The sequence below is a fragment of the Dermacentor variabilis genome, chromosome 3 (assembly GCF_050947875.1).
Source record: "Dermacentor variabilis isolate Ectoservices chromosome 3, ASM5094787v1, whole genome shotgun sequence".
NCBI lineage: Eukaryota > Metazoa > Arthropoda > Arachnida > Ixodida > Ixodidae > Dermacentor > Dermacentor variabilis.
The window spans coordinates 130,159,164-130,231,252 of record NC_134570.1 but is presented as its reverse complement, the minus strand read 5'-3'; the positions used below and the strand labels follow the sequence as shown (position 1 = coordinate 130,231,252).

The 72,089-nt window shown below is 46.3% G+C and overlaps 2 protein-coding genes across 2 annotated transcripts; both read left to right on the top strand.

Annotated features, from left to right (window-relative positions):
- The first annotated feature begins 17,477 nt into the window (after positions 1-17,477).
- LOC142574751 (uncharacterized) lies at positions 17,478-30,252 on the top strand. Its single transcript, XM_075683769.1, has 3 exons — positions 17,478-17,684; positions 23,578-23,739; positions 29,965-30,252. The coding sequence occupies exons 1-3, from the start codon at positions 17,478-17,480 to the stop codon at positions 30,250-30,252; spliced, it is 657 nt and encodes a 218-aa protein (XP_075539884.1).
- Positions 30,253-38,312: 8,060 nt separating this feature from the next.
- LOC142574750 (facilitated trehalose transporter Tret1-like) lies at positions 38,313-45,241 on the top strand. The gene is made up of 3 exons (XM_075683768.1): positions 38,313-38,513; positions 43,556-43,801; positions 45,013-45,241. The coding sequence occupies exons 1-3, from the start codon at positions 38,313-38,315 to the stop codon at positions 45,229-45,231; spliced, it is 666 nt and encodes a 221-aa protein (XP_075539883.1). The 3' UTR covers positions 45,232-45,241.
- The last annotated feature ends 26,848 nt before the right edge of the window (positions 45,242-72,089 follow it).

The window sequence follows — 72,089 nt, the reverse complement described above, 5'->3', positions numbered from 1 at the left end:
GGAGTAGTAGTAGAGCAAATGGCATTCGTGTGGTAGAGTGAACGTCGTAGACAATGCGGCGAGGTGGCCTAATACTGGCTGGGGCGCTGCTGTGCTAAGCACTCGTTCGCGGCATCGATTACGTCTGCTGCCGCCGCATCTTGGTGAGGACGAAATGTATAAGTGCTCGGCTGCAATGACTTAGGTGCACCTTAAGGAACCGCAGGTTGTCAAAACTGGCGCAGAATATCCCACTACGGCGCGCCTGGGAAAAGGATCACGGTTTTGGCCTGCGAAGTGTCCGAATTTAAATTTCAGTTCGAAGCGCTCTTCTCAAGTATAGACGGTATCTTTTTCTGGCAGGTTTTTTCTTTTTCTGGAGGACTGTTTTTTTTAGTTTTGAAGGCTTATCCCAGAGCCCGTGAAGTATATAGTGCGCCAGTCGCGAAGGAGGCACAGTCTGCAACACGACTCGATCGGTTACCTTGGAGTGCATTTGAAGCACACAGCGCTTTCTGAAACACTCTGAAATCAAAGAGTGTGAAATCTCTTATCAATTTAAACATCCACAATTGGAATCTAGGCATAGCGTACCTGGGTTCTTCCACAATTGCGCATTGACCTAAGCAATGACGCGCATTAGGCTTACTCAGCCCTGAACGGTCACTGCATAAGTGAAATGGCCAGTGATCTCACCGGCGAAAACATGGTTGAATCCACATTCACGGAACTGATGGACATTGAGTAAAATGACAAGTGATGCACGTATGTATATTTTACATCCTGTGGCAATACAAACTTGTAAAATTGCACGTAATTATCACCTCTAAGAATATAATGTAATATAAACATTTTGTCTTCACAACCTACGATCTACAATTTTAGAAAATTACCAGCATTCATGAGTGTACTTCTACCCCGAAATAATGATGCTTCCCATTACTTAGGTTTCACTTCATCTTATGGCTGCCATTAACGTAGTAGTAATTTACAGAACAAATGGACTGCCTATTATCAATTTGTAGGCGTGCTATTACACGACTGTGACGCGTTCTTGATGCTGGTCATGACAATGCGCGGAATATCTGGCGACACACGTGCAAAAGTGGCCTCAAACCACACTCATTGCTATCATCGACGCCATGTTATATCTTACAGGGGTCTCGAACAATGCACTTCTGATTCCGATCGATCCCGATCGAGCTCAACAGGGCTCGAGAGTCACGTAAAATGTGCGTTTTACCAGACCCTCTAAACTTGTACTTTCTAAAGTAGGTTTTGGCGGCATGCGTTTACTCATTAAATTTTAGACTGTTTATTCCGTCTCAGCCGGCCTAGTTCTGCAGGCTCAAAGCCATGTGACACTACCAAAATTTATTGTTATGTTTACCGTGACATGATCTGAAGTGTTGAGCGAAATGGTCATCGCTACTCAACAGGCTGACGCTCCCCTTCTCCAGGTCGAATTCCGTCTCTGCAGTTGATGGCGTACGAGCGATCCACATTCCTGAAAAAAAAAAAGACGCCAACTATACGGTCCGTTGCGCATATGTACCTCAATGATAATTAACACATTGGAGAAGGTGGGCGGTTTGATGCTCAATTGACTTGTTACTCAAAATTGCTTTATGAAAACCACTCGAGGGTGTCGAAGCTGGATTTGACCATCTGAATATTCTGATGCCATTTGAAACAAATTTGAACGTCAGCTCCTGCTGCCATCACTATTCCGAGAATGAGCAAGACACGCCCTGCACTGTGGAATGTAAGAGTGCGGTCGAAGCGCCGTAGCGCTCAGTTAAAAGAACACTGTGAAATTAAATTACTGAGTCAGCCAGTGAATTTATCGGCGTGGGTCTTTGCGGTAGAGTTGTATACAACGTGCTGCATCCATTATTAGTATAGTAGAAATAGGAACTATACAGTAAAAATCACTGCTGCTGCGGCGCTAGCTTCGTAGCACTGGTAGGCATCATAATTTACGCGAAAAAATACAATACTGGTGGCAATTATATAATTTCATTGATCAAAATTTCCTTTAATGACTTTGTAGGGCAAACGGTGATTTGGAGAACTAGTACTAGTCAAATTATGTCCTCACATTTTTTCTTCTATTCAAGTTTTCTCTGTGCATTTTCTCTAGTTAATAACTTAAATGAATAGATTATTGAGTTGCTGGCAGAGACCGCTAAGGTCGCTCGCCGATAGCAGGTACTGACATGCTGAATACCCATGCTGAAGAAATCCAAGAGAAAAAACAGGGCGCAGTGGCCCATCTGTGAACTAGCTAATATGAACGGAACTGAGATTGACAACATCGATTGCATCCCAGCGAAAGCAAAAAAGCTGCAAAGCGTTATAAGTTGTCGTTGTTGTGAACATATTTGAGATTATGTCAGTATTGCATATATGTGCCTGGTGTCTAAAATAATTTAATTTTGAAAATGATCGTAGGGATCTGATGTGCATATCTGCAGTTTATGGATATGCGTAAAAGACTCAGAGTCAAGTGTTAGTGAACGGTCCCAGAGGCCCGGAGTCGATCATGCAACTAGAATGGCGGCACAAATTTCTCACCAGAAAAGATATGCCACATGAAATGGCATGCAAGGAAGTGTTGAAAATATTGCACCGTTAATAACACGCCTACGCTATTAATATGTGGGTTCATGCGCTCGATTTCGTCCGTATTAGGCACTCGCGTGTTGATTGTTTCGTGGCACAGAAATACTCGGCATCGGGCTGTTTTTCTGCTGTGACCTTTGTAGTAGCATGATTGTTCAAAGTGCAACAATTAGAGATTCTATGACTTGCTTGTGGATTCGCCAGTACAATTCCGGTGCGCAGAACCGCCTGTCCAGCAACCTTCTACTGAAGGGAAACCTGGAAATAAAAACACCGCTCCGCATGTGAAAAAAATGCTCTACTCCGACGCTTTTCAAACGATTGTGATGCATCACAAGAGCTGTCTACTCGCGTGATGTTCTGAACAAGAAGATACATTCATTTACTTACATGTGAAGGTAAATGCCAGAGCACTTCGGGACTTGGGTGGCACAAAAGGCATGAATGTGCCATAGCGTCCGATGTTGACGCGCGATCGCATATCAAACCTAAACTGTACGAAACAACTGCGCATCCAAAAACAGAGATTCGAAACCGAAGTTCGGGTCATACTTTATTGAATGAATGCGTACATCCTGAATTACATAAGCCACGCACTTCGCAAGCGCTTTCTGAAAATTTAATATTAACGCATGACCTTCATAAAGCCATCAGGTATGCGTTCTTAAATGACAACGCATCAGGTAACCTGCACTTCTTTTCACCTCTTTCATTATTAACTGCGCTGGCCACATTGACCAGTAGCAACAGGGCGGCGCCCTATCGGCTCCCACTTTTTCGGGCCAGCTTTTCCTCTAGAGTTGGTTATACTAACTCTATGTTTGTGGCTACCGATTTCAGTACATAGCTGCTATAGTGAGCTTTTCCCTCTAAAATTTTATATTAACTCTATGGCTTAGCACTGCGGGGCTAGAGGCGCCGGGAGCTCGTGCAAAGTGCGCGTAAACTCACGGCTAGACACGCCCACCGCGCTACCCTCGACCAATCGGGAGCCGACTCCCCGGAGAACAGGGACACGCCCTACACCTACAACGAGATTACTAAACACTACTATCTCAGCCGTAGAACCTACTTCGCTCCTCATCCGCGGCTCAATAGAGCTCAAGCATTAACGCAATGTCTACTAAAAACGTATACTTATCCCAATGCGTCCCTCTTACATAAAATCTATCCGGATACTTACACCAACGCTGCCCGCCGCGGTTGTGGAGAACTAGCCACGTTAGACCACATGCTCTGGCGGTGTGCCCGGTCACGCTCTATCACCGATAACAGCTCTGCCAGGTGGGAGGCGGTTCTCCACAGCCCTCTTCTGGCTGATCAACTTTGGGCTATCCAGCACGCCTACGATGCGGCCGAGAGGTTCAGCCTTCCGGTTCCCACGTGGGAGCGGCCCGCTTCGTGAAGACTCACGATCTGCAGGACTTCATTAAAGCTTTATCATACCATACCATTTCACTGAGGTGGAATTGCATGCCGGCATGACTTGCCGCCCATCTACACCACGGCTGCCGCGTCGTGTTCTCCTTCGTGACAAATGCAGCATGCGGTTCCTGCTGAGAGGTATCTTGCGCTGTCCGTTCGTCTACTTCGACGCGTCCGATGTAGAGACACGCGAAGTGTCTCGAACATACGAACATAGAATTTCGAAATAAGTGCCGTAGATGGAAATGTGGCTCTATTGTCTGCGGGGCCTCTCCTGAGCGCTGCCTCAACCTACATGGGAAAGATCGGATTAACTTCGATCTTTAGACTAGTGGCGCTTGCTTGCGGCGAAGTAAACGAACCTATATTAACATGTTTTCGTATAAACTCTAATAATATTTCGGCAGTATCTTAAATAGTGCACAGTGCATTAGATATTTTTTTGTATGACTTTGAGATCGAAGCGCTGTTTACTACCACCGAACACCAGGGTATGCAATGTTCCGATTCTGTTCCGAAATAATTAATTATTTATTTTTACGACAGCAGTAACAGCCGTGCCTGTAATTAAACAAAAATACTCATCAGATATTTATGGAAGTAAGTATTTTTTATTGTGAGAAAGCGTTGCGCCTTTCAAATGAGTGCTACAGGAGTCGTCTGCTACGACGCCTGCTCGCTGCGAACGCGAGACCTTTCTCGCAAACGAAAGGCGCTTGCGAACTCTCTCGCTCTTTCGAAACGCTTCGTCGGCTGCCACGATTTCAGAACGTCTTCAAGTACTTTTAAGCGCATCTGCTGCAGTGCTAGCTGAGACGCTTGTGGCTTCTAAGAGTATGCTTCGTTATATATTATGTTGACGTACCGCTTCTTCTGAAGCACTCACGAGCAGCTGCTATGGCATGGCTTTGCGCTTGCCCATTTTGCGACAGCAGAGTACTGGCAGGAAGCAACAACCTTTCCTGCCACAAATAAGTTTGTGTTCTCAAATCTCCTGAAACGCACATTTCAATGAGCACATGTATAAAGTAGCAGTGCGTAATGAAGCCCTCAAACAAATTTGATTGCCTAGACACTAGAAGTACAGCTGTCTATGTAGTAAACAAAATCCGTTATGCAAGCCGTCAGCCGTCTTCCTGTTTCACTCTGCGAGACTAGTAGAAAAAGCTACTGGCAGGTTATTAAAAACCCAGCACATGTGTGAAGCTAAACTTTACATCTTTAAGGCTCACACTGCGAATACGCAAACAGCGACTGAACGAAAGATCTTAAGCACAACGGCAAGAGACAGGAAGAGAGAAGCGTGGATCAGAGCGCAAACGGGCTAAGGCGATATTCTATTTGATATGAAGAGAAAGTAATCGAGCTGGGCCGGCCATGTAATGCGTAGAGCATATAACCGGTGGACCGGTAATCGGAGGCCTGATGAACGCCGGCCTGATCAGTCATCCCAAAAGAAAGCACCAGTAGATGCACAATCGCTACGCATTCTAACGAAAGCCCCACTTGAGCTTATTGTTAGGCATACCGTGTTTTCTACGTGCTTTAAAGGTTCTAAGCATGGAACGTGTACGTAGTATCGTGCTTGTATCAGTAGCACCTTCTTTAGCTCTTCAGAAGTTGGATAGAGCACGTAACGCTAAGGCGTCAACCTAACACGCTTAACAAACCAAACCCAAAACTGTCAAACTGTCAAAACACGTTCTTTCAACGTTTACAATGGCGTCGCTTTCTCGTCAGGGCTTCGAAACCACACCGCTACACAAACATCGGCACAGCGGCTGGCCCAGTGCACTATCGGCACTTCGAGCAACAGAACAAAGGCAGAGAGCTTTGCGTCGCACTGCCCCACTGAGGGTTATATATATATATATATATATATATATATATATATATATATATATAATAACTGCGCTTGGAGCGCTTCCAAAACTGCCAAAAAATACCTGTAGACTAGTTCGCCAATTAAGAGCATACCAATCTGTAGCCTGTACTTCCCATGGTTCCCAAGATAGTTATACAATCGCAGCGCCCGATTTTCCTCTAGTTATAGTAATATTAAACTATACGGTCTTGAAGACAATGCACTGCAGGAAATGATCCCTCTGGAATATTGCCCCTGGGTACAAATTTTCGTGCGTCATCGCGACTTGTAGTACCTATAGTCATCCGAAGAAAGCGTTTGCTAAGCAGATCTTGATGGGCAAGTGACAGCGCTGATGAAACATAGCTTGTGCAGTTTCCTCAACTGCAGTTTACAGGCTTCGTACGCGTTCGCTGGTCCACGTCGCACTTGCCTGCTACGCCACAGTGCACGCTTTCGCTCTGAAAGAAGGGGAGGAAAGATGTGCTCGGCCTTCCTCTACTCAGCGTTGTGTACTGCGCAGCCAGCACTCCTGTTCGATTACGCGTTCGAACACCCGACGGCCACGCATCGCATCGGCATTCTTGCAACAACTCAAATGACGTGCGCACGAAGAAAACAGTACGAGGGAGACACCCGTCAACCGGCACATGTTGAGAGAGCGACGAGCCAGGGGGACCTGGGTGCCTAGGCAGCGTAGGCACCATAGGGAGATCAGCAGTCGTGTACCGTTCCCAAACTTTCGTCATTTGCGCATCGCTACCGCTTACCGCCATTTGCACGTGTCCTCTGATTAGGCGATATTTAAAGGCTACTGATAGGAAAATTACACAATTTGCAGCCCTGCGGCGTTTCCACAATTACATAGATACTATAAACATTTACAGGCAGTTTAGACAAAGTGAAATTTGGTTGTAGTTGTACTTTAAGAGACCTTTCAAGCAGGGGCTAGGACTTAAAACTGCTTAAACAAAATTTTCTGCAGACGACTTTCCCAATTTAATGAACGTGAACAGAAGGCTAGAGAAAAAGGGGTGGCTAAAAGTTAGAAGCAGGGCATTTTTGCTTGTGGCAAAGGCTTCCGATTTACATATTACGTCGTGAAAGTTGCAACAGCGAGGTTTATGTGTTCTTGTTCTGCCCTTACACTGGTGTTCTGCCACAGATCTGCAAGAAGCACGCATTTCTGAAGGCATTTGCAACAGTAATAATGGTATACCACATGACTTACAGATGGCGCCATGTCTCATTATTATCCTTATAAACATAATTGTCGACCAAACCCCTTAGTGTCTATGGTCCGTGAGATGAGGTTAAAACAAAAACAAAGTAAGAGGCCTATTTTTCCCGTCTAATACAAAGCAAATACTTCTTTAATGGCCACTTAGTAAAGTTGGCTTGAATTTCAATGCTGGCCTCTTGCTCAGTCTTCAGCCATCGGCGCAGATTTTTTTTGTTGTCGTTGTTGTTGCTGGGACGTGATTAAGCTTTCTGTGTTTTTAAGAAAGTAGAAAGACGAGTACCACGGTAATTCTTACTTTTTTTACCGTTCCTAATATAATTTTTCTCAAATAATTTCATCCTAAATTATTCAATGAATGTTCGTTTTGGTTCTTTTAAAATGTAAACGTCCATTCGCTTGATCTCACTTCTTGATTACACAACAATCCATTATGCCAGTTTCGAGTTTCAAGCTCATTTTTCTGATGTGACTAGCTGCGTGTAACATGATCCCATTCTTGCCCCATCCGCCATTGTGGGTAGGTGCCATATTTTTTCAGTACCGCACGAAAGTGAATCTATGGCATCATCATCATCATCGCTAACCCCGTGAGAACGAAGACGGAGAAACTAAGGAAGCAGGATGGATGCCACGTCCGCACTTCAGTCTATCGCAATGAATTCAGGTGAAGCGGTTCACTCCCGAATGACGCCCAACAATGCGGCTCTAGCGGTCGACTTACAACCAAGCTTCAATGCCGCCGCACCGGAAGACAAGGACGCGGCCATGGTGGTCTTGGACACAACGCCAGCAGCAGGTCACGCACCGGCCGCCAGCCGTCCGCTCCTGCAGTCGCTGGTTGCCTGTTGGACGGGTTCCGTGTGCCTGGGCACGATCGTCGGCTACGCCATTCCCGCGTGGACGACCCTCAAGGGAGATCCGCGCTTCAGCAACATAGACCCCTTCTGGTAAATGCCATCTCTTTTATTTTTAATCTCCCTTGGGTACGACAGGCAGTATAATGTCGCAGATTTCAGGAGGCCTAAAAGGGCGGCGGGACTTTTTTTGTTATGTGGGCGTGGCCGCCAAGAATGCCACGCCGGTTACGTTGGGCACACCGGGACGGCGCCCTTTGGAGAGACGCGGACGAAGATGGGGACCGAGGCTGAGAGCGAGTTTATACTGAAAGCGCGGTACCTTAAACAGGCTGAGCGTCGCTATCACAGCGCCCCCTGATGGCGAGTGAATTTCGGTCTCGAAACTGAAACCCTGATGTAACATTTTTCAATCTGGTCATGGCCACCAGCATATGCAGACCCCAAATACATAGGGCGATAGCTAGAGCATCTACGTAACAGTGCTTGCAATCACAGACGAACTAGGAGCAGAAGCTCCATATGCAACTATCGGCGAGGTTCATCATCATCATCATCAGCCTAGTTACGCCCACTGCAGGGCAAAGGCCTCTCCCATACTTCTCCAACTACCCCGGTCATGTACTAATTGTGGCCATGTTGTCCCTGCAAACGTCTTAATGTCATCCGCCCACCTAACTTTCTGCCGCCCCCTGCTACGCATCCCTTCCCTTGGAATCCAGTCCGTAACCCTTAGTGACCATCGGTTATCTTCCCTCCTCATTACATGTCCGGCCCATGCCCATTTCTTTTTCTTGATTTCAACTAAGATGTCGTTTACCCGCGTTTGTTGCCTCACCCAATCTGCTCTTTTCTTATCCCTTAACATCACACCCATCATTCTTCTTTCCATAGCTCGTTGCGTCGTCCTCAATTTCAGCAGAACCCTTTTCGTAAGCCTCCAGGTTTCTGCCCCACATGTGAGTACTGGTAACACACAGCTGTTATACACTTTCCTTTTGAGGGATAGTGGCAACCTGCTGTTCATGATTTGAGAATGCCTACCAAACGCACCCCAGCCCATTCTTATTCTTCTGGTTATTTCAGTCTCATGATCCGGATCCGTGGTCACTACCTGCCCTAAGTAGATGTATTCCCTTACCACTTCCAGTGCTTCGCTACCTATCGTAAACTGCTGTTCTCTTCCGAGACTGTTAAACAACACTTTAGTTTTCTGCAGATTAATTTTCAGACCCACCCTTCTGCTTTGCCTCTCCAGGTCAGTGAGCATGCATTGCAATTGGTCTCCTGAGTTACTAAGCAAGGCAATATCATCAGCGAATCGCAAGTTGCTAAGGTATTCTTCATCAACTTTTATCCCCAATTCTTCCCACTCCAGGCCTCTGAATACCTGCTGTAAACATGCTGTGAATAGCATTGGAGATATCGTATCTCCTTGTCTGACGCCTTTCTTTATAGGGATTTTGTTGCTTTCTTTGTGGAGGACTACGGTGGCTGTGGAGCCGCTATAGATATCTTCCAGTATCTTTACATATGGCTCATCTACACCCTGATTCCGTAATGCCTCCATGTCTGCTGAGGTTTCGACTGAATCAAACGCTTTCTCGTAATCAATGAAAGCTGTATATAAGGGTTGGTTATATTCTGCATATTTCTCTATCACTTGATTGATAGTGTGAATATGGTCTATTGTTGAGTAGCCTTTACGGAATCCTGCCTGGTCCTTTGGTTGACTGAAGTCTAAGGTGTTCCTGATTCTATTTGCGATTACCTTAGTAAATACTTTGTAGGCAACGGCCAGTAAGCTGATCGGTCTATAATTTTGCAAGTCTTTGGCGTCCCCTTTCTTATGGATTAGGATTATGTTAGCGTTCTTCCAAGATTCCGGTACGCTCGAGGTTATGAGGCATTGCGTATACAGGGTGGCCAGTTTCTCTAGAACAATCTGACCACCATCCTTCAACAAATCTGCTGTTACCTGATCCTCCCCAGCTGCCTTCCCCCTTTTGCATAGCTCCTAAGGCTTTCTTTACTTCTTCTGGCGTTACCTGTGGGATTTCGAATTCCTCTAGGCTATTCTCTCTTCCACTATCGTCGTGGGTGCCACTGGTACTGTATAAATCTCTATAGAACTCCTCAGCCACTTGAACTATCTCATCCATATTAGTAACGATATTGCCGGCTTTGTCTCTTAACGCACACATCTGATTCTTGCCTATTCCTAGTTTCTTCTTCACTGTTTCTAGGCTTCCTCCGTTCCTGAGAGCCTGTTCAATTCTATCCATATTATAGTCCCTGATGTCCGCTGTCTTACGCTTGTTGATTAACTTAGAAAGTTCTGCCAGTTCTATTCTAGCTGTAGGGTTCGAGGCTTTCATACCTTGGCGTTTCTTGATCAGATCTTTCGTCTCCTGCGATAGCTTACTGGTTTCCTGTCTAACGGCGTTACCACCGACTTCTATTGCGCACTCCTTAATGATGCCCATGAGATAGTCGTTCGTTGCTTCAACACTAAGGTCCTCTTCCTGAGTTATAGCCGAATACCTATTCTGTAGCTTGATCCGGAATTCCTCTAGTTTCCCTCTTACCGTTAACTCAATGATTGGCGTCTTGTGTACCAGTTTCTTCCGTTCCCTCCTCAAGTTTAGGATAATTCGAGTTCTTACCATCCTATGGTCACTGCAGCGTACCTTGCCGAGCACGTCTACATCTTGTATGATGGCAGGGTTCGCGCAGAGTATGAAGTCGATTTCATTTCTAGCCTCACCATTCGGGCTCCTCCACGTACACTTTCGACTAACCCGCTTGCGGAAAAAGGTGTTCATTATCCGCATATTATTCTGTTCTGCAAACTCTACTAATAATTCTCCTCTGCTATTCCTAGAGCCTATGCCATATTCCCCCACTGACTTGTCTCCAGCCTGCTTCTTGCCTACCCTGGCATTGAAGTCGCCCATCAGTATAGTGTATTTTGTTTTGACTTTACCCATCGCCGATTCCACGTCTTCATAAAAGCTTTCGACTTCCTGGTCATCATGACTGCATGTAGGGGCATAGACTTGTACCACCTTCAATTTGTACCTCTTATTAAGTTTCACAACAACACCTGCCACCCTCTCGTTAATGCTATAGAATTCCTGTATGTTACCAGCCATTTCCTTATTAATCAGGAATCCGGCTCCTAGTTCTCGTCTCTCCGCTAAGCCCCGGTAATACAGTACATGCCCGCTTTTTAGCATTGTATATGCTTCTTTTGTCCTCCTAACCTCACTGAGCCCTATTATATCCCATTTAGTACCCTCTAATTCCTCCAATAACACTGCTGGACTCGCCTCACTAGATAGCGTTCTAACGTTAAACGCTGCCAGGTTCAGATTCCAATGGCGAGGTTACAGCGAGGTTACAGGGGCGTTACAGGGGCGTTACAGGGGCGTTACAGGGGCGGCGAGGTTACAGGGGTGTTAAAAGACATTTCCAAGGCAAACTTGGCATGACATAATAGAACCGCCATCGTGTAGAAAAAAGGTGGAGTGGTTATTGCACTCAAGAAGCTTGGCTGTGCTTATTCGCTACAGGTCATCATTTCAAATGTAGCAGAGCTTTGGATGAGTGCCACTACCGAAATAATTCATGAGGGGAAATAAGTTAAACGTTTTAATAAATAAAGACCTGTTTATTTGCTTTCGGTACTGTCTAATCTATTTAGTAAAACAATTACCGACTGTATCGTGGCAAGGCCCCGAGCAAACAAGCTGGTTTAACGAAAGCATATTCAATGAATCTCATCAATGTCATCGATTAAATAATCGAGAAAAATGTTGACAATAACCAAGCGACTATATATTAAACCCCATTGATTGTGTTATGTAACAAAGCCGTGCGGTTTTATTATTTAAGCCATGGAGGGTTTGCATAGCGAAGATGTCAAACTATATAGGGATATTTTAGCCGGCATAAATGAAGATTCCGTGAATATCTTAATGCTTCATAAGAAAACCGAATACCACAGTAAAAAGGGAGGTTAGGCAAGGGTGCACTATCTCCCCGTTTTGACTCACCTTATGCTCATAGGCAATTAAACCGTTGTTTTTAACTACAGTTTAGTACTTAGTTACGCCATTACATTAAAAGTGCCATTAACAAAAGCGTTCTCCAAGTAAAGCTAAAGGAGAGCAACAGAGATTGGTTTCAAGCATTTTTAATAGTAGGGATGAAATTCACTAAAGCTTTCACGTTTTCAGAGGGACACTTTGTGAAATTAATGGAAGTGGGGCGCAGGTAGGTCAGACGTGTTCCGGGCGCATGGAGTAGATCAACTTTTTAAGATATTTACGTTCTTTTGATGTCTGTGTGAGTGGGTGCGCAGGTTGCCAAACAAAACATAGACGAGTGTAGGTGCCAGCCCGTGTTAAGTATATATTCGCTGCACCATGACGTGACAGTCAAGTGACATCGCCTAAAAAAAAAACTTTTGAACAAGCAACTTTTTTTGCTGCTCGTGTCCTCTTCGTAGTCGTCAAGTTCCATCCTTGCTGTGGAAGGGACAAAATACGGACTATAGTTCAAAAATACTTCAAGGGTATTGAACTGCAAGGTTGGAACTTGACGACTACGAATGCAAGGACACAGACAGTGCAGTGCAATACCCTCGAAGTAACATTACGACAGCAATTATAGCGACACTTCAGGCGCATTTCTGCCGTCGGCGTCGCCGTGAGGTACCGCATCAGTGAAAGCCTCTTAGGATGAGCCGGCTAACGCGGTTCAATCTCGCGCGCGCGACCGAGGAAGGCAGCCGGGATGCGTGCCCTCTCCTGTGGCACGCGAGGCAGGAGGGTGAGGCGAGGGAGGAGGGTCGTTCTTCCGCTGCTGCTACATTGCCTCGATGTCCTCCTCGCCCATCACTCCGTACAGAGTGAACACAAACGCCGCGTCTACTAAGACGTTGGCCATGGGAATCGCGAACCTCGTAGTAGACGCATTTAGGCTGTTTCACATGACGTCATTTTCAGTCATGGACACAGCGAATTCGGTCGCTCAGCGACCGCCGCGACCTCATGGGCTCTCCGCGACTGGATTCCAACAGGTTGGTCGCGCAGTCGCTGAGTCTCAGCGATCAGTGCGATGTGGGAGGGGCAATGTGTGACGAAACCAACCGCCGTCAAAATAGGCGCTTTCCTGTTTTACCGCGCGTTGGTAGCTCTGCGGAACAATATTGCGTGCCAGATTTAGCTATGTTTTAATAGAGCGTACCCACTAGCGTTTGTGCATCTGATTGAGGCCAAACAGGCTATATTGGAAAGACAGAAAACGCAAACTCTTAATAGATGGCTAAGGGAAAAAATAGCGCATTTAACTCGAAGATAACTGAAGACCCTCGTGAAGCAACAGTGGGATGAGATTTGTAATTCGGCTGATGGTAGGCTCAAACATGGAGGTAGCTGGAACCTCCTCAAGCACTTGCTCAAAGAGAATGAAACAAGTACAAGCAAGAGAACAGCTACAGCTAAGTTGGTCCATCAGGAAACCAGGATAAAACAGAGGGATATCATGGATAGTCTCGCAGCCAAACATCTCCCACCTAAACAACCAAATGAAGGAGGCGAGAGCCCCGAATATACGGGAGGCATACGTGGAGAACTTGACCCGCACTTCACTGAGAGGGAAGTGAGGGCAGCTATTCACAGTAGTAATGGTAGATCAGCGGCTAGACCTGACGGAATCGCTAAGAAGACATTAAAAAATTTAGATGATGAATCAATTTCTTATCTAACTGGACATTTCAGGGAATGTTGGAGAAAAAAGGTATACTCAGAGGAATGGAGGGTGGCCAATGCTACCCTCATACCAAAGCCAGGCAAACAACTACTTCTGGGCAACCTCCGTCCTATTTCCTTAACGTCATGTCTACGCAAAACTATGGTAAATGTCATCTTAAATCGGGTCACGAAATACATTGAGCAGAATGACATCCTCCCATACAACTTGATCGGCTTTCGTCCTGGGCTGTCAACTCAGGATGCTATGCTGCTGATCAAACACCAACTTATACAGGCCAGCCCAGCGCATACGAAAGCTCTTTTGGGATTGGATGTGGAAAAAGCGTTTGATCGTATAAAGCATAAGGAAATACTTGGCGTTCTCTCGGACATGGGATAGGTTAGAGACATTTTAACATGATTGAGGACTTTCTAAGAAACAACTGCACAACTCATGCTGGGAGAGCTTACATCAGAAGCTAGGAATTTGGGAAATAGGGGGCACACCACACGGGGCTGTGCTCTCATCCATGCTATTCAATTTAGCAATGTCCAAGGGCGTAAGAAATCTGGAGAAAATTGAAGGTATACGTGATGTGGTATATGCCGACGACGTAACCATATGGAGTGCCAAGGGTAATGTAGGACAGACAGAGACCAGATTACAGGAAAGCTTACATGTTTGTGAAAACACACTGAAAGATATGGGGTTGAAATGCTCGGCAGCCAAATCAGAACTCTTGGTCATTAAATAAACATCGCAGAAAAGGTCGTAAACCAAGAGGTTACATTCCGGAAGATGAGACAAGAGTGTGCTTATACACTCATGAAGGATCCGCAATCAGGCTAGTTGAAAAAATCAAGGTTCTTGGGTATCACATAGAAGGAAACAATGCTAACTATATAACAATACAACATATCTCGAATAAAACAAATGCATTCATTAGGTTACTAAAAAGAATTACCAATAAACACAGAGGCTTAGAAGAAGACAGCGCTTTGAGGCTAATACAGGCCTTTGCTCTCTGTCACTTCCCTTATGTGGCTAGATTATTGAAATGGAAGCAGGCAGAACTTGACAAACTTAATGTGATGCTCAGTAAGCTTGTTAAAGTAGCCCTAGGGATACCCAGTAACGCTGCAACCGAGAAACTTATAAGTCTAGGGGTGCATAACACAATGGAAGAAATCACGGAGGCCCAACAGCTAGCGCAACACGAAAGATTGACAAAAACAGCAGCTGGCAGGAAAATATTACAGGCAATAGGTGTAGAACTGAATGGATCAAGGAGCCTAATGGAGGCTGAAGTAGAATTAGAGACTGAAGTTAGGAACAAGATCAGAACCAATCCTCTCCCCAGAAACATGCATCCAGAATATAATATCAAAAGCAGAAAGGCAAGAGCTAAAGCACTCTTGCAGGAAATAGAGCAGAAGAACGAACTGGCAGATATAGTTGATGCTGCCTGGGTGAAAGGTAAAGAAGCATATGTGGCCACTGTATCAAATTGTCAAGGGAAGGTGCAAGACGCTATCACTATATTTACCAAGGACCCCATGGTGGCGGAACAAGCGGCACTTGCTTTAGCCATCAGGAGTAACAAGTGGGCCTGCATTTACAGTGATTCGAAATCCGCTATAATGTGTTTTGACAAATGCTATGTAGCTGGAGTTGCAGCCAAACTTTTTGAAAACATTGGGATTATGATAACTGAAATCCGATGGCTTCCTGCGCATATGGGGAAAGTGGACGAGACTCGGGTAAACCTCAATGAGGTTGCTCATGACTTGGCACGAGGACATGCTAACCGTGACAGTTACAATGGAGCCGTTCATCATCAAGCCAGAGAATCTAGAGATAATTTATTAACTTACAATGACATAACTAACATTACTATTTAGGAGGCAGGCAATTCCCATTGCCACATTCAAAACTGAACAAGGCTCAGGTGATCTCACTTTGCTTATTGTAAACAGGTATATATCCCACGCCGTACCACATTAATAAGCTATCCAGAGAGAGAGAGAGAGATTAAGATGGAATGCAACGATTGTAATGGCATCATTGGAATCAGACATATGCTGGTGGTGTGTCCCGCGACTCCCCCCAACCTCGTTGTAGAATGGGCACAGTCGCAAGAAAGGATTCCAACTCCATTGTTTCAAGACCAACTAAGGGCCGTCCAGAGGGCCCATGATGTCGTTGAAGGGCTTGGCCTGACAGTGCCAACGTGGAAGCAGCCCACCTTGGCTTAAGAAGTCGAGCCTCCGGACCTCATTACAATAAAACTTTTCACACACACAAACACACACACACACCAGCGTTTGCGGCACAGGAGTTTCATAAACATTTTTTTCGTTTCTTCCCTTTACATAATTCGTTTGAAAGGAGAAGCTGCACGCTATCCAGGTCGGGAGAAGTACCCACTTGATCGTCACCTTCGTCAAGCTCTTCACAGCTACAAATTGAGCCAGCTGCTTGTACATGCACACACAATAGTAGCTTGTTCTTCTGCAAACGCAAATACTCCTCCAGGAAAAAAATATTGGACTTCCATATTAACAACGAAAATAGAGCGTACTAAACAAAACCACCCCTCCGACGCCGCACAAGCCGAACGCGCACACTTGCTATGTTGTACAGCGCCTCGCTCACCGTATCTGCAAGCGGTCGTAAAGTCTCAACGCTTTTAAACGTGAAAAAATGGTGTACCTATTCTATTATCGAATAATAATAGAAAAATTCGAATATTTGACTAGTTTCCATGTTGTTTTTATTTAGCGATGCAGGCATGGATACTTCGTGAGCAGGAGGCAACCTTGCCCATCGCTGCGACGGAAATCGCGCTGCCGCAAACGCATGTGAAAGCTGTCAGCGAAAATCGCTCTGCGACGTGCGCGGCAGAACGATTTTCTTCGCCCCAATTGCGCCGTGTGAAATAGCCTTTTGGCGGACGACGCAGGGACGCGTTGCCGGCGCTTGTGTGTCTTGAAAGCGTTCTGCGACGTGGCCGAAGTTCGCGTCCGCTCAGGCCACATCTTCAAAGCGATCTGCGGCGTTTGCAGATTGCGTCTAGTGCCGGATGCTTCGTATGCGCTGTGTTTTCGACGTGTCGTTCGTGTTGAAGCAAGAGATGCGTGAATGTCAATTGTCTTGCTGCTGCCGCGATTCCTTACTCCAGAATTTTGACAGCGAGTTTCTGCACTCATCGAGCGAGATGTGTTCATGTTTAACCTGTGAGTGCGTGACACCGTGCGGGTTAGTTAAAACACGTTGAAGGGCTAATTGGTTTCAATCCATGATAGAAACTGCAAGCGCGGCTCAACAGGGGCGTAGAAAGAAGCAGACACACAACGACAGTGCTGTCTCCGTGTGTCTGTTTCTTTCTAAGTCCTCGATGAGTCACGTTTACGCATCCTATCATTGTTAATTTAGTTAGTAAGAAAAATGTTTGCAAGTTTATACGAGCAATAAACTACGATCCTGACTTCGTACAGCTATCTACTAATTTGCTCTCGCAATCGGTGCTTCGCCTTTGCGGCGGAACTGCGCATTTTCTTTAAACTGTAGTCGATTTTTGAACTATAGTCAGCCTTCAGTCCGTATTACCACTAACGCCACAGCAAAAGATCCGCTTCTAATGTACGTCACAATCTTCGTTACATATGACGGCAGGTTCTTCTCGCTTGGGCTTCTCGGGGCCGTGGGCGGCTCTGTGGTTGGCGCAATGTCGGCGCAAGCCATTGGGCGCCGCCGCACCATGGCAGTCAGTGCCGTGGGCGCCCTCTGCACCTGGCTGTGCGTCGGCTGCGCGCAGGAGTTGTGGTATCTCTACACAGGCCGCCTCATCAACGCCTTTTTTGCCGGTATGCTGTCCCTGGTGGTGCCAGCACTCATCGCTGAGCTGGCCGACGCCAGGAACCGAGGCGCTCAGGTATACGTCCGCGAGCGCTTCTGCTGCAGTTCTCCGAGCATCCTGAGTATTTTCTGGGTTCTCTGTTATGGTGCGGTCTCCTGATATGCTTTCAGTACTTATGTTGCATCATCAGAAGAAAAAAAGAAAGGTGTCCGCTGTTTGGCCTTGTTTCGTGCAAAAAAAATTTTAAAAAGTACACGTGGGGGCAAGGCAGCCGCTTCACGGAAAAGAATATTGCCATCCACTCTTATATGTCTGCTGTGGGCAAACTAGCTGTTGTGTAGTGTCACATATTTATTCAACAAGAAATTATCATAAACCACAGTCATCAAGCTCAAATCAACGTACTGTTGAATGTTTCCTCTTAGAGTCATTGACGACGTACCGGCACTGAACAAGGTTTGTCACAAGGGGGAGTGGCAAGAAGGAGAAAGGGGCCTGGCAACAATGTAGTGGACTGAATCTTACACATAACATATGAAACTTCATTACGGACCCTTTAGAACCTCCAGACGCAACACACATTCAACAGGAAACATGTCACTACTAAGACTTAGAGGCAGCAAAACAGAAAACAGTGAATTTCAGAGCTAATTTGCAGCTACTGATTGCTCCTTCTTCAGTCAATTGTCCGTATTAACTTGCTCAAATGAAACATCCCTCCGGCATCCTTTCACCAGCAGACAGAATTAAACGACAAGTTAAAAGATCAATGTGGAAACAACTTCGTAAACAGAGTTCATTTTTCTAAAAAAACTTGATACAACATTCGTAAAACTGTAAAGAGGGCGAAAATTTGTCTACAATGCGAAAAATGTGCTAGACTTTGGATATATGCTCACTGAGTTCTGACAGGCTGCTGGGTACCTTTGAGGATTCACGAGTACAGGGGGCCAATTGTCGGGATAAAAGCTCGATGAGGGCGACTGCGAGTCGGCCAAGGCATGACTACCTCAGCTTCCTGTTCATAATTTATACCTTGGCCGAAGCCACGCATTGAAAAAAGTGTTCCCTGAGATTGAAAATACCATTGTCGCCTTTTTTTCCTCTGAGCTAGCGTCTCTCACCGCAATGGCAGGTCGCATGGCTCAAAGCTCGTTTGCTTTTGCATAGAATATTGAGGCCATTAAAAAAAAGCAGCGGTACTCATTTCTGCTTCTATAGAAGGAACCTTGCTCAAATTCATGGAAGGCTCGCTGAGCTGTGTGCAGCCTTACACAGCCTACTTTTATTGCGATAGCAATTATACGGACACTACACGCGCATTTATGCCGTCGCCGTGATGTTCTGTATGAGGGAAAGACTGAGGGTAAGCCGGCGAATGCGGTTCAATCTTTCGTGCGCTAGCGAAGAACGGGGCCCGGATGCGTGCCCTCTCCTGTGGCGCACGAGGCAGGGGTGAGGCGCCTCGTTCGTGCACGCACGAGGGAGGAGGGGCATTCTTCTCCGGCTGCTGCTACGGTGCATCGATGTCCTCCTCGCCCGCCACTCCCTACAGAGTGCAGACAACCGCGGCGTCCACTACGGCGTTGGCCAGGCGAATAGCGGACGCCGTAGTAGAGGCCTTGGGCGGACGCAATAGGGACGCGTTGCGAACGCTCGTGTGTCTTGAAATCGATTAGTGACGTGGCTAAAGTGCGCGCACGCGGGCCTGGGGCTGTATAACGTAAAACTATTCCAATATATTTTTATTCCAATTTTCTGACGTCAAGTTTGCGTAAGCGCCGACGGAAGCACCGGATGGTTACCCGCCGGGTTGTCTGAAAAGAGCAATCAATGCTCTCCTCGTTTATAGGAGGTCACTTTTCTTTGCTTTAAGAACTAATAACATTGCCTACACTGAGCGGCTTGTCTTATCTAAATGGCTGACAAGAGCCGAAGAGCACGCTCAAACGGAGAGGGATTCGATGGGGCCGAGCCAGTGCACTGAAAATCGATAACCGGATGAAGAGGGTGGTACCGGCGTCTGCGATTGGTCCACTTTCCCTTACTAGCTTGCGGTGGCTCATCGAAAATCGCGGCGGCATGTAAGGGAAGGTTAATATTGCAGCTAAGACGGATCCTCGTCAAAGAAGAGTTGGCAGAGCGAGGTCGTAAACGTGCCGAAAGTGCTCGAAAACGTTACATGGCCACGCAAAACGTTTTATTGTACGCAAATAAACCCATGCTCTCCGGCAGGTGCAAGATAGCCAGTGCCTGAGCGATCGCGGGCAGCCATCCTTTGTTCCTTTCGGAACGGGGCAGCCTGCGGCTATTCAGAAGAAAATTCAGTTTTGTTCGGCATATTAATGCATCTTTCACGCGTACACGTCACTTTGACGTGGTGGGCTTTTGCGGTTTTGTGACGTCGCGCAAAAGGCAGGTGAAGTGGTTCGAGCCCGAAAACTTTTGACCAATTGCAGAGGGCTAACGGCGAAAAGGCGTCGAATCAGAAATAACTATTTTTCTTTTGTTCGGTTAAATCATGCATAATCAGTGTGTACCCGTCATATGAGAGCGGGAGCTATCGCAGTTTTCGTGACGTCGCGTGACAGACAGGTGAAGTCGGGGTGGTCTAAAAAAGTTATTGACCAATAGCGGAGGGCTGATTGCAGAAATGGAATAAAAAAGTTTGGAATAGTTTTACGTTATAGCGTCCCTGATCTTCAAAGCCATCTGCGATGTTTCCAGAGTGCGCATAGTGCCGGTATCTTCGTATGCGCTGTTCTCTCGACGTTTAATACGCGTTCAAGCGAGAGATGCACGGAGGTTAGTTGGCTCACGGCTGCTGACGCGATTCTGAACTCCAGCGTTTTCACAGACAGTTTCCGCTGTTATCAAGCGATTTGTGTTCATGTTTACCTGTGCGCGCGTTGCACCGTGCTGGTTAATTTAGTTAAGACACGTTCACAGGCTAGCTGGTTTGAATCCATGATAGAATCTGTACGCTCAACTGAACAATCACATAGAAAGAAGCAGACACACAAAGACAGCGCTGCCTCCGTGTGTTTCTTTCTACGTCCTCTTTAAGTTACGCTTACACATTCTGTCATTGTTAATTTAGTTAGTAAGTGAACGTTTACGAGTTTATACGGCCGGTAAAGCTTTACTTCGTAGAATATCTAATAATTTGCTATCGCAATCGGTTCTTCGCCTTTCCCGCGGAACAGCAGAATTTTTCTTCGGCCAATCCTCGGAAAGACGCAATTTTGTTGCACCGAACTTTGATTTCTTGTTTACATGTCAGCTTAATTGCCACCACATTGGAAATTCAGGACGAGGGCTTGAGCAAATTGTAACGAATCCGGATGTAAATACCTTTTTCTTATTTTCGTTGTTTCTTGTTCAGCTTCTTACTTAACATTTTTTTTTCACTATCATTTCCTTCTCATAATGGGAAAAGCCACGTTCGGCAATGCTTGATGGCTAAATTAACCCTCCTATCACTTGCATATAATCAACGAAGAAACAGCGCTCCACATATTTACCTGGCAGTTAGAGACCTTGGCGTCGTAAAATTCAAAATTTGTCAGCAAGAGAAAGGGCTAAAGGCACAAGCGTAAAAGGATTGGTGTATCGTTCTATGCGCGTACCCACTTTACCGTAGATGATCGGTCATAATTTAAGCAAATTGAAAAGAGGATAGCACGCGAATTACACAGCAGATAGACTGGACCAGTTGTTCGTCACATAGAAAGGGCCTAAGTGCATGGTAAGCTTCATGACCTTTTGTGTATTTTTTCGCTGTTGTTCAGCAGCTCAAAAACGGCGAAGTTACGAGGAGCTCAGGCCCCGCACTCGGGTCAGTAGAAGCACATGCTGTTCTCTTAAGTTATTTGTGCCCTTAAATAAACGTTTGGGTATTACCAGTTCAGCGTCTTTCTATGCAACACATTGATAGCATGACCAGGGTGAATACTCACAGCTGTAGACGGAGCACGACAAGTCACCTCGCGTAGATGCGTTAATTCCACACTTCATGCCATAGATCTACGGCAACTGAAGCATAACACAATTTCAGCTACGTCTACGCTTTCTTCGGGTACATGGATAACTTACAATGGTTACAACGATAATACAAGATGATACTAGCCTCTCGTATAATGTCCCGTCACACCTCAAAGTCGACGTGAAAGAAGTGATTATTTTTCTAAAGAACCTTATCAGTCAAACCCCATCCAATAAGATGGTGAGTAAATACAGTCAGCATCTTCTTCCAAAAACATCAGTATGGTATACTGGCAGTGACCGAGAGGAATGCTGTGCTTTTATTGCTCTATATCCTCCATGTTCAGACCTTTGAAAGATTCTGGACACAAACATCGAGGGCAAGAAATACACCTCCAAATAGAACGACAACCAAAGAGCAAGTAAATGTCCTTTTGCGAATCTTTGCCTTCATAGTAAACTTCAAGTTTTTTCCCGACAGGTCTACGTGCACAACAGAGAATACATCCAATATGCGCTTTGTTGAGCCCGCAATAAATGATAGCAACGGCGAAATGCACAAGTCGAGGTGTTTCTTTCAGGCTCTTATTTGTGCGGAATTCGCGCTCTCGTTTATTTACTGAAGAGGAGCCTAACGTTCCCTTTGAACCGTGTGCGTCCTGTGAATGTTATCTCGATCGCAAAAAGAAAGCGAAATCAAAAAAGAGCTATATACCGGCTTCACAGCATAAGTTCTTTACTATTCGTGGCAATAGCAAAGCTAGAAGGCTTCACTCAAAAATGTATTCACTGCAAAGAATTTCCGAATGTTCCAGTAAAGTCCGTCAGGAGATTGCTTCCTTATCTATGCAACTTCCGATGCCAGGAAAAATGGAGAGTGGGCTACTCATTTGCTTTGCCGATATGCTTATTTATCGCAGTATTGCGAACAATAGGAACGTCGCAGGTCTCCTTGGAAGTCTGCATAAATCGTCGTCCTTGTCGCCTCTTTTCTGTAGAGTGCACAAAAAGCGCTTTGCACACTTTGTTCTGCATTTGGGGCTTCCAATAACGCAACTTGGTGACACCGTACTTGTTTAGGACTACCAACAGAATCGTTTATCACACCTGATTTGGTCCCCTAACTATCCATTAAACGCTGGATGCTATCTAGCGTCACCGCCATGGAGCCTGGGTGTTGCCTCTAAAATGCATAAACCACAGGTGCGTGCGAACGCGTAGAAATTCACCAGGCGGTGTGGGGATCATCTCTCCCGCTTCTTTCTGGACACGTCGCGCCATCTAGTGACAATGCCGAGAATTCCGCCAGCAGCCCCCCTCCCTCACCACCCTCCCCCCCCCCCCAAAAAAAAAAAAAAAAAAGTAGGATCGTCGCGTGCCGATACCTGCGAACGGTGTGAATCCTTCTCTCGCATGCCGTGAACTCAGTTGCACCTAATAGTGACCCAAGTTGAGAGGTTCATTGAAGGGTAGTGCGGTCAAGATGAGTGCGGTCATTGACCGCACTCATCTTGCATGGAATGACCACCGCGTGCAGGTTTTTTCGCAGTCTTACATGGTAGACTGACATTATTGACCTGTCGGCACAGCGATTTAAGTTTCGTCTTGGTAGATAAAGCTGCCTGAACTCCGGCACTTTCGGCAACTTTCTTGATACTGTTTTTGATATCAGCTAGTTGGTAAGGCATTTCGCCCTGTTGCCTTCAAAAAAGTTTTTTTTTGTTGTTATTTGTAGAACACTTGAATATGACAAATGACGGCAAGCTTACGTCTGTTACTATTCTCACCCGATCTGGTGAACCCTTGTAGTAAAAGGCGCACGAACGTTTTCGAAATCCTGCTGACTGCTGTAAGGAAAGCAGCGTATTCTTCTGTGTCTGTTTTCTTTTTTTTACGCTGTGGTATCGTTTGATGGTTTATTATTGTACGCTCCCCATATCCCTACCTCTGGTTCTGTGAATGACATAGTTTATCGCTTGCGCAGGGTGCTCGCCACTACATCAGCATGCTCATCGGCTCAATATATGTCAGCTTGCTGGGACGCTACATGGTTTGGTCCAGCGTGGCGTTTGCATGCGTCACACCAGCGGTCGGGCTGCTTGCTTTGTCGTGGTTCATCGTGGAATCTCCACGCTGGCTTCTGCAGGTGCGAATAATATTGGGGGCCCTAGGGCATGTAAAGAATGTGTTCTGGATCAACAGGTTTAATTAAATTCTTTTTCGTGCCACATATCTCTGACTATCGCAGTAGAACAATAAATATTCAACAAGCTGATTAAAATTATTGATTTAGAGCAAACATAAGAACTACGCAGCCAAAAGAGTCTGTCTTTTCACATATGCTCATAAAACTGTGCAGCATAACCGCAGCATGGTTCATTTTTGAATGCAGAGAGCGGCGGGGCTAAAGTGGTCGTGCACATTTCTTTAAGGCAGTGATCCTTACCTGTATTATCTAGTTTGCTCGTGTGAGACATAGTCAGACGTGTACTTATCTTTATCGGGCGACCACGTTTCGCCGCTTAACAAATGTAATCGCACAGCGCGGCACGCGCCTGCATGTATTCGAAGTTTCTGGAAAGTTATTGATGCCTCTACCCGGCTGTCTGTTGTCTCCGAACCTTGTGTTATCTGATTTCATCCCGTGACGCGAATGGTGTAGAACTTTGTGGAAGGCACGCGGGCCCGAACGATTAGTCTTGAACATTCGACGACTGCTGTATAAAAGCCGACGCGCTTGACCCCCTGATCATATTTTCGACGATCGCCGACCGTGTTCGCCGCTATCGTTGTGCTATAAGTGTAGCCTGTTTTTGTGGGCACAGGTTCGCCCAATAACAGTTAGTTTTGTCTTTCACAGTATTTGCTACTGTGTTCTTCAACGTCACCACCACGTGACAATAGCAACCAACAAAACTACGATAAGTAACGCATGCGAGCATAAATTATCGAATCAAGGGCATAAAAATACATTACAAGAACAGCGCAACAGTGAATGGAGGAGCGATGGCTTACCAACTAGCCCGGTTCCGCATACCGCCTCGGAAGACGAGCAAATGCCGAAGAACTTGGCTCAAGTCAAATTTTTGCGATATCTCCTGTTCTCGATGCCTCTGCACTCAACTATGGATATTATAACTGGCGCCCAGTAGCAACGGAGCATAAGTGTTACGCGAAGAAAGTTGACGCACCATGCTTCCCAAACCAGTTCATGTTGACGGTGCCATTCATTGCATTAGTTACAACACTCGTCGCACTGTTACGTCTTGTATACGCTTCTAAACATTGCAGCGCTTCATATCAGATTTGGCAGTCAAGACCTTTTACGATGCACGAGTTGAGCATTGCTCATAATTATATTGCGCTTAGTGTTATACTGACTATTTTAAGTGAAGGATAGGACGCGGACGTACATAGCCCAGACTACCAACTGTTTAATACCGTTAAACATTGCGCTTATATACAAGAAGATATGGCAGGGGGGGGAAAGGGGAGATATAAACGAGTATAACAGGGCCACGACATGTGATCATACTTTGGGCCAGACATACTTCGCTCACTTGCACCCGTTCGTCCTGGCAAACCCGACCTCAGCTTCGATAAGCGCGATGGACGGAGTGCTTATGCACATCTCTTTTTCATTAGCTATCACAAGTGCCTCCCATATTTCTCGCTCCGTTTTTGTTTTTGATGTGCCAACGACTGGGGTGCTTTCTAGTAGCGGAGAGCATTAGCATCGTTTGCAGTGTGCAGCGAAGTTGCTAGATGTTGTCAGAAGCTGGCACGTGTATTTTTGCTCCCCTAGCCTATCATTTAGACAACGTGCATTTTGCCCAATGTACACTTTCACGCAATCTACTGGGATTCGGTAAACCACTGAAGTAGCGGATTCCACGTAATTTTTCACGTGCATAGTCTGACCGACCGTAGCACTTGGATTGCCTCCTTTGGATCCTGCGTTCACTCTCTTGCACATGCCTTTTAGTTTTTGCGGAGCGGGGTACGGTACTTTAACATCATGACGTTGGGCTGCTTTTTTATCCTATGTGACAACCGACGGATGTAAAGCAACACCACATGTTTTTTCAAGGTTTCCTTTTCGTGTGTTTTTGCCTTTTCCTGTTGGCTCCGATTTCGGGCAACATGTTTTCACAGATTTGCACCACCATACTGTTCGGATACCCACTGTTTCTTAAGCGGCTTACTTTTATATATATATATATATATATATATATATATATATATATATATATATAAATTATTTATTTATTTCGAAAATGACATACAAATACAAATCGATGCTTTCCCCCACAGCATGGCGACACGATTTTTCAACTGTTTGACTGATGCAAGCCTTGGCGATGTCTCTTTTAACGATTTTTAATGGGAATAGTCATACCTCAGGATTTCTCTTTCTCCTATAGTTTTGTAGCACCAGCACATGTGGGAGCCCCTGAGCCTAATGTTTATGTCAAGGTACTCTAATCGATCTTTGGTAGGAGTCTCGTATGTGAATTCGAGACCTTCATGTGCTTCCTTGAACATGCCAGTTTCTACGCTAACTGGTTGGCTTTGGATTTCTTTCATGCACACCAAATAATCGTCAACATATCTGAAGCAGGTAGTTATGTTAGTTTCTTCAGACAAGGCGGCAGGTTATAAGTCGGAAAGCACGGGAGCTATACAGGAACCAATAGCGGTACCATCCTTCTGCTCATACACACTGTCACCATATTCGATAAAGCACCCTGTAGATACCCAGTTTGAGCAAGTTCACAAAACTAGAAATACTGCACTTGCACACGTCCTGAAATTTGGTGTAGCCGAACATGTCGATGGCTTCTTGTACAGCTTGTACCACCGCTGGCCTCTGGACACTGTAGAGCAGGTCCGTCACCTCTATTGAAAAACGAGACGTTCGTCGGCTACTCTTTAGTGTTGGAATAACTTCGTCCAAGTTGCGGATCAAGAACGGGTCGTCGAAAAGTAAGGGGTTCAAACATGCCTGAAGGCAGTCCGCGATGCATCTTTGCCAGGTTCCGCGGTCTTCAACAATCGTCCTAAAAGGAAGTCCCTCTTTGTGGGTTTTTCTTCTTGTTTTTCAATAGACGTGAAGGGCCTGTTCTACTGTGTCCCGAGGCGACGTGCGATGTCGTTTGTATGAGCTATATGTACGGTAACACAGCAGCAGCGGTGGCAGCAGTGGCGGCAGTGGCGGCAGCGGTAACGGCAGCAGCCGCAGCAACAACCGTCACCGCCCGTTATGCTCAGTAAAGTGCGGCAGTACCCGTCCAGAATTGTTTGTTTTAGCAGTGCGAGCACTTCGAACGAAAACTTGCCTTTGTCTTCCAGGCTTCATTGCGTCCTTATTAGCTGGCACAACGGCTCGCTCGCGCCTAATTTCGTACAGCGGTGGGGTTCCGCGGTACGCGCAATCTAATAACCGCATTTATTTTGCCGAAGCCCATATTTCATCGCCAATGCCGCCATAATTCAAGAGTATTTCACAGACACAATATACATACAAAAAAATTATACAGTACATCTATACATTGCGTGTTGGTGAAGGCACAAGTACTTATGAGCGTGCGCATACGTAATGAGCAAACTAATCAGAACGGGTGAGTATGACAGTGGTGAGAAAACGGCTGTTCCACTCAGTGGGTTCTAGGTAAAAAAAAATGCTAGGTATATGCCTTGCCTGTTTCGCATAGAATGAATATATGGTAAATGTTGTCTGCGGCGACATGCGGAATGCTGTCGAGGCGAAACGTGCTGCGCCTCGTTTGAAACACTGTGAGAAAAACTTGATGGCCTCTTCCTATTGAGTGGCCTGCTGTGAAACTCAATTTGCGTCGTTTGTTTTCAGATGTGGTCCGTAAGTTATAATGATAGACGCCATTATTTATTATATTTTACAATGCAATCGAGGCAACTTTAAAGCATAAACTACATACGACATTCTTAACGAGCGATCAGCTCTAAATTATGACCTACGGACACATTCGTTTCCTATTTATGTGTCTTATCCATCTGTCTATTAATAATCTAGTCTAGCTATTCTGCATTACAATTTGCGTGCACCACTGAGGCAATTTAACGTCATGCCGTAGGTATACAGTTCCGCGGCTAATACAGACCTCGCGAGCTAAATTCGTAGTCAGTCACCACATAGAAGTATGCATCACAATACGGGGAACGGCAACATGTTTAGATCGATGTGCGTGAAATGCGTCTGGCTGGCCAATATCTTTCCGCGGCCGTCCACTACAGCGCATCCAATCAATCATTGGAGCATTCACCTGCCCTTTGCTCAATGCCATTTATTCAATGGCTCAATCATTCGGTCTTTTGTTCCCATTTGCGCCTCTGTGGAACTGCGCAAGCACCGTTGTCCTTCAATCACATGCTAAAGGCGCACGGCTTCCTCACTCCTTACTTAATAACCACACTACGAGTTTATGTAACGTGCCGCGAGAAATCCAATAAAATGTAAAGAAGAGATAGGACGCAGCCTTTTTATGACTTCGCTCTGTCCTACCTTTCCACAGATGTAATCCAGAAGAGGGTAGTTCTTGAAGCAAGCTGTGCTTAAGGACCTTGTTGTCTCTTTAGTCACTGTAACTGCTTGAAAGTGGTGGCTTAGTGGCTGTCCTATCTCAAGCACGGTTGGTGACACAGACGCGATGCTTGCGCTTGTGGGCGCTCAGACAAACACCTCAGTTTACTTTGTTCAAGCACAGCGCCACAAACTCCGTACACCGTTCTCTATGGGACCGAGCTTTCTCGGGGCCAAAGAGGCGCCAGTGCAGCGCGTTCCTAAAACAAGCCAATGTGCAGTACTGCGTTTGTGGGCCTTGAAATGCCTTCAGAGGAGATGTTCCTTGAACTGCCGACTACAGAAGGCATCACTGTTGAGAAGTGTAAGAAGCTTTTCTGATATGATCTTTTAACGCAATGGCCAATGCAATTGGTACGTGGAAATAAGATGAGGAAGCCTTGTAAAGAAGAGCTCGAGTACGGGGAGTATAAGCAATATCGGGAAAAACCTTTCGTCGACGGTAAACACATCTTCCATTGTAAAGGCGGAAGAGGCCACCATCCCAGGCACCAAGATTATTATATCCGACTCGAGAACGGCGATTTATAACTACACCTCGGGTTTCATTTCCCCTCGAGCATTCAGAATCATCAAAAAAGAACTCGATCAATTGAAGTTGGCGTGGGTTCCCGCTCATGCGGGCAACCCTGGCAATGAGGCTGCCCACCTAGCCGCCCGAGCAGCAAGTAACCGGGAGGTAGGCTTGCCCGACGGGGTTGAACGACATGAAGGTATCCATACCTTTAACGAAATGACCGTTTACTACCGAGAATCGAGGCGAATATCTCCATCCGCCCACGACACACTGACAAGAATACAGGCCACTAACGTCAGGAGAGTACAGATTAGATCTGTACTTAGTCCAAAAAGACTAGCTGCAATGACCGGTGGTGAACATCCACCAAACTGCAAACGTTGTAACTGCCCCCTGGCGGACCAAAGTCACATCTTGTGGGGATGCCAAAAGAACCCTCCCCCGAGAGAACTCTTTAGGCGAGCTCCTTCACACGAAGAGTGGGAGATGAAGACGAAAACTTCGAACCCGCAAGACCAGATACGGTTGGCGGAATGGGCCGATAGCGTCGCGGCGAAGCAGACGCCACGCTAGCCCACACCGCTGGGAATGAAAATTCCACTCAAACTTGACAATAAATGTCTTTTTCTCTCTCTCTCCATCTTTCGTCGTGCCTGTTCCTCAGACAACAATTTCCCGAAGAGAAGGCAATGTCTTTGGTGAACCCAAACAATGCAGTCAAAGCACTGGCAGCGAACTAGGATGTTCTCTTCTGTTGTTCTCTGAACTTAGAGAGCGGGCGGTGTAGCAACCTTGACACCTTAATTTTACAGTATTCAGGATGAAGCCTTGTTCAGATACAATCCTTTCTGGTTATAGCATTCAAGATTAACGACGATTTTATATATTAAACCAATTTTGTAATATTGCTATAGTGATGACAGTGAAGAACCAAAGCTTCATATTTTAGTAAACTTCATCAAAGATGCTGGCTTTGCAATATTTCTTGAATAATAGTGAACTAGTCCATTGGTAGATTCGAATATCCCGATCGCAAAGAATGAGTTCTTTCAGTCAGGTGCACACGTAAACAGAACATATGTAACGGGAAGGTAAAATTTGCAGAAGTAAAATTTTAAGCATTTAAAAGTGGAAAAAGCTGTTTCTTTTTTCGTTGTATTACTATCATTGCTTTAGTTCACACAAGATGCATCGAACAACGCCCATTCAAGCTCAATGTCCCACCGTGTGCACAGATTGGCCGCCGTGAAAGCGCCATGGCCATGCAGCGAAGCCTGCGCAAGGAACCCGTCGAGGCCAACGCAGAGTTCAGGCTGATGGAGAGGGCATTCTCGCGGGCCGTAACGCCGTCGCTGCACTACTGGCTGGCGGCGCACATGATGTTCCTGCAGCAGTTCTGCGGAGTCAACATGGCTGCAAGCTACGCGCGAGCGATCGTGGCGGCGGCGGGCATCGATCTGGACGAGGGCCAGGCCGATCTCGCCATTCTCACCATACAGGTGATGCTCAGCCGCTGTGCGTAATTTTCCCACACTGTGCGCCATCACCTTCGAGGGTAGTGAGAAAAAGAAATCGATAGAAGCTCGTAAAGCAAAACATTGGTTGCCCCTCAGTGTGCCCATTGTATTTATTTGCTTATTTATTTATTTCTTCACGTACCCCACTACGATCTACAGGAAAACCAAGCAGGTAGGCGAGAATCTTGTAAAACAAAGACCATACATGAAATTCGCACCGCTGACAGAAACGACCATATTTACAAGTAGTTCAGTTGTTAGACTTAACGTATCAGACACAGCAGTGTGTGACATGCATGAAATTAACAGGATGACCCAGTGAATGACTAAATAATGACGTAACGGTCATTTCAAGAGTGACAGCACTGCACATTCAAACCACTTTTCAAATTGACTTGCTAATATTTAATAACGTAACGCGTTTTATTATGTAATTGTACGGGGAGAAAACATCTTTAACATATTGCCACGAGACAGTGAACGGGCTGTTAGTGTCGGTCGGACAAACACAACGGCGACGAAGTGGCCAGAGGCTCGCGCGAAAGCCTTGCATCAGTCGCAGTTACTTGTGGTTATTGTAACCTTGTATATAGTTATAATTTGTAAATACACCTTATCGCGATAACATCTTTTTCGCTGGAGGTACTGGGTAAACCTGGCAGCGTGCCGGCTCTGACAACAAAGCACGGAACTTGGAAGCGATCGCCGTCTTGGTTGCTTCGCGATGACCAGCGAAGTGACGACGGTGCAGCAGCCGTCGGCTCCTGTGATTATGTTACATCCACGAGGCCCAGGAACCTCTCCTGGCACGGATGGCTTGCACGTCGAAGGCTGGATCGACATGTACGAGCGCGTCAGCGACCACAGCAAGCGGGACTCCCTGCTGATGTTAGCCAACGTGATTTTCTACCTGAAAGAAACAGCCCACGGGTGGTACAAGACGTATGAGGAAGATCTTATAATTTTAGGCGCCTGCAAGGCGAAGCTGCATGAGTTGTTTGGCAGACCATTGGACCGTTGGTAGGCCGCTAAAAAGGAGTTGTGATCCCTCATCCAGACAACCATTGATTTGCAAATTTCGTACATTCAGCACGTACTGGGCCTTTGTCGAAAGGGAGACGCAAAAATCACTGAAGCTGACAAGATTTCGCAAATATTGAAGGCAATAGCAGGCAATGCGTTTGATATACTTGTATTTAAGGACGGTGCGACGGCAGTCGCCATAGTTGACGAATGTTAACGTTTAGAACGAGCGAAAAGCCGCCGCATCACCCGCCACTTTCATCGGCTGCCTAAAACAGCCGCAACATCATCATGCGAGGACCCAATGATGACTGCGCAGTCTACAGTGTGGGAAGGTGTAACTCGCATTGTCCGCCGCGAACTCCAAGGAATAGTTCCTACAGCCATCCCTCCAGACGTTCAGTCAGCCAGCCTGTCCACCGACATATGTCGCTCATACAAGTACTCGTCCGCGAGTGTTCGCGAACCTTGGTTTATCATGCACCATGTGTTCCATCCGTGCACCTGAACGTACTCCTGCAAATGCCCCCGAGAACAAGGTCCACCCTCCGCACTACAGAAAACCGGCTGACTGGAGAACGGCAAGCGACTGACACATGTGTTTCAACTGCTCACGCGTTCGACATATTGCCCGTCACTGCCGCAGTAGCTGGTCATCGCCTTCAAACTGGACCACTTGATCTTGGCGTCGTCCTGGAGGCAATATTCGGCGTTTTTCACCTCACTCTGACCCACATGCTTGCGATGCCGCCGTTCAATACTCCAGGTTTAGCCACTCAGCGTCCCAAGGCCGTCGATCTCTATCACCACGACCATGCCGGTCCTCGTCTCCTTTGTAAATACACGTTATCCCCCTGGCAATATTAGTACGGGAAAGGGAATATGTCATCCACCAGAATTTAGCACCAAGCAATGAAGGAAAGCTATAAGGACTAGTTTCTCAGGAAGAAACCTTCACAGTGGAGAAAAACACGCCCTCGTGCATGGATTTGAACTCTGTACTAACACCGTTACATGGTGGTTGTTCTACCGTCTGAGCTAACAAGGAAGCGAGCACATCACAGCACGAAGCCGAATTATTCGACAGCTCGAAGCACAGCAGCACTGAATATCGCCATTTTTCAACTGCGAAGCTTAATCTATGAAAAACCCGTGTAGGCTTCCCTTGTAGCTGAGTGCAACATTCTGGTGGGTGAAAATTTTTCCTTCCATAGGCCTTCCCCCATCTTCCGGGATTACGCATAAGTGAGTTTTCATGTCGGTGCGTGCAAAACAAGGCAGCAAGTTCCATGCATGTCGGTGACCAGATGCGCAAGACGGGAACGCTTTGATGCAGCTATGTGCACTAATTTCTTTCTCTTTGCATAGCCCGTGCAAAATGTTCATTCTCGTGATTTTCCGCGGGATCCTTTATTAAAGGGCCCCTGAAACAGTTAAGGACAAATTTTGTACATAGGTTACAGCTAAAGTTAATCATTCGCACCACAATTTGTGTGAAACGTCTCACATTAAGAGAGCTACAGATCATTAGAAGTTACCCTCTTCCATAGTCGTGCATTTTCTCCTTAACTCGTTCGCCGAGTGATCAGCGCTAAGCTCCGCCTTCACTGGCTCTGCGTCATGATGGTACGTCGTGTCGTCGACTTCCGGTTCTCTAGGAGCGAGCGAGCGAAGCCTCTCCAAACACTCCGGCAGCTGCTTCGCAGTCGACCCCAAGCAAGAGCTATGGAAGCAGAGTGCGTTGCGAGCATTCTGTCGCAGCGCCGAACGTGTCTGGTATTCCGGTAACCACAGGTTAGCTGGGCGTTCCGACGGAACGATGGAGGCATACATTCAAGCTGTTGAAGGAACCTTTGCGTAGACGTACGTAAGCTGCCTGATCGGTGTCCACGGTCCAGCCACCTGTCGGCGCAGAGCTTAACCAGTCAAAGAAAGAGCTAATATTGCTCTAACCAAAAGTAAAGCATTTTAAACATCTACGAGAACAACGTGTTAACGATTACCCTCCTGCGAAAAATTTACACCAGCAGCAAAGAATAATGCATTTTGTTACTGCTACTGTGTGTGGTTCAGCTCTGTGCCATCAGGTGGCTGCACCGTGCAGACAATTCACATTTGCGTTTCTGCTCATCCGGTTGAACGGCACAGTCAAGCTGCCAGACCCTGTCACCTTGCCCTTGCGTTTGCCCTAATACTGGACTCGCGAAACGCTATTGCGTTAGTAATCTTCCGGTGTAAAGTGGACGACCGCAAACGCGCAAATCCTGGCGCCGATCGGATAGCGGCAGTCCGATGCGCTGCAACCAGTCCGCTCCTCTGCTGCCTTGCAGAGGGACACGATGTCGCAGCTTGACATATTGCCAGTCGCTACGTTTGCAGTCCACAACGCAACAAAGTCGTATCATAGTGCTCGCGAAAAGACTGAGGTCGACTCTGAACGCGGAGCTCCCGCCGAAATGGAGCACGTTGTAACACAAGCAGACGACGCTTTCTGTGTGCCGGAAGTGCTTAAGTGTAATGAGAAATTGTTCTTGTGCATTCTCTTTCCGTTACTTTCTTTTTATTGAAACAAATTAACTAACATTCCAACTATTACGAACATCATTTGTTCATAATAAAGGTGGAAAAATTAGAAATGACGCGCCCTGGAGGCCAAACGCATAGCTCGCCTACATGGCGTCAATTGGGTGATTTACGTCATACGGGTAGGGGCGGCTGAAAATTCCACCGAGCAGTGTGCGTCGATCGGCAGCGATGTGGATTTTTAAAACCCTATAATAAATAACACGCATTACGCGGAGCTCTTAGATACGTCAATTAACAAACAGAAGGGCCTACTCTAACGACTCAGTACGTTTGTAGAAAATCGTCAAAATCGTTGCAGGGTCCCTTTAAGGAATACTGCGGTCACGCAAACTCGTTTGGTAAATCCAACGATCTACAGTTATGAAGCGCACAGCGCGACTTCGTACCATTTTCCAATTTGCATACATCCTACAAATGAAAGCATTCACACCAGTTTAAGAGTATTCCTATTTAGGAATGGTAAAAGTTTTAAAGGTATCAAGTCTGGCGTCAACCGGTTCCGTCTTTAATTTATGCCCTATGAACGTAAGCTTTTACATAGCTGACGTGCAGACGTCGCCAATGTTACTAGATCAGCAGAGCGTGTTTTTATTGTTACACCCAAGTATCTTTACTCTACTACTTTTTTCTACTTATGTGCCTTTAATAGCCTCAAAAATTATGAAGGGTTAATTGTGTCAGGCGGCAGACCTTGGCAACACCTCATACAGCCTCAAAAGCTCCGAAAGGAGGTGCTTACCCGCACAAATTATGTACGACGCGGGGAGGCATCTTTCTCTGGCTCGTGTTAAGCGTCATTTTTTTTAGAGTGATGCATATGTTAATCCACGGGCTTTCACGAGTAGGTATAAGGTAATTGGAGGTAATATAACCGTATATACAATATAGGTAGGCCGACAATAGTGCTAGGTGTATTGAGTGCCAAGACTGTTGTTCGTTAGTTCTGGTGGTCGAAAGCTTTACGATCGACTGGCATTTGCGCGTCTATTTAGGACATTTCAACGAAGCAGAATAATAATGGTTTTTCCCATAGTTGTTTCTAACTGCTTCATGGGTAGAAATTACAGCGCTTACGCAATAAGCATCAAACGAAGTTTTTCTTGCTGTAAGCTAGGTCGACAATGTGTCACTTTTAAACCGTTTTATTTAGTTTTCCATGAACGTCGTAGACGTCGGTAATGAAACACGAACTTCTCGCATTGATTTTTCTTCGATGTATGTATCGTAACGTGCTCCATCAATCAGCGCAGTCGAGCTGAACAAAGTCGAAACTTAGTTACATGTTGTTGAGGCAGGTCGTGCTACTGAGGCACCTGTTATTGGGTTACTTGCTGATCGAGAAATGCTCATAAGGTGCAATGCGTCAACAGCCGTCACAATGACTTGAATCATTCTCAAGCTATTTTAAGGGCTATTGTAATACACATCTGTGTACAATGAACCGTGAGACCCGGCTGGCAGAACAGTTCAAAGATGGCAAATCTGATGAGCGCATTTGTGTTACTGCCGTTCATACCTGCTCGCGCTACTTAATCAGATTTTCTCTGTTATGCCTTTCGGTATGTCTAGCGTAGATGCGCTTATCTGCTGCAAGCGTTAAGCACTTATAACATATCTCTTCTAGCAATTAGTAAAATTTTCCTTTTGACGTCCTCTGTATTCCAGGTGATCGTGGCTGAGAACACTTATGAGCCCTACTGCTACGGGTGAACGCATCTGACGAGCCCCTGCCCTACAATTGATGCAAATATGTTTCATATTAGGCTGCTTGTAGTCGGTTCTCTTTTTATTCTTTAATACTTGCTCGCGTGCATATTTCTTCTTTATGTATAAAAACAAAGACAAATTCTTATCTATACTTACCCTAAATATCGCCATAATTGTTACCCTAGAGTTCAGGAGGACTTATTCGCCATTTAATGTTATTGAGTTTAGCGGGTCTCGCCATCTTCAACATTTACTGCCAGTTTCTGTGTTCTAGACTAATTCAGCAGCGAGTCGATACCACAAAAAGTACATTCAGTATTAACACAAAATAGCCCCAAAGTTATAAGATTTCACACGGGCTCTCGTACAAGGCCAAGATAATAAATGAACTTTATTATACAGCTTTAACGCCAACATAACATGTAATTTGAAAAGTGAAGAAGCAAGGAACAACCGTGCAATAAACAACAAACTGCAAAGGTGCTCAGCAAAAAAAGGGCAAATGAATATTTTATGTTTAAAAAGTCGGCAGCTTTGCCAGAATAGCGAAGCATCAATTGCGATAACAGTTCAGTAGACAGCTATACACGTAAATTTATCGCCCATATAAACCTGTAAACATTTGCTTATTAACTAAGAAGCATGGTGTCAGAGCGCACGCGCAAACATGAACACATCACACTCCACGACCGCAGACATTCGCTGCCAAAATGCTGTCGTGAATACGCGCGGCAGCAGGAGAGAGTGCAATAACCTTCGTGCTGTCTATCGCTTCAACGCAAACTGAGAGGCGAGAGCAGCGCAGGCGCAATAGTATGAGCCGTCGGTGCTCCTACACTGGGCCTCCAGCGCAGATCCCTTTCAAGATACGTCTCGCGTGGCCGAGCATGTGCAGTTGCTGCCAGAGTACAACACCGCTCCGTCCCCCCTCCGTTGCTCCGCGCGCGACGGAAGACGGCGCGCTTCCTCCTCGTTTTCTTCCCTTGCGCGGTCGAGACTGTGCCGCGATAGTAGACTCCACTCGCACGCTATTACTCGCACACACAGCACACGACGCACGGCGACGGGGTTATAACCCTTGGACTCTGTAGCGAACATTACGGCGACAATTCTCCTGGAGTGTCTATTTAATTGTCATCACACTGATAAACAAATACCATGTGACCAAAACAAGCAACAGGAACAAAATAAGCCAATTATCAACATCGAAATCGCAAAGCGAGCTGCTAAAATGAAAGATTTGACCCGCGGTGCCGAGGCCATAAGTAATTTGCGATGCGATCGTGCTTACCGAGATTAACATTCCGTCCACCTGCATCAATCAGTATCAGATAATTGGATACCAAGTTTTTTCATACTCTAAGCCAAATAAGAGGGCATGAGGCGTGGCAGTTTTCATCCGAGACACATGGGCGACAACTGAGCAGGCTTTCTCGTTTTCCCAAGCTGAAACTGTGGCAGTGCGTCTTTGCGCACTTTCCTTGTGACTAATTCTGCTTGCAGTTTATCGCCCACCGTGTTGCAACGGTCGTATATTCCTGGATGAACTGAATGTCGCCCTGGCCTCGATGTCATCAATGGACCATGTTTGCCTAATTGGAGATGTCAACACAGATACGCTACGCCCTTCAGCGACGACAGTTAGTAATTATTTGGACGTCATTTCCAAATGGGGCCTGCAAAACACGATCTGTGAACCTACGCGCGAAGAATTCCTTGCTGGTCATCTTGTCACATCTTGCATAGATCATATAAATATACGTGCACATAACTTGAGTGTCAAATCTGCCGTTATTACAGCGAAACTTGCTGATCATTACATGGTCTACTGCTCTCTTAACAGACGACACTACTCACTTGGTCGCTCCAAACGAATTCAAACAAATCACAATTGTTGACCCCTTGGCTTTCGACAAATTTGTAATGAATCACGACTGGTATAACTTTTTTTATGACTGTTCCTCCAGGCGACGCCTATGACAACTTTGTAACACTGTTCACCGATTTCCGGCTTCCAGCTACACGGGTCTGTAAAACTCCGTCCTTTGTGGCGTTCTGAAGCATGTTGCTTATGATGACCCCCGCCCCCCCCCCCCCAAGTCTGTTGTCTTCAAAACTTTGTCTTTGCCTGATTTCAATTCTTTGCTGCTAGAAACTGTTGTCTTAAAGCATGTTTGGATAAGCCAGTATAAAATTCCTTATGTGCCTGTTCGTTGCCTGAGACCAAAGAATCCGTATGTTACACCCCGCTGTAAGACGAGATATGGTCGAAGACTCCGTAACTATTAGGTCCCAGCAATGTTTAATTTACTTCCCCAAAGCATACAAGATGTGAAGACGAAATATGGTCTCAGAAAGGCTCTTAGACACATTAATGCGTGATGGGAAGCCTGTCATGTGTGTGTGTGTGTGTGTTTTCTCACTGTTGTCTACAATCTAATAAGGTGTTACTGATGGCTCTGTCGCGGTCTGCCAGGCACTGCCGTTCAAGCCCACTGCGGCTTTGGCAGGCCCGATTCTTCCATTGTATGATTCTCAAGTCATGAATAAAGTATTATTATTATTATTATTATTATTATTATTATTATTATTATTATTATTATTATTATTATTATTATTATTATTAATATTAATACCGAAGTCTCTATCTCGTGCCCCAGTTGGCGGTGGCATGTGCTGCCCTTCCCCTGATGGACACCGTGGGTCGTCTGCGTCTACTGGTGGCCTCCGCGAACATATGCGTCGTAAGCATGATCCTGCTGGCAAGCGTGTATCCAGGCATGCCAGCTGACGCCCTGCACTACACCGCTAGCACGGCGTCCACTGCTGCGAACGCCACCGAAATGGCGGCAGGCGGATCCGGCGCTAAAGGGAGCGCGCTGGGACTCGTCTTCCTGGTTGTCTTCTACTTTGGCTACGCACTCGGTCTTGGGCCCCTGACTTGGATACAGGCGAGGACAAGAAGGGGTCACCTAAGCCCGTTACTTTGTTTTAAGAGACAGCTTCACCTCGGGAGCTCCTATCTAAGCACATGGGAACAGAGAAATGACTTTGCTCCGTGCCCACTGTGGCAGCTTTGACAAGAATCTTTGCTTCTAGAAAAAAAAATTTAAGTATGCTGACTTTTTGTTAGAGATTGTGTATTAAATCGACCACATTCATTTTTGACTGAAATTCTACAACGAAAAAAAAAAACGTTGCCAATTCTAACTAGGAAATAATAGATTTCTCTAAACAAAGTCAATTGAGGCTTCTGAAGCGAACACAATCCACGTAGGTTTTATGCATAGCTTTGAAATATCCCGTATTTTTGTGTAGAATATTTCGAAGTGTTTGTGAATGTTCCCAAAATTTCACGTTAGCTGTGAACTCCTAATCGCATTCGCCTTCTTCACATGCTCTAGCAGATGCATTTTATCGACCTCCGATATAATTTTTTTCGTGTAGACATATAGATCAGTAAATTTTATGCTTTAATATTCTCCCTCTACTGCATTATTTTTTCTATGTAAAAGCTACAAGGCCCCATTTGCTTCTTACATTTTGTAGAATTTCCTTTTTGTTTTCTCAGTTCAACAAAGTTCATTAATATCATTCGAGCGGTTGTCCTATGAGAGCGTTTTGGCCTTTTACATGTATCTGAAATGCAGGAATTGGGTTCACCCCGGTCTAAAGCGTTCTCGTATAATATAGCTTTCTTTTTTTTTTTACACAGCTTCGGCGCGGAGACAAGAAGCATGACGTTAGTGCTGAGCAACATAAAGTGGAAGCACTTGCGCAGTGGCACTGGCTTATACGCCAAAAATAATATTTGCATAGTTCATTGCAACATAGAAAGATATTCATAGATAATAAGTTATTTGGCCGGGGGGACACAAAGGAAGATGATAATTATCACTGTCAGCAGCCCAATTAACTAAAATTCAAGAAATAACTTTTATTGACTGCAGTAGAAGTGCATGTTTGTATTCAAATTTTAGAAGCAGTCGAGTTTCTATACAGTTTCACGTGGAAGAACTCTAGCATGTCTGTGCTCCAAAATATCCGACTCAAAATTTTAATTGTCGTTAGAATGATTACGCATGCAAGAGAGTGAGGATCAGCGCAAAGCTCCTCTCTAATGTGGCGCGGATGTTCGTGCGCCGTTAAGTCTGACAACAGGGCGGAGTCACAGACAGAGATGACAAGTGTTCCCCTTCCCCTCTCGGCTGGCGAACTCAAGATATGACAGCAGCGTGTGCCGTGCAGTATGGGCTCTTGATTTCAATTAAACTTACAGTAGTTGGAAATCAGCCGCCAAAGTATTTGCTTAGCCCAGGCAAGGACCATGCCAGCTCGTCTAGCCACTGTTACGCATGCGCAGTGCCCTCCGGCTTCTCCGCTTGCGCCATTATTTCGGCATGGCAGCTGCGGCCATCGTTACAGGCTGCGCGGTCGCGTGTAACAACAGCGGTTCCGGGTTGTCTGACTTTTTATTTCGCCAGCCGAGAAGAGAAGGGTGACAGTTACCATCTTTACCAATGCATCCGCCCCGTTGTCAGACTAAACGCCGCTCACAACAGCCGCATCCCATCATGGAGGTGCTTTGCGCCGATCTTAACTCTCTTGCATGCGTAATCATGCGAACCATAATTAGAATTTAGAGTCGGATGTCTCGGAGCGCAGATATGCTAGAAGAATTCTTCCAACTGACACTGTGTTGAAACATGACTGCCGCTAGCTTTTCAATACAAAGAAACCCACTTACTGCAGTCAACAAAAAGTTAATTATTCAATTTTCGTGAATTGCGTCTGACAGCGATAATTATTATGTCACTTTGTGTCCCCCTGGCGACATAACTTAATTGCACAGGTAGTTTTCGCGTGCCTCCCAGTTCTTAATTCTGAGACAACGAGAAAGCTTAATTTTTAACACCCTGTATAGCAGTGCCGTGGGGCCAACAGTGTCCCGGCATTATGACGGATGTCATTAAGTAGTTTCGGGTCTGGCTACTCCGACATTCCGTGGGATCCGGATAGATTTTTCTCCTAGATCGACGCAACCATTCTGCCAGTATGCGCAGACTGTAGTATTCGGGGGTAGTGGCCCCTAGTCTGGCGCCAACTGAGGGTCGCTCTCTAGCCCCCGCCGCCGATGCGTGTCGAAACGGGTAGCTGGCCTACGCTGCCGGGGCCTCCCATGGAGGCTAAGCGGGCTCTCGCCGTCGTCCCAGCCTTCTTGATCAGTGCTGATTCCTTCGTGTTGAGTAGGAGGTCAAGAAGAGGGAGAAACGGGATCGAGGATTTATTTGTATAGGAGAGAGAAACTTTTTTACAGAAAAAGGATACTCATACTGGCCGAAGCAAGGAGGGCACTGAAGCGTGCTCGTAGCATGAGCTACATCTCAGAGCAAACTAAATCTTTTCGGATAGCACGAGCTACAAATCATGGGAGACATCTTTTCGGAGAGCACACCAGAGGAGCCGAAACAGTGCGCTCAGATCCACATCCTTTCCCTAGGTCCCAAGGCCAGGGAATCCCGCGGTCACACAATCCTGCAATCGGGGGCGTTCGTAGTCGCCGAAGCACACCCTCGCCCTCAAGGCGAGGGTGTGCACGATCACTCCGGTACCTTTGTTGGCTGAACATGATCTGAGAAGTTCCCTCAGGCGCACACGAGTCACTGCCCCGGAGAAAGGTGGGAATGCTCGTTGACAGGAGAACCCCTGGAAAGGTCCAATTAGCTGGTTCGTCTGACGGTCGGCTCTGGCGAGCAGCAGTGGCCGTAACGTAGCGGCGTTGAAAGCAACATCACTGGAGTTTGTCGGTCCCAGTGCCGAGGTTGGGGACCGAGTGACGTCTATCTTTCCCTCATCCGTCAAACGTGTCTCACCTTGGCACCTTGGTGTCGCCGCTGGTCTGTGCGATAAGACGTACTGTGAGCTTCACAAAGCTGATTCGTCGCAGGAAAGCAGGACAGGCTGGCAGCGAACTTCGAACCTGTACTGCTTTCAGCGGACAGCTTTGTCCAGCGTCCTGCTAATGACGGGATCTAAGAGGCAAACACAAAACACGTATCAGCTGTGAAGTGTTCAGCCCCACCGGCTTCGACTCCATATAGCAGCTTCGTGCTGGAGAAGTCCAGCATGCTTTGCAGCGAATCTCCGGCACTATGGCACGCGGCTCCGGCGAACACACGTGCCGCGTTGCCATCGTTGCACGACGCTCCTGCCGTGGCTTCCGAGCTCGAGCGGCGCGCCCTGCCCGACGCGGAATATTAGTTGAGGAACCCGTCGGTAATGATTCGACGGCACAATACCCAACAGCGTGCGTCGATCATAACATATATCGCTAAAATACGGTGAATATTTATCCGCGCTTGAAACCCGTCGCTACACCACTTGCCCCAGATCGACTTGTAACCTCAAACTACCATCGACAAGTACCTCTTCCTCGGCTTCGTCGCTCGTAGTTTCTGAAAAAAAAACGTATTGGCGCGAACTCTGGTTTTCCAATCGTTCTGCCACCATTGGAACAATCGAGATGTACATGAACTTTGTCTTACCTTCGCTCTTGTGGCTCGAGGTGTCCTTGGAGCATCGTTTTTTATAAACCTCCTTATCTCTCTCAATTTCGAAGCAAAAGGTTTCTGCGCACATGCATAATCATTAGGGAGGGTCGCTTTGTAAGAGAACAGATCGTTGCAAATAATCAAACAGAAGCTCAAGTTCAATTCGTCAAAACGTTTATGCTATATTTATCCTTTTTAATTATTCTCGCTTAGTTAGTGTTTCTCACATAAAACAAGAAATTGACCTGCCCCTCCTAGTTACTCGACGCAGCATTTCCTCCCTTCAGTCTCCCACAGTGTGTGTTCCACAAAATATATTACAGTAATAACGATTTCATAATCGACATTTTTTCACCTCCCAGCCCCGCGTAATCTCTCACTGATCGTCAAATGAAAGTCGGGGCGCCACCGTGAAGAGCTACGTGTACTTTCATTCCTAAAACAAGTCAAGACTGTAATCGCCTTCACCCCTATAGTGTTAGCATCCCTGATCACGAGGAGTTCACGTCGGCTGTCTCTGATCACTTCGTTCTGTGTTAGCCTTCTTTATTTTGTTTCATTTCCACTCCTCTCTGTGCTGCCTCGACGGCCCTGAAAGTAAATGAATGAAATGAAATTATCAAATTCCAGTGCCGTTAAAAGGAAATAGGCCGATACTTAGGCAAATATATATACCTGTCAAGATTACCATGCTGGACGAAAGGCCTTATTGGCAGCTCTCGTACACACTGGCGCCAAAATTCCCTCTAATATTTTTTTTCAGGTAACTCTATGCCAACGAGAGAAGCACCATGGCACCTCTCAGATGAAGAAAAAACTCCGCCTCATTTACGCGCCTTGGTATACATACCTACGAAGAAGACTTCCTTTATACGCATACAAGCATCGTGTATTCCAGTGCATTCGAGCAGACGCCGCTAATACCATATGTTACGAAATGTTTGCTCAATAACCAACGATTACTGCCACTGAGGCACACCGCCGGCATTAGAGTTGAGGTGGGGTTTCGACTGGATGACGGTCGTAAAACATGCATATTAGTTTTTGTTCGCTGTGAGCTGCCAAGTTTTCTATCTGATCGATGCTCTCGTGTTCCCGTATCCTAAAGTTGCCAGCATAATTATTCAGTCAGCCACACGTGGCGCATCATTTGGCTTCTTTTTAAGTTTGTCCGTTTGCCTTCGTGCCTCGATCCAGTGCATAGAACTAAGAAAAACAATTCAGTAGCTTTTTTTTCAACGTCTGCAGCTCCCCGTGCCAGTCGCAAGTTTTTTGCGAAGACTTTCTCATTGCTCTAAATAAATATTCGTTTTTTTCTTTTAAACAGTAACGCTGTAAAATGTAACGATGTAACGCTGTCCATCTCGACGTTCAGCGCAGCCCCTCTTCATTCGACCTCGGATCACATTGCTCATCGCCAGTGCGAACTGGTTGTGCCGCAGGCCGTGGAGCTGACGCCCCTTCGCGGCTACGGCGTGGAACTAGGAAGCGTGTGCACCTTCTACTGGGCGTGTGCTTTCTGCAGCGTGGCCTTCTTCCAGCGCGTTCGCAGAGACTTCGGCTTCGGCGAACTAGGTTGGTTCTACGGCACGCTAACCCTGGCCAACGGGCTGGTGCTGTACTACTTCATGCCGGAGACGAAGCAGCTCGCCCTCGAGACCATCCTGCTCGACGAATGCCCCATCGAGGTGCGTGCGCGCGGGCGGCGAGCTTACTAGCACTACGTCCGAATCTCCAGGCGCAAAGGAGGCCCCAAAACTGCCGTAGCATTCGCCGAAGAGAAATATTCGCACCCCTTGAGGCTTATCGTGTTACACTCTAAGGCTCGTCATCGATCCTTGATATATTTTCTTTATTTTAGAAACTGCTCGAGTTCGGGAGCTTCTATGAAAATAGATGCGAACGCTGCACTCATTTTTCCCGGCCACCACTCTACCAATTTTGATGAAGCTTGTCGCATTTCAAGTGAGAAGATAAAATCTAGCACCTGCAGTAGGCTGATTTTATAGCTAGGATGCCGATATTTAGTTACTGTCACTGTAGAAAAGCGATGCGCTTAACGTGTCATCGCTAAGATCGACGCTATTGAATCTGCCGCCTCTGTGTGGGCCTAACTGCTACAAGCACTTAAACAGGCTTTCCTCTTGATCGAATGTTCATCCTTTCTGAAGTTGTCAGCCAGAAATTTTATACCGCTGTGCCTCTTCCTTTGGGCAGCTCTACGAGATGTGTTGCGCCCACTAACTACGGTTTCTCGATGCTCGGTTATCAGATAATTAATGATTTCATCTTGTATGCTACAGTGCGACACGTGAGAGTGTTACGCCAGCAAAATATGATGGTTCCATTTATTCTCTTTCGCAGATGGACGCCTCAGGCTGTACTGGTGTTAGCGTTCTGAAGGAACGTAGTAGCACTCTTCCGATGCATTTGTACATGATAATTTGTGGAAATGTCTACATATCGTCAACGATAATGCCTACCTAACTTGGTGTACTTTTGTCAACCCTGAAGTTGTGGCGATACATAATTTGTGCGTTTATTGTGAAACAAAAATACGTACGTCCTCCGATTACTATAGTAACACATAAGTGCTAACCAGTATCGACAAGTGCGAATAGAAAACCGCCAACGTTTGCCTTTGCTTTCTTTAGGTAGAGCAGGCCGTGCTCATGTGTGAATAACGACTTTAGCCTTCCTCGCCATTGTATGTTTTCCTTTGCAAATTTTCGAAAATAACTTCATCTTAAAATCAATTTTTAGTCGCCATACTAATCACCGAGGTCATATGAAGTCGTTCTAATTTAATGCTTAAAAATTCCTTCCTAGCATTTGCTTTTGAGTCACAAAGTTGAATAAAAGCTCTCGCCTACGTTCCCCGCACTCCTTCTATGTCCAGAACATGCTTGGCCGGCGTCGCTCGTTCAACCCGAGCGCTGTGGCTCGCAGCAAGCGGCCAACTCTGTCATCGGCGGGTGGCAGTGATCGCCTGGGGGTCTCCCTGCCCTCCCTGGCTCTCCCGTGCAAGTCGGAGAGCATGTCCGCTGATATCCCCAGCCCTTTCAAGGCTCACGATTCGCCGGGTGTACCGTGCCAACAACAGCCTTTCACTCCTTGAGATGACGTACCTCCACGCGTATATTGTCTTCGCGCACGCTATCGACTAGTAGTTATAATAAAACGAAAAGCAAGGAAACACGACAATGTCACTTTCTGGCGGTACTCCTCGCATTTCTTTTTGACACTCACTATGGTGAAGGAGCCGTCATAACACCTCATACCCGATTCTGAGAGGTCCCCTCACCGTAGTTGCAGAAAGTGAAGGGGCCCTATTTTATTCCATAGCCTGTTATGTGCACAGTTTCGTTAGTCAGGGGCTGGGCCGTCTCACGGAGGCGCAAACTAACAACGCGCCATTATTCATTGGCCTGCGGTCGCTACGGCGGCATCTAACACCCACCTCCTTTCCCCTGGCCTACGCAACGGATAGATTCGCTCCCTACGGCAGGAGCCCTCCGTGTCCGGCATTGTCGTGAAGAATACGACAAAAGAACGAGTACGGCAGAAGTCGAAGCGAAAAATGCTAATGCAGCAACGTTAATATGAAAAACAAGAAAATGCCACGCCGCGATTCCAACCAAGAAACCCACATTCGTAAGCCTAACCTTGTGCCGAAACGAGACGTAAAGGAGCGCTATAACACACGTTCTGCAGCGGCTGCTACTGCGCCGTCACTATAGCATTTCGGCTGTGGTGGCTGCGGTTGTGGTGCAGTCGGCGAGGCAAGCTAGAGCACTTTGAAGAGAGCGTGATACGTACTATATGTGTTCAAGGTGGTTGTTCGAGTAGTTCGTAGGACTGTCGTGTAGTCACGGACAAGTTCGTGATGCTCACAACGACGTATTTTCGTCCGCTACAATTTTCCCTGCCGTACACCGCAAATTATATGACCCGGCGCCACGACTCTAAAAGTATGCATGATGCACAACACGCCGCAAAAATACCTACCGCGGTGCCTTAGTGGCTGTGCATCCCGTTATGATACAGAGCAGTAGGCCGAAAGTTCGATTCATTCTGATGGGGGCGAAATGCGGAAATGCTCGTGTGCATGGAGTTACGTGCGCGTTAAAGACATCTAGTTTGTCAAATTGTTCAAGAACACTCCACTACGACGTGCCTCATAGTCCAGTGCGCAGCTTCGCGAAGATAAATTGCATAATTTACTGTGAACCCCGCCAGAAGTTTCAAATCACGAATATCCAGGAGACACTGTGGCATTGCCGCAGGACACTGGTTCGTTCCCCAATGTTGATGTTGATTACGATTCAACAGTGCGATGGTGCGTAAAGCTTGGCTTTTCTTCTCCGTGTGATGGATGTGAAGATTAGGATGAGAACATTGCCAGACGACGATGGCATCGGACAAGCAGGCATCAGAGCTTCAGTGCGTATTGTACAGCTGTGACTTCGTTCATTAGCATTTCTGCCCCAAAATGGTAAGAGCTCCTTTGAGACGTCATATGTACACCGAGATAATTTTACACCAGGTAAGTTAGCCAGCGAACATTGTCAACATTTGCACTAAAATTTCGCTTCACGCCAAGGAACTCAATCTTTTTAAGGTGTCGCTAACTTACACAAACAATGCACTCGATGAAACTATCGGCATGGGTGAAACCAGTGGGTTGGTGGGTGAGTGGTTGTGTGTATGGGCGGTTTTGGTGGTTTGCGATGACCGTCAACACCCACTGTCGGGTACGTAATATTGAATAGTCAAATAATCCTGATCTTCTAAACAAATGTTTCGCGAGGAGCACTTGCCAGTCGAAAGGTACCTCTTCACTGTTATTGATCGCAGTTGTAAACGGAAAAGCGCTGTCGCTCTTTGGTTGAGCCGGCGTCTATAAGTAGAAGAAGATACGTGTTTTTGAAGTGTGTGACGTCGCAACACATTCTCTCGTTGTGCTTTCGCGGTGCCTGCTATAAACCATAACCCCCTACCCCCAATCACCATTTTTTTCTGTGGCGCGGGGAGTAATATATTCGTATTTTTCTGTAGTCCCCGAATAAGCAGGGGCCTTTATTTGTGTTTGTCTTGGGGCAGGAAGTGGGCGGGTATTGCCGCGCACATGCCTGCTAACGTGACTGATGATGATAGCAACTTTATTGTACCGCCGGCTAAGGAGGCCCCCTACTCCCTGTCCCCGGCACACAGGCATTGGGGACGGGGACCGGGACCTCCGAGATTAGAAGCAAGCAAAGAGGTCTTGACTCTTCGCGGATTCTTCCGCTAGGCGGATGGCGTGTCTCTGTGGTGCAGGGTCCTCACTCCGCAGCAGGGCTTCCCAAGCCTCTACAATTTATGCTTGCTTTAGCCCCTGGGGAGCTAGCGCGCATTCCCAGATTATGTGATCGAGGGTCCCTCCCGTCCCACAGTGTTTTCACTTATCGTTTTCTCTATCATGCATAACATGGTATGCCCAGACCGGGTTTACGAAGGTCCCAGCTTGCAGGCGCTGCCATGTTTAGACTTTTATCCGGTGATGGCACCAGTCTCCCGCGTAGTCGATAATTTACGACAATCTCCGTATAATTTTGCGGACGCTCGTCCATGTTCCGGCAGTCGGGCGGTTCCACAGTCACCCGGAAGTAGGTCGCTCGGTCTAACTCATGGGCCGCCTCGTTGCCAGGAACTGACGTGTGTGAGAGGGTCCAAATTAGGCTAATTTTTCTGTTTAGCTGTCTACTGCCCAGAAGCCTTGCCTCTGCCGGCAAGATCCTGCCCTTTGCAAAATTCTAGATGGCCGTTTTGCTATTGCTAATTATGAAATTTGTTTCTGTTCCCTCGTAAGCGAGTGCTATCGCAACTTCTTCAGCCGTTGCCGAGTTGCGGCTTCTAATGGTGGCGGCCGATGCGGGGCAGCTCGGCCGTCGACCACCGAGGCGACCGCCGCACCCGACTTGCCACTTGCTGCGTCCACGTACGCAACCGACTTGCTGTCCATCGAATCGAAGCCTTTGAACAGTGCTTCTGCTCTCTATTCCCTCCTCTCCATGTTGAATATGGGATGCATGTTACGAGGGAGGGGTGGATAATTAGATTTTATTGGCAGTCCAGTGGAATGTTTATTTTGCCTCGTAGTACCCTATCTGTTTGCAGGCCTACCATTTCGAGGATAGCTCTGTCTCTGGTCGTTCGGCTTAATTTTTCCAGCTGCGAAATTCTGACAGCCTCCGCTATTTCGTCCCAGGTATTGTACACTTCCATAGAGAGGAGCTTCTCTGTGGAGGTGCTAATTGGTAAGCCTAAGGCCTTCTTTATGCACCGTCGAATGAGTGAGTCCAGTTTCCACCTCTCCTCTGACCTAATGTCTAAGAAAGGCGTGGCATAGCTCACGCGGCTTATTACGCATGCTTGGGTTAGTTTAAGTAAGCTTCTTTCCTTCAGGCCTCGTCCGTTCAGCGCGACCCTTCTAAATATACCAAGGGCTTGCGTGGCAAATCCCTCTATATTTTTTATTGTCGCATCGCTATATCCATTTTCCTGTATGAAAAGTCCTAAGATTATGATTTGGTTTACCTTTGGGCGGGTTTCCCTCCGCTTTAATGTCAAATTGCCACCTATGCTTGCACAGGAGCGACTTTGGGTTGTAGACGAATAATCCTGATTTTTGCGGAGAGCATGAGAGACCCCTCCTGGCAGCATAGTCCACGACAGTGTCTGCCGCCGCCTGCGGGCACTCCTCGATGCTCGCATCGCTCCCCTGGTTGGTCCAGAGGATGACGTCATTCGCATACATACTGAAATGTAGCGCCTGTATTCTTCTCAGAGCTTCGAAGAAGCCTGTCATCGCCACGTTGTAGAGGAATGGGGAAGAGAACCGACCCCTGCGGCGTGCCCGTGCTTCCTAATTTCAGTGTTGGAGATGCAATACCGTCTAACTTCATGCAGGCAGTTCTGTCTGACAAAAGCACCTTGACATAGTCGAATTTTCGCGCGCCTACCCCGTTTTCTTGGAGACCGTGGAGTATCGCTTCGTGTTTAACATTTACAAAAGCCGTTGTCAAGTCCAAGCCGAGGATTACCTTGGCGTCTCTAGCACGTGAGTCAATCAACTCATGTTTGAGTCGGAGCATCACGTCCTGCGTGCACAAGCCCGGTCTGAAGCCGATGATCTCGTGCGGCCACAGGTCGTTATGCTCCATAAAGCGCGTCAGTCTGGCCTAGACTACGCACTCCATCAATTTCCCCATGCATGAGGTTAGGCAAATGGGTCTTAGATTTTCTAGTATTGGGGGTTTGCCTGGCTTTGGGATTAGGATCACGTTTGCTATCTTCCACTGGAGTGGCAGGTGGCATTTAGTCCAAATTTCTTCCATGTACTCGGTCAGAGCGCTGATGGAGGCATAGTCCACATTTCTTAGAATGTTTAACAACATTCTAAGAAATCTGGACTATGCCTCCATCAGCGCTCTGACGAAGTACATGCCGGTGGCTGATTTAGTTTTTAGTGCCAATATTACTGCTCTGACCTCCGCCTCCGTGATGGGTGCGTCGAGCTCCTCATTGGGAGCTCCGGCGTACTCCGGGAGGGGGGTGCTATGAGTATCGCCAATGTACATGGTGATTAGTTTGTCTATAAATTCCGCGTCTGTACCTTCATACGTCTGCCTGGCTTTTGATAATCTAATTCCCGATAGGGTTTTCGAATTGGTCAGATCTAATAGGTGTCTCAGTAGACACCATGTTTTGGAGAGGCTCATGCCCCCCCTTCATCTCGTCGCATATGCTGCACAAATTTTCATCGCATAATTTTATCGCATAATTTTCAATTTCTTTGTTATGTCTAGCAATTCGCCGTTTAAGATTACGGTTCCACTTTTGCTTCATTAATCTGCGCTCCCTACTGTCACGTAGTAGTGACGGTGAAGAAGGAAGCCACGCTGTGATTATAGAAACTGGCGCTTTATTGGGCGAACTTGTGCCCTCAAAAGCAGGCTATACTCAAAGAACAACGATAGAGGCGAACACGCTCGGCGATCGTCGAAAATCTGATCAGCGGGTCAAGCGCGTGGGCTTTTATACATGAGTCGCCGAATGTTCCAGATTAACCGCTGGGACCCGCGTGTCTTCTACGAGGTTCTACACTATTCGCGTCTTGCTTACATGCAATAAGATTACACATGTTGCGGTGAAAGACAGTGGACGGAACCATCGATAACATTCCAGAAACTTCTTTTACATGCAGGCGCGTCCTGCACGGTGCGATAACATTTGTTAGGCGGTAAGAAGTGGTCGCCCGATGTATGCCCGATGTACTTCTTTATGTTTATCGGGCAACCACTTCTTACCGCCTAGCAAATGTTATCGCATGGCGCAGGACGCACCCGCTTGTAAAAGAAGTTTCTGGAATGTTCCAGAGTAACCGCTGGGACCCGCGTGTCTTCCAGGAGGTTCTACACTATTCGCGTCGTGCATACAAGCAATCAGATTACACATGTTGCGGTTAAAGACAGTGGACTGAACCATCGATAAGATTCCAGAAACTTCTTTTACATGCAGGCGCGTCCTGCGCGATGCGATAACATTTGTTAGGCGGTAAGAAGTGGTCGCCCGGTAAACATAAAGAAGTACATCGGGCATACATGGGGCGACCACTTCTTACCGCCTAGCAAATGTTATCGCATCGCGCAGGACGCACCTGCATGTAAAAGAAGTTTCTGGAATGTTCCAGAGTAACCACTGGGACCCGCGTGTCTTCCACAAGGTTCTACACTAATCTCGTCGTGCATACATGCAATCAGATTACACAAGTTGCGGTGAAAGACAGTGGACGGAACCATCGATAACATTCCAGAAACTTCTTTTACATGCAGGTGCGTCCTGCGCGATGCGATAACATTTGTTAGGTGGTAAGAAGTGGTCGCCCGATAAACATAAAGAAGTACACATGTCAATACAGTGTTTTGCCTTCCACATGTGAAGCAGTTTGCTATCGACTATTTCCGCGGCATCGTCCCCTTCAAGCACTTTGTTGCCTCTTGAACGTGATGAGTGATGACAGCCGTTCATTTCTATATATTTGTGATTTTCCCTGTGGCACCTTTCTCTCGCATCTCCTTAAATATTCCCCATTCAGTGACACTGGGTTGACGAGCACGACGCGTTTTCACCCCTTTTTTAAGGATCGAGGCCTGAATGAAATGATCAATTCCGAAATTGGGTTCCGCGTTTTTCCAATTCAGGTCTGTCACATTTTTGGAGAAGGTCAGGTCAGGGGAGGTGTCTGCGCACACGTTGTTACCTACCCTTGTCGGACTACTAGGTTCCGTGTGTAGGGTGAGTCCTAGATCGTGCGCGTCCTCCCATAGCTGCCTACCCTTTGGATCTTGTTTAGCGTAACCCCATTCCGGATGTGCCACAAAAGTCAACGACTATTAGCAAGGAGTTAGTCCCAGCTACCTGAATAGCTTTGCGAAAGAGGGCCCTGAATCTCACCTTTCTCTGCTGTTGAGTACTGTGCAAGTTTAATAGGAACACGCTCGGTTCCTATTTTCGTCCCGTAAGAATTTCTACTAGCACTGCCTCAATGTCTCTCGAGTTGATTTCGTGCGCAATTGCCGCAATATTCCTCTTAATCAATGTTGTGATGCGAGATTTTTGACCCCTGTCACTTGATAAAGCTTGGTATCCCGAGAGTTGTGCTGCTTTGCCCGTCTTCTGCAGGGTTTCTCATCTAATAGCGTCAAGTACTGTTGCACTAACGCCCGCTTGCGTTGGAAGCCGTGACAGTTGAACTGCCAGATTAAACACTCACTTTGCGCGCCTCTGGCCATGTTGGAGCTGGTCGAATTGTTCCTCCGCTTCTGGTTGCCATTCTCCGATGGTTACTAATTCTGCCCTTTGCTTTTGTACTTCGCCCGTAAGGGCTTGGATCTGGCTTTGAGTCTGCTGTATTGCTCCCATAATTTCAGCCATGAAAAAATCGGATTTAGCTTCGATTTTTGCTTCTAATCTTTCCTCTAATGCCACCAACGGATCAACGTGTTCCCCTAGGCGTTTCATCGGGTGTGGTCTAGCCGATTCGATAATCATATTTTCCTCCTGCGGTGCCGCAGGCTGCATGGGAGTCGCAGCCGTAGGAGCCGGGTGGGCTGGTTTCGACACCAATTTTGTTTGCGCGTTGTAGGGGGGAGGGGGACCCCGTACACGCCTGCAATTATGGTCTATGCAACTCCTGAGTGAGCTTATTAATGACCTCTTTAAGCTCCCCAACCTCTTTCCGTAATTTATCGATCTCTTCATCCATCTTATCTTTTGCCTGGGAAACCTCACTGCCAAAGCTTACATTGTGTCGGTCCCTGCTCTGCGTCCGCTTCTTAGTCCATGGGTGCACCGGGTCCCTGGAGCTCGATCTCCCCCTCTGTCTGGATCCGGAGTGCCCCCTGCTGCGGGACCGCGAACGGCCACGCTGTTGGTGCCCTCCGGTGGGCTCCTCCAGCCTCGGGAAAGAGTCGGTTCTGACGCAAAAGTCCTCGTTTCCGCACCTGACCTTGGAACGACCCCGGGGATTCACCTCGGCAGTCGCTCTGGCTTGCTGCTGCTGCTTCTGAAGTTGCTGCTGTAGCATGTTGATTTTCGTTCCCACTGCCTCTTCTTCAACTCGTAAGGAACACGGTAGAGTTCTCTACATTTTCTGTCACCGAGCGGGTGTCCTTTTCGCACAGTTGGCACTTAGGTTCACATAAATGGTCTTGTGGTGGTTACTCCATGCCACAGCCATGACATTTCACTGTCGCGGGTTCCGGGCAGATGTCCTCGCGGTGTCCGAGCCGCCCACAGGCGTTACGAACTTCCCTATTTTTTGCGGTAGATTACGCAGCGTTGCGCCACGGGCGTGAGTCTCACCCACCACGGCACCTCTTTGTCTTCTAACAGTATTAAAACTGCCCTCGACGTTCTTCCGAGTCATCACACTCCCAAGACCGGTGGATTCCCGTTGATTTGCAGCCTTTTCAAGATATCTGCGTCCTAGAAGAACAAAGGGACTTCATGCACAACGCCTATCCCGCAGTCCTCCGGCATAGTGACGCACGTAGTCATTTCGATCTTTCCCCCTTCGAACACGAGCAGCTTCAAGTCGGCGTATTTTCGCTTCCTTTCCGTGCTGAAGATGGCGGCGAGAATAGAATGTTGCTTCACATTCATCGAGATGACGTGCTCTCCGGCGGCGTCTGGGCTGACGCCAGCCGCCCTAAGTATTACGTCTGCCAAATACGCACTTGCGTATTTCATTAGACGTATTTCGAGCGGATCGCCGACTCAAGCATGTGAACACGAAACCACGCATGGCGACCATGACCTATATTTTGGCATCTGCCAATCGCATCCGGCGCTCGGAGTACATAAATGCGTGGTCTTCAGGATGAGCTTACAGTACTCGAAGAGAGATGATGCTGGGGCCGACTCGTGGGACTGCTGTGCAGTTTATCTGAAATATATAAAAAAATATCTGCCGCATAAAATGAACTTATAATCTATAAACTTGATCTGGGATGCGTGCTGTTTGAATTGCAACACGTTATTCACGGCTAAAAAGTGGGTGTCATGGCCTGGTGAAACGGCTCCGGCCATCACAGCAGGTTTTCACATGACAGCTTTTTGCAAACACTTCATGCGGATCTTTCTTAGCGCGCATTATTTCCTTTTTATGTGTATTCTATCTAAACAGGTTACCCGCTGTTGGGTATATATTTATTATTATACACACTCTAAAAGTTTAACGAGTAATGGTTTAGCGTACATGCAGATCCGCTGTAGCAAACATGTATTTACTCTATTACTAAGATTTTCTAGTGGTGGAGTACAGAGCCATAAAGCATCTCCCCCCCCCCCCTTTTTCTGTTGAACGCGCAAACGTTCTCTGCAACGACGCCGATAACTATGTGATAGCCTCTAGCTGTAAATTTATTTCTTGGCAGTGAAGCCACACACCATGCATCGATACTGTAGGACAACAAACGCGCTTAAATATCGCGACTTCTGGAGCACTTCAATTCATCGGGTTTACCAACTGCGCGCACACCACCGAGATGCACTCGCTCATACGGTCACGATAAAAAATTCTGGGCTACCGGAGGAGCGTCTTGTGAATCAACTGCTTCCAACGGCTGCTTTCCTTAGGCAGCAACCGAAAGATTCTCCTTCCTTACGCATTTGGTTCATTTCACTACCAAAGTAAAGTGACAGCATTGTCCATTCAAGGTATTTTGATATCTGCCACAGGCGCCCAGCAAAGAGAAAGGGCAAAAATTCAGCAGAACCCATTTCACGGTGACTATCGACGGTAACCCGTTTAGCATTGAATTGGTATAGCTGCACAACATATTGCCACCGTCGAACAGAATCGTGTAGAAGGCGTGTACTGCAGCGGCATTTCTCTTTCGCGCTTCTATAAGAACACTTGGCGCCATCTAGCGCGAACGCCACGAAGCCTGCGCGTGGCATCGGAAATGCATGGCACATTGGTGCGTGCGAACGCTGAGAGATCCATCATGTGCCAACAGGGTTCCTCTGTCGCGCTTCTGCCTGATCATGCAGTGTCATCTGACCCGAGTGACCCATGTTAGCAAGAGGTTCAATGAAAAGTGGCAAACATCAATGCATCCACGGCGCTGCTCGCTAAAGCGCTGGCGTGAAGAACGTTCACTGACAAGCGGCACATAACCAATGCACTTGTGGCGTAGCCTGCTGATGCGTTCGGATGGTGTCCTTGAGGAACCATTCATACTTGGGTTCGATTCCACTGTTTCGCCATTGTAAAGTGTCCATTGCCAGTAGCACTTACCTAGTTACCCAAGTAGGCGTCAAAGACGATCATTGAGGAGCGTTGCACCTACTGGCATATATCCAGTGATCGAAGCACTTACGCCTTCATCTGTTTGTGAACTACGCGCGTTCGCTCTTACACGTTAGTTAACACTGTAAAAAAAGTCGCGGTTTCGCACGATAGCAAATTAGTGGGCAGCTATACGAAGTGAAGATAGCAGTTCTAGCAGCCATATAAAGTTGTAAACATAGGCATACTATACTCGACGAAGACATTTAGGGCCTATGAAGATAAAGTTGCAGTCGCGTAGCTGCTGGACATGTGTTACCGCGCGAAGTAGCGCGGCAGTGTTTCACAGTGCTTTTGGTTGCTCGAAACAGACAGTAATCGACGCAGCTTCCACGTGCGGCGGTCTCGCGTTTCCCCAAGCGCGGAAAGGAAAAGCCGCAAAATAAGCAAACCTGTACACTCAGGGGTGCGTTCTGTCTTATTGAACTGTTGCTAATAAGTTGTTTCTGTTTTCTCTTCGCGAGCCTAAACTAACGCGGATTAAAAAAGCGGGACCCTCTTCAGAAGCGTTCCCAGGTAGCACACAAAGTCTTGAAAACGTCGTATTAAGGGATTCAACGTCTGAAACGGATTTTTGACCAAAATCGACGCATCAAAGACGTTCCAAACAAGATAGCTTAAAAACGAGGGGTGAATACGTTTTGATAACGTTGGAAGCCAGACAGCTTAAAAACGAGGGGTGAATACGTTTTGCAAACGACTCAAAACGCCACCGCCACGCCACGGCGCGTCAGCCTCTTTAGCGGCTTCTACAATATTCAACAACCCATCAACGCGATCCAACCTTGCGCAAGGTGGCGATACCGTCGTCAAATCATGTGACCAAGGTGGCCACGTGATTCGTGATGCCGGGCAGCCGGGGCATAGTCGCGTCGTCATGGCGTCGTCACGTCACCGCACTCGCATTGCGCTGTGGTGTGTTTGCGGCTGTTCTGAACGTGCTGCCGCTGCCCTTTGCTATGTAAGTGTTGCAGTGTTTTGCTGTCAAGAAAACGATATTCTGTGATCAGTTTGGGTTGTGCGATATGTTTGTGTGGTTTTAATTTGGAAATCAGTAGTGTTTTCAATTGTTATTTGATCAAGGCGGCCACGTTATTCGTGAAGCCGGGCATAGTTACGTTATCGCACTCGCATGGCACTATGGTCTGTTTGCGACTGTTCTGAATGTGCTGCCGCTGCCCTTTGTCATGTAAGTGTTGTAGTGCTTTGCTGTCAAGAAAACGACATTCTGTGATTAGTTTGGGTTGTGCGATCTGTTTGAGCCGGGCATAATAACGTTATCGCACTTGCATTGCGCTGTGGTATGATAGCGGCTGTTCTGAATGTGCTGCCGCTGCCCTTTTTCATGTAAGTGTTGCAGGGTTTTGCCGTCAAGAAAACGACGTTCTGTGATTAGTTTGGGTTGTGCGATCTATTTGTGTAGTTTAATTTGGAAATCAGTAGTGTTTTCAATTGGAGGGCGCGGAGTGGAGGGCACTAATCAGCTCTTCAATTTCACTGTCATGTTATGTGAGGCGCCTTTTCACTGACGCTGTAATTAAGGCGTTAAGGGCAGTATAAGGACGAAAGTTAGAGGAACGAAATCGTGCCTGTGTGTCCCTAGCGTCGGGGTCGGCCGCTATGCGTGATCCTAACAAGAAAGCATTTTGCAGAATGCGAAGAAAGGCGGCAAAATTTCTGTCTGTGCGCACCTTGCCGATCTCCGCAATAGAGCCATCATCGTGGTATTTTAGTCTCCCGTTTAACAAGAGTGTTGCAGACAAGGTAACTGGTTCAAACAGGCTTTTTTTTAATGATTCACTACTATTGCGGTATCCCAAAAGGTGAGGTCAAGTGCTCACCCTATTTTCTTCCCTCGCGCTACAGCGCACTGACAGAATTTTGCGTGCACCATACCGTGCTTTTATCGTTTGCGCTTCAGGTTCTCGATTGTATTTTCGCCCCCTTTACCCACGTGATGGGTATTTCATGGTATTACCGTGTACCACATGTGTCCATATATTGTGTCCAATATATGAAACGGCCAAATTCGATTTTATTTGACGCCTCAAATGGTAGTAATGTATTGAGTCCCTTGTAGCTTTGTGCTTGTTATCAATTTTACTATTTGGCGAATGGATACAGCATGTACGCTGCATAACTCGCTTGTGCATACTGCATACGTGAGTCGAGTATGCCCTTGGTATAAAATAACTTGTATGCTTTAGGTAGTACGATTGTTTGCAGTTTGGGACATGTGTCGGAATATACGCTGTGCGCCCTTCGCGCTTTACGGCGGCCTGCCGAGTTCGTGCGGGTGCCATGTGTGCGCATGGAGTTCGCGAAGCGCTCTCGCAGTTTTTTTTAATATATATATACATGTGTTCTGTTCGCGCGCTTCGCACAACAGGGCATGTCGCAGTTCTTTGTCCTTGTGCAACACATTTTCCTAGCGTACGTCTGTGCATTATTTGGTACCGGTTTCACACGGGGCTCTTTTAGCCGCTATCCAGTCCGTTACAAATCGAATTTCTCGGTCGTGATGGCTCCTCTGCGCAAGCTACGAGAGTGAGCCAGTCGCATCGATAATTTCGATCCGGATCGGGCTTGATCGCGATCGAGAGTGGTCGTGTGACACCGGTTTTACACATGGCTCCCACATAGGGAACACTTTAAGTTCAATGCTACTGAGTGAAGAGCAAGTGCATATATATGCCAGTGGTGGTATGTGGGCAAGTCTTTCTGGTGAAGCCAATACTTGTGCATTCAAAACATTTCAATTACCAGCGTAGTGCATCAATGTGTCTACTTCGACAAAATAGAGCACCAGTGCAGATATCTGAACATACCCGTCCAGGGCAGCAAGTGTGTCTAGATTTAAATCACTACCAGCATGTGCGGCAGTTCTATTTCCAGCAGCGGGACTGCACAATAATCAGTAGGGTGCTCTCAAGCTGTTTATCTATGAAGCTCTGCCTGGACTGTGTGCCAAATATTTTTGGACGTGAAAATGGGGGTGAATTGGTAAACATCAGTGGAACTGTGCCTGGACTTTGTGGCAAATGTTTTTCCAAAGCCCTACATCAGAAATTCCACTCCTTCAAAGACGTAGTCTATGTCGACGCAGCAGAATACATAGAACGCAACTGCATGTCCCTTGCAGTGGTGGACTCCTCAGGTCAAATACGCGCTGGTGGTTCAATTCGCACCAGAAGCTCCGAAACAGCGGAAGAGGCGGCTATCGCTCTGGCAATAGCCTCCACACATTGTCATTACATTATTAGCGATTCCAGAGCAGCAGTACGCAATTTTGCGAAAGGTCGGGTCTCGGCTCCCGTAAAACACATAATAGACACAAACCAACACCCACGACCAATCCAGATCATTTGGGCACCAGCACACTCCTCCCTACCCGGCAACGATGCCGCCCACACCGCCGCTCGAGGACTCGCCAACCGAGCACCCGGACGGCTCACGCTAGGGTCAGGGAGGGATCGCATGGTCAGTTACCAGGAAATAACTCAGCACTACAGGTTAGCCAGGGCAGAGTACCCGCCAGCACACAAATCGCTTAACAAGCGACAAGAAGTAGCTTGGAGACGACTTCAGACGAACACCTACCCCAACCCCGTAGCCTATCACTACTACTACCCGGACCAATACCCTAATACATGTAAGCATTGTAAGCAAAAAGCGGATCTATTCCATATTATGTGGTCGTGCCCAGCCGAAAATCACACAAATCACGAAATAAGTAGTACTGAGCAGTGGGAGGCCGTGTTGCTCAGCTCCGACCCTGACCTGCAGGCCAAGGTCATCGAGAGAGCTGAGGAAGCCGCCCGGGCCCAGGGGCTCGTGGCTGCCTAACAACAAGGTCATCCGTCAATACCTTGTTTTCAAATAAAGTCTTTACTCACTCACTCACTGGATGTGAAAGTGTGAGTGAACTGGCAAAGAATTTGCTCTGGGCTACATGTGTCAAACGTTTTTCTCATTCAGAGTGCTTTTTTTTACTTTAGGAGACTGGAGATGTGCGCAAAGTGTGACATGTCAGTGTGCTAATTAATGTATTTGCTGGTTTGCAAATTATTCGTTGCAACTTTATTTTTGCCAGAGAGGTACAACTTTGCCTCTTGTAAAGGGCTTTTTAGATAAAACAATTACTATTTATTATGACCATTGCTTCCTTTGTTACACAAATGCAGATTCCAGTGCATTCCAGTTTATTTCCATGTTTATGTAAGTTTCTAATATGAGGCTTGCATATTCATTTCTCACGTTCTGGAGTGGCAAGATGCAGCATTACTGTCTCATCGTTCGCTGTACTACAGTAGTGTTCACTTGTTACACTGAATCCCCCGTTTAAGTATTCTGTACTAATTTCACTTTATTGCTTTTTTGTTGTATGGTTATTTTTTTCTCGCCATTACCTTCTTTGATATATCCTAAAGGCAATATTTCCAATTTTGCATTGTTCCCATTTTTTTTATTTCTGTCACAGAATTGTTTTATGATGGTATGCGGTGGTATTTCTTTTTGTGCTCTTTTCAAGCTTCTAGATGATTGGTAACATTGCTTGGAGGCAGTTACCATCCAATTCATACTCTTGCATTTTTCAGTCTACTTCTTCCATTCGCTCCGATGTCACTTCTGCATAACTCTAGTCCATCTAATAGCACGCGCACTTTACTATGATAAATTAGACACTTTAGTACACTCCAGGTTTTTCTTTTCATTTTTGTATGTGTACTTGGAATTTTGTTTATGTGCTAGTGAATGTTCACTTTCGAGTTCATTACGAATCCTTTCTGCGACTTTTGTCATTGTTGATGTACTTTTATTTCTATTTGCATTTCTCACACAGTTTGTTCGAACCTTGCATAAGCATTACATTTTAATAAAGTGTTCTTGCTTTGTCACAATGTTCTCATTTCATGCACTCTTGGCATGAAGGGCTTGGTCTGGCCACCTGCCAAGACGTGGCCATTTGTTCTTTGCAGGATGTCATTCCCATTGTGGTTGTAAGCATCGTAGCTTACTAAAGGCGGTGTAAAGGATTTATTATTTCTAACAGGCTCATTTTCGTGCGACTTGGTAGACGATGTGCCGGCCATGCGGGGAACAGTGCTTGGCACTGCGCCATGGCTCTTACAGTCAACACCGACGCTTCTACTCATCTGGGGCGCGATTGGAGATCGTTGTTCGAAACGCCCGATCACTTTCACCTCACGCGATTGGCCTACGCCGTGCCAACGGGTGCGGCTGACGACGTCTGCGCGGCATAGGCCAGTCGCGTGAGGCGAAACTAAACGCGTGTTTTGAACAACGATGTCTCATCGCGCCCGTCACCCGCGAAAATTAGCTTCAGATGATCGTAAACCTTTCAAGACCGCTTCTAGACCAGCTTTTTGATAACGTCCTAAAAACGTTTAGAAATTGGTTACGAATAGTTTTGTCAAAGGGATTACTTGTGTCTTTCCCAATCCTATTTCTAGACCAGCTTTTCGAATACGTCTTGCAGACCTGTTCTAGATCGTCTCAAGAAAGTAATTAAGCCGGACATTAGCAGAGATATCCGACGTTTTCCCGCCGAAGTTCTCTCATTCGTGTCTTCTTTAACCCGTTTTTATCGTCTTGGATAAACGCTACGAAAACGTTACGTATCTCTTTTGTGCTACCTGGGTTATGACTTGTGCGCGCTGTGCCTCCGCACTTTTGTAGCCACGGAGATGTTATCGCCCGTAGACTTTAAACGAAACCTCACGGCGTTGGCGACGGCAGAAATGTATTTGGAGCGTCCACATAATCACTGTCGCAATAAAAGGCACACGGGAGCTGCTAGCAGCTGTTTCCACAACTTACAAGACCTCGCACCAAAATGTTTATCGTTAAGGTTTTCGTTCTGGATAAGCGAAACCACTTAAGTTGCTACGTAACTCCGGAGACAAAAAATAACGATCCAAATCGCTTCGAACAAATTGAGCTTCATTTGCACAGGCAACGATTATTCATAGGAAAACAGCGTATCTGTTAATGCAGGAGAACTGAAGGCTGCTAATATGCTACACGGAATGATTTCCTGCGTTGTTCTTCTGGCCACATGTAGTCAGCAGTTACTAAAGCATTATGCAGGTACAACACCAATGCTGAAAGATATGTGAATCAGAATTTTAGTGAGACAGAATGCAGAATTTATCGGCAATACGCAGAGAGGCATCTACCCTGCTGTTCCGCCGAGGGAAGACACAAAGGAGAAGAAAAAAAGACCTACGAGGAGTGCTAATAAGGCTAGGCATAAAGATGCCATTATATACTTATCCTTGTCTGAAGGGCCCATTCACAGCTATTGAATATAAGCCGGTGTTAACTAGAGATTCTGAGAGATCCTTGATTAGTCGCTTCGTTCATATATGTATGGCCAAGGGCCCAGTAACATTTTTTTTTCTTTCGCTAAAGTACCTGTTGTTCATTAGCGCTAAGAAAGGGGTTTTGTGAATACAGGCTTTTGGCTGAAAGCATTTGTTGCCGAAAATGTTATTTCTTATTTTCGCTTTTACTCCGAAGCTAAAAAAAAAAATTCATCTTAACATTCGGATTCAGTTCCGGTTCCAGCAAAAATAACGGTTTCTTTACGGTTTTCACTTTTAATGCAGTACCGGTTCGGTAGCCTGCACACAATAGCGAAGCGCGAGTTTAGAACGTAAGAAAGGCATACAGCTCCTAAAAACTATCACGCAAGGGCGACGACAAACAACCATAGCCTGCATCTGCTGCAAGCAATAGATATGTGCCGCCATCTATTGAATACATCGCAGGGCGGTTTTGAAGAACGTGCGCTTTCGTTCAAGAGGTGGCGCTTCCGTGTAAGAGATGAGCGTTCGGTCTACTTCCTGTACTTCATAGGCAATGGTACCACAAGCCGACCGCGTACGTTTCCTGCTATGCTGCATTTTGAGAGTACAGAAATGCCGAGGACAACAAACGCAACAGGACGTGTGCCCATTCAAAACTAAACGCTTATTACAAAGACCATTTGATATATACGTCACCAGTTTGCATACCGGCAGCATATAGGTCGTCCCATCACCACCTTTATACACCTACGTGTCTGTACATAAATATAAGTGACGCTTATATTTTGGATACATAAGAAACGCCAACCAGCACGTTTCTCTCACTCTTTCTTATTAAAAGAAATATTAAGGAGACCGCAGCTCCTTGAAGAAAAATGTTTGCTTTATATCCGCCTACAAGATACCTCTCGTTTTTCCAAATGAAAAGCAGCTGCCACGCTTATAGTTATTTCCGAACACCGGCCGAACTTACTACGCGTTTCATATTGGCGGCGAGGAGTTACGGAGTCGTCATCTATCGGAAGCGCCTCGCTGGCGTAGTATGAGGGATCACGTGGCGCGCTCCTCATAGGTTTTGCTGTCAGCGCTCACTGAAAACACCACGCTCGAGCTCTCCCGGACATTTCTGTAAGTACTTTCGAAACGAGAGATGTTTTTTACTGTCTAAATAATAATCTTGGGCAAACTGAAAGCACACAATCGTTTACAGACTCTATCTCTTTACCGAATACGTACAGTGAACGCCACTGCGCGCGGTCGCCGTGATGAAGTCTCCCGAACCAGCTTCTTGCGTGAAAGGCAGGTAAACGCTGAGAGCAAACTATGTGAAATATGTTCTTATAGTGTTTGTATAACTAAATGGAGCGTAATAGAACGAAGCCTCAATGCAGCGATCGCGCAGATTCGCAGCGACCGAATGCGCGTCTGCATGCTTGTCCGCGCACTGTTTCGCTTTCTCCGCGCGCGCGTTTTCGCACCGTGCCATGAGCTTTAGGCCGCAGAATATGAGCATTTGACAGTATACAAGCAACCATTGTTGCGTGGGCGCTATCAGAGCGTTTCAAAAGTAATTTCATTGTAGAGACTTCGACGCCTAGGGACTGTGATGTGCCGTCGCGACGATTCAATATTTTTTCTTCTAAATTCTTTGAACTTTCAATATTATTTCTCGAGTTGCGTCGCACTGTATGTTTATCGGTGTTCTCAGCGTGCAATTTCCCGCTGCTCCTTTTTTTGTAATCCAGTGCATTAATTCATAACATAAACATGACCATATGCCATGCTTTTTTTTAATGTGCTTCTAACCGCTGCCTTTCCACTCCACTGAACTTGCCAGTATCTATAGCATCGACATGTTCATAGACCAAACCATCATGACATTAGTCGGGCAGCGGACTGGATCGAGCGTCTCAGTGCGCGTTTTCAGAACATCGCAGACCGGGCGCCGTAGCAGAAATCTTCCTCGCGTCTGTGCTTGCTGCATACCAGAGTTGTAGCCGATGACTGTTTGTCGGTTTTATGTTTCGCGAGCCAAGCTTCACGCAGCTTCTTGTCCTGCGGCTACGTGTGAATAAGTCTGACACCGGCCTCCGTTACGTGCGTCCGGCCCTGAGGCACCGAGCAGTAGCCTACCATGTTGCGCGCCCTCAAAGGCAGCCACTACCTATTGTAGTGCTTTCAAGCGTTGTAAAGGAGACACTCGAAGGGGGAAAATTTTGCCACTAAATGAGGACCGCAGCGTACGAAAGCTCGTTTTCAGCTCGCTTCGGCGCTCCCAAAGCAGCCGACGCGGCCGCTATGTCCACGTGATCCCTCCTAGCACGTCACGCCGACGGTGGCGCCAGCCTTTCCAGTGGTGGAGCTCGAGGCCAATAATAGCGCTAGATAGAATGAAAGAGAGTGTCTAGCAAATTTCATTTAGCCCCTAAGTGAACCACGCAGTTGAATTTGTGTCCGCATATCATCCCTATCATTTCCCATGTGCACTCTAATGTCACATTCAACTACCTCCTACCGAGCGGCAACTCTGCAGTGATACGGAGGCGCCTCTAGACTGAAGACAGTGAAAGCCTGCTCCATCCGCACGTGATAACCGCTCCCAGATCATTTGGTGTAGCCACGTGACAGAGTTTCTGTCAGATCTCGGGCGCGCACTCCACTCAGAGGTGAGAGCACCTCCGGGGTCTCCGAAATGCAAGCGCTCTGAATGAACCAGGGCACTCTATTCAGAATGTTCAGAGCGCTCTAGTTCGGCCACCCGAATGCCAACCGCACTGTCAGAATTCTCTGGAGTGCTCGAATGCAACAAGTCGAATGCATGATAAATTTCAACTTGGCACATCGATTTTCGCAGGATATTGGAAAAAAAAAAAAAAAAAACTGGCATGTAACTTTTCGGATCGCTTTCAGTCTCTCTTTGAAGAGCTATGAGCGACGAGACTAATTGGATCCGAGGGGCTCAATGATTTTTTGTTTTTTAGTTTCAGTCATACAAAGTAACCAGACTGCGAAAACATAGTAAGCGTGAGCGAAATAATTGTTGCGTGTTTTCTTGTTGTTTTTTTTTTTTGACGTTCTACCTACGATAACTACGGTATGATTATGAAGCACGCTTTAGGGGGGGGGGGGGAGGGGGGAGTGGGAATCCGGATTAATTTCGACCACCTGGGATTTTTTAAGCGCACCCAATGCATGATACAGGGGCGTTTTTTCATTTAACCCCCATCAAATTGCGCCTTGCGTGGTGGGGACTTGATCGGGCGGCTTCAGGTTTAGCGTCGTAATGCCATAGCTATACTATGCTATCAGGGCAAGGTAATTGTTACGTTTAATTCCAATGCATAATTAATAGCAAAGAAAACGGGTGAAAAAACCACTTCACGCAGCTGCAAACCGAACCACCATCTTCCGCATTACTTGCGCTGTACTTTACCAGTAAGCCCACCGCATTAGCAGTCCGCACGTTGACATTCTGGGGTGTTGTGTTTGTGTGCAAGATTACCCTTGTGTGCGTAAGTCAGTGACCCACTCTCAGCCATGGCAGCTGATGATGAACATCTTGTAATGCGATTGGCTATCTATCTATCTACACCTCTTACACTAACGCAGTGGCCCAAGTTCTCTGTTAGCTTGGCCCACTAGGTATGTGCTCGTGGTCTTAGTTTCGCCGTGGTTGTTTCATAGCCGTTATTTCAGCTTCGTCATGCGACTGTCGTCATGCCCCGTCGTCACTCCATCATCATACAGTCGCAACCGAATATCGTAGTGCCGTAGACGTCGTATCGCCTTCGTCATTCTATCGATGTCGTTCCTTTTTCGTCATTCGTTTTTCGTCATCATTTCAGAAGCGCCATTCGATTGTCGTCATTCCATCGTTGACGTACTACCTTTGTATTTTGCTATCGACGTCATTCCTTCTTTGTCATCGCATCGTCGCCGCTGCATCGTCATGATACAGTCGTCGTCATGCCGTCAGGGGTCATGACCCCGGAGTAAGATAAAACCGAGCGCCGACTCTTGCGACGCATTTGCCACGGCCGACCAGTGCTCCAGCGATAAAAGGCGCTCAGTATTCCACCGTGCTCTCTGCCTCCGCTCAAACCCTCTCTTCTTCGTGACTTTCAAAAGAACTGTGCTGGCTTTAATTCTTCCCCAGCTGACGGCGCCAGTTCGCGCCGCACGGGGGTCAAGTCGAGAAACGAACGCATCGCAAACACTTTTAACTATGAAAATATTACGTTGTCAGAAGCAGGGCTTTTGCCGATGTCGCCACTGGAAGCGGTATATCGCTTCGGTGCATCTTTAGGTTGCGACTGCGACCAGTAAAGATGCTATCAGCCCATTTCCATGAATCCTGTGTCGCGAAAGTTATGGACTTCTACCAGCGGAGATAAAGGCGATAACAATGCACCGTTTGATTGAAGCAACCGTGGCATATTGGCACGTTTTGGTTCTTGCGGGCACTAAGCTAATCTAAGTCGAAAGCCATATCTATATGGGGCAGCATGAAACCAGTATATAGCAGATATATAAGACGCTAAGTATGCTGCAAGTCAATGAGTTTTTAAATTATAGTTTACTCACGAAGCCCTACTTTCCTCATACATATAAGGATCCTGTTAAAAGGAACATTGAACAAAAGGAAAACTGAGCTTTTCATGCATAGTTTGCTCAGGAAGCACTATTTTACTCATAAATATAAAACATCGTTTAATAAAGAAGTTACACTAGTGTCCTTCAATGTTTTTCCTCTGGTCATGAAACTTCCGCGTAACGCTATATGGGACGGTTAAATTTAATTATCGGGTTTTACGTGCCAAAACCATTTTCTGATTATGAGGAATGCCGTAGTGGAGGACTCCGCAAATTTCGACCACCTGGGGTTCTTTAACGTGCACCTAAATCTAAGCACGCGGGTGTGTTCGCATTTCGTACCCATCGAAATGCGGCCAACATCGCCGGGAGTCGATCCCGCGACCTCGTGCTCCTATATGGGAGAGCTTCATTTAGAGTCCACTGTGGGCGCACCGCGGCGCGGTCACCCGTAGAAGGCGCAGGCGGGCTGGAGCAGACGCCGAACGGACGCCACAGGCGTGCGCTCGCTATTGCGCAAGAGTCGACTGCTTTGTCGGCGTGTGAATATTGTCGACACAACGTGTAAATGGCCACCTTCTTTCTGCACAGTGCTCAGAAAATAAAATGCGAACAATTTCGAAGCAACTACAACTCCTTGTTTCATTTCCAGGTTCAACTGCCCGTGCAATAGCGGCTTAAATCAGAATTCAAATTGTGCACTTGGAGTACTCCAACGTTAGAAACCGACCACAGAGCAAGTTCACGTGGCGCATTTAAATAATCGCGCCAAAGAAAGCCTGTGTTTCAAACTAACAAAGCTAACCAACTGACTAAATAACCAAAAAACTGTTTATTACTATACACAGCTAACCAATGGGTTAATAAATTAATTACTACGCTAATTACTAAATTAGTCAACGTATAATGAGCATTTCTAAATTATGAAATGTTTACCCAAGAAATTGCCGATTAATTGCTAAAACCAGCTAATTACTGAACTAAAAAGGCTATACAAATTATTGACTAAGCAAATAAATAGGTAATTAGTGTATTGTTCGTCAAACTAATACGTAACACAGATCACTAACTAATCTAACTATATTAACTAACTAAATTCAATAATAAGTAACGTAAAAGGCTACAGCAACAAAAACAACTAAACCAATATACTAATTACGTAATAATACCTAAGTAATACATCAATTAAACTAACTGAAATTAGGATAACAAAGCTAATTAACTAATCAAATTAACAATGCTAACCAACTCATTAACTAAGTTGTCTAATTGTAATCATAGAATTATCCACTAATAACCTACGTATGATAACTAAGCAAATATAATTACCTTCTAACAAATCAATTAATAACGAAGTAACACACGTAACTAGTTAACCAAATATAACTGACTTAATGAACTAGACAAAACGTTAATACAGACAGCGGAACGAAACAGTTTGTACAAGGAAAAGTACTAGGAGGAGGGGGGGGGGGCGACGCCAACCATAAAACAATGCAGCGTGCAATTTAAGCACAAACTCATCCCACAATAAGTTATTTTGCCAAGAGTTCCCGTTGCAAGTTCACTCTACAAGCATGCTGAAATAATTGTAGGACAGGCTCCTTTCCTCGTGAAAGATTTGCATGATCGTGCAGCCCGCTCATCCGGCGTGGCAGATTGTTCATCTTCTATTTGTGCCAGCACCTATGGTGCAACTTCGCGTACCTATATAAAACTTTCGGCGAAGTTTCATGACCACATGAAAAGTATTGAAGGATTCCGGTTACACAAAGAAAAACGTAAAGATACGTTAAGCCACGAGTGTTTACCAACTGTGCTAGAAGAACTCATAATTACTATGTGCCAAAATTATTTAAGGACCTTAGTCTCGACTTGTATGTCATAAGCACAAAAGGAAAAAATAAATTGAAAGAAATCGGGAAGTGCTGTATACGTTGAGGTAACTATCAGTGAAGAGTGCTTTTCGATCGTTCGCTTCCTTCGTTTTACAAATACTGTTAATTTGTTATTGCAGCATCTTAAGCCGCTACATATTCGTCATGCTTTAAATTTCCTCGTCTATTTCTCTCTTTCTTGTAAATAATGACAACGTGTTGCCGGGCGTTACGATACGCAACACCTCTAGCCCGCCTTTTAAATGTTCTTATCATTTTCTAATGACTCGTGTTTAAGTATCCATTACCCGGAAGTGGAATCAGTGTTTTTTCGAGGGCTTCCAACAAACATTGCCAAGAACGTTAGTGACAAGCAGTACAAGCTAGATGCACTGCAATCCAAAGATGAAACTGCGTCTGCTACACAGACGGCAGCAAGCACTGCAAGTACTTCAAAAATGTAGGACAAAATTTCCGACCTTGAAAACCGATCTCAACGAACTACTTAACTAATTTACGGTATACCAAACACCGAACAAAATGAATCGCGGTAACCTTCCGAACGAGTTGCCGTAGATTTTTGTACTAACCTCCTCGAAGTGTCATTTTCATGGGGTTTCAAGGAACATTGGTTAGGCCGCTTCGCACCGGGAGAAGTAAGGCCAATAATAGCTAAATTTTACAAAGATGGAAGAATATTAGTTCGTGCTGAACAGTGGGTATAAGTTGAAAGTCACGAATTTTGAGACCTCGCATTATTACGCGGAACTTGTCCCGGGTAAACGATAAAAGTTGGGACAGTTTTAAAAATCGATTACGAAAGATGGTGACCAGGTTAGCTTAGCTTTTAAGAAGCTCTTGGGAAAGGGAGACACCTACCTCTGGGACACGGAAGAAAACTGTGCAGTGCATGTGTCGCAGCATGTTTCGGAATGACAGGCCAAACCTTCACCGTCTGCAAGTCTGGAAACTAGACAGCGTTTTCAACCTCACACCCATAACACAAGAATTCGCAGTGTGATGTCAAAAAAAAAAAAAGAAAACGTGACACATTCATCGCTGATTGATTCATGCTCGGCATCTCTGGTTGTACTAACCGAAACGCGGCTAAGCGATACCGTCTTCCATAAAGGAACCTTTCCTACGCATATGCATACAGCATTTTTCGTTGTGATCAACGTAACCGCAAAAGTGGTGGCGTGCTCATACCTTTAAAAACGGGAATTCTTGCCGTTGCAATGGCCATTTGTTCACTCCTTCAATGCTCAAGCACAAATACTATCATGGCTGTGTTCAAGCACCCTCCAAGTATGAACGATGTATCTTGAAGCGAATTTCGAAGAATTCAGAATGAGGTGCGCGTGCTTTTTCGGCGTTCTACTCTCATAACCTGCGGTGATATTAATTTCCTCGTTATTAACTTGACAATGAAACCTGTCGCAGCTGCTCACGCTGAACCGCATAATTTCCTTCTTGCGTGTCTAGACCACGTTATATAAGGTCGTCACTCTCCCAACCCCTTCATAATGCACATTGGCTAACATTCTATGCCTCATCCGCACGAGCAATCCCCTAATTTGTTCCGACATTACCCACACTTCTCACCAACTCGGTTCCCGCCTTGCACTGTGCACAGTTACTAAATGGCGTTTCTGTTTTGTTTTCTTGCGTTCACCCGCGAAGACTTCTCCACATGTCCTCAATGCAAGCAAGCAAATCTATACCTAAGATTTTCTCTAAGTGATATACTGAATACCCACAAACGTCAGGCAATTGTTTGCAGCGTTTAATTTCAGTTTAATATTAACAACTGTAACTTCGGCAAAATATACTGACGTGCAAAGTTGGATTGTTTAACAGCGGCTATATTGACATTGGAACCTACTATAGCAAATGTCCACGCATCCAAAATCGACGAAATATCCCTGAAATTCGGCGGGGGACAAGCGGCGCGCAATAGCACGCGCGCACACTGGGCCACACGGAGAACATCTGAAACGTGCTAATAGTTTTACAGATTAATTAGTCAACGAACAGAAAGCCCCCTTGGGCCGCTGCAGGAGACGTAGCTCTGGGTGCTGGATGGATGGATGGATGCTATGGGCATCCTGTAGCGCCACCAGGCTTATGTTATTTTGCCTAATGTCCTGCCTATATTTACAAAGAAAGAAACATCAACCCAGAAAATGAAAAAAAAACGAGTTCCCAGCATCAAGCTTTCTTAACCACTACACATTATTGTTTTTGTACATTGCCGTTGTTTGTGATCTCCGAACTTTTCTGCCACCAAACATTCCATCGCCTCCTACTAATCTCTATAGCGGACATGTTTACTTTCCCTCTGCTATCAGCGAAACCTGGAGCTTCCAGGAGGCAAGAGGAGCCTAAACCGACAGCTGGGTAGATATCTTTACATTGAAACATCTTCCATCGTTTCCGTAGCTTAACCGCGGCGTGCGCATGCTTCTTCCTTGCCGTACCTGGTTCTATGAGTGCGCGTTCTAAGACATTTTGATATCGCTTTCAAAAGTAAAGAACTTCCTTTTGAGTTACCGTAAAATGTTTCTCCACTGATCTTGTTTTTCCTCTAAGGTGTTGGCCGCCATCCATGCCGCCATCCATGAGATGCTCTCAACCTGTCTCACTTTGCTCTGGACGTTCTTTGTTGCCATTTTACTTAGTGTACCGGTGGCATACGTGCTTGCAAGCTTCCCAGTTCCTTTCCTCCACTGGGAATCAACGTTTTTCCTGCACGAATATCTGAACAATCTAGGAACCCATTTATTATTTTCCATATTCCTAAGTTATTATTCAAAATCAATTTTACCCTGAGCTTCTCTCACTTAAAAAATTACCCAGCCCATTTTAGCTTGCACAACTTCATTTATAGTGTTCGCGTGAGATCCCAATGCGAGGCGCCCCACAGACTTTTGGTTCCCATCGAGTCCTGATTGTACCCCTGACTTCAAGCGAACAACCGCATTTCCAAAAGTAAGTCCGCAACCATTACATCTTCCCACATATTTCGGAGAACCTCGTACCTATTGTATCGCCATAGTGCTCTGTGTTTAATTATGGCCGCATTTCTCTTTCCTCTCGCTATTATCGTTTTTTTTCCTGTGTCTCCAAGTGCATATCGGATGCGTTTATCCATACACTACTGAATTTGAATTCCTTTACCCGAGGTATTTTCTGGCTCTTTATTAAAACTGCCTGTTCACCGTTTCCATTAAATACCATAAAACCTGCTTTCTTAAGGCTAAATTTTAATCCTAAATTCTCGCCTTCTTTTTCACAGACATCAGCCAGACGTTGCAAATCACCTTGCTTGTTAGCTAGCAACACAATGTCGTCCGTATAATATAAACCTGGAAGCTGCTGCTCTACTATTGTATCCGCCTGTTTGTATGAGAGATTAAACCCGATAAAACTTCCTTCTGGCGCCCTCTCCATCCTCAGCATGTACATCATAAACAGCATTATGAATACAGGGCACACCTGCATCAGTCCCTTGGTGATATCCACTTTCTCCTCGCTCGTCATCCCTTTTCGGTATTTTCTAGGTAACTCTCTCTCAAAAGCTGTTAACAATTGTCGCTTAAGCCTTACCCTTTCCAGAATATCATGCAAAATGTTGCGGTCTATATTGTCACACGCTCCTGCAATGTCTAAAAAAGCCACGTATAATGGTGTATTTTCTACTCTGGACATTGCAGCACACTGAATTAGAACAAATAGGTTATCATCCAGACGCCTACAGATTCTGAAGCCATCGGAAGTTCTCCAAATAGGCCATTATTATCTGCGCATGCTCGCAATTTTACTTTAATCACCTCGATAACTAACCTGTATATTATCGATGTAATGGTCAACGATGGTCTACCAATCTAATGGTTTATAAGGATAGATCGATGGAAAAACTTTGGTGAGTATCCTGAGATACGCGATTATCTCGCAGCGTGCCGCTTTCACGTTGGGAAGGGCAGGCCGAGCCTGGCCGCCGCATTGTGCTCTCTTTGTCCCCCTTTCATTTATAAATTAAATTCATTCTACCTTCTCGCCAACTGCACGGCATTCGCCTATGTTTCAAGCATTTTTCTGCTGCTTTCAACAGAGCCTCCTTACTTTTTGTTAGTTCATTAATCCGCCTAACCGAAACGATTGTCTAACCCTGTGGCTGTGCGCTTAAGAGCTTTCTCTTCGGCTTTTTTCCAGTTGAAATTCCTCAGCACCAGCTCCTTTTCCATCTGGTTCTCGTTCATGTTCTTTTTCTCTA

Bases quoted from the DNA above. Each gene is read 5' to 3' on its own strand.
- LOC142574751 (XM_075683769.1), top strand. From the start codon at position 17,478: ATGTCGGCGCAAGCCATTGGGCGCCGCCGCACCATGGCAGTCAGTGCC. The intron at 17,685-23,577 runs GTATACGTCCGC...TCGCTTGCGCAG, and splicing joins CCAGGAACCGAGGCGCTCAG to GGTGCTCGCCACTACATCAG. The intron at 23,740-29,964 runs GTGCGAATAATA...CCGTGTGCACAG, and splicing joins CTCCACGCTGGCTTCTGCAG to ATTGGCCGCCGTGAAAGCGC.
- LOC142574750 (XM_075683768.1), top strand. From the start codon at position 38,313: ATGATCCTGCTGGCAAGCGTGTATCCAGGCATGCCAGCTGACGCCCTG. The intron at 38,514-43,555 runs GCGAGGACAAGA...GTTGTGCCGCAG, and splicing joins GGCCCCTGACTTGGATACAG to GCCGTGGAGCTGACGCCCCT. The intron at 43,802-45,012 runs GTGCGTGCGCGC...TTCTATGTCCAG, and splicing joins TCGACGAATGCCCCATCGAG to AACATGCTTGGCCGGCGTCG.